At 46.3% G+C, this 72,089-nt stretch overlaps 2 protein-coding genes across 5 annotated transcripts in view; both read left to right on the top strand.

Moving 5' to 3' along the window:
* LOC125301595 (fibrous sheath CABYR-binding protein-like) overlaps positions 1-5,341 on the top strand; it is a 5,705-nt gene extending 364 nt beyond the window's left edge. Inside the window, exons 1-5 of one of the 4 annotated variants that reach the window (XM_048254212.1) lie at positions 1-170; positions 1,140-1,966; positions 2,078-2,562; positions 2,935-3,056; positions 4,799-5,341. The exon at positions 1-170 is cut by the window's left edge and continues 364 nt beyond it. In XM_048254212.1, coding sequence (XP_048110169.1) covers positions 104-170; positions 1,140-1,966; positions 2,078-2,562; positions 2,935-3,056; positions 4,799-4,809 — 1,512 coding nt within the window. In that variant the 5' untranslated portion in view covers positions 1-103 and the 3' untranslated portion in view covers positions 4,810-5,341. Of the gene's footprint in view, positions 171-1,139; positions 2,606-2,934; positions 3,057-4,798 lie in introns of those variants that run through there. The other 3 variants (XM_048254210.1, XM_048254209.1, XM_048254211.1) reach the window with 3 other exon arrangements.
* A 23,016-nt stretch (positions 5,342-28,357) lies between these two features.
* Positions 28,358-58,648, top strand: prdm2b (PR domain containing 2, with ZNF domain b; the record flags this gene model as incomplete). The annotated part of the gene is given in 11 exon segments (XM_048255536.1): positions 28,358-28,519; positions 37,579-37,682; positions 38,466-38,618; positions 42,754-42,880; positions 53,676-53,780; positions 54,132-54,763; positions 54,765-54,900; positions 54,903-55,234; positions 55,236-56,618; positions 56,650-58,350; positions 58,352-58,648. Coding segments are annotated over 11 exon segments (5,112 nt in total), but the record flags the coding sequence as incomplete, so codon positions are not given.
* Positions 58,649-72,089: the final 13,441 nt, after the last annotated feature.

The raw sequence follows: 72,089 nt of genomic DNA, 5'->3' as shown, positions 1-72,089 counted from the left end.
AGGACTGACGAGAACCGAGTGCTGAGGAGTGGCCGAACGCTGCTGAGCTGCTGAACAGCTAGTTGTTGCATTCTGGGAGTTCCTGATTCCTGTCGGAGAAATCATGAGGAGCATGAAGCTGCTGCTGCTGCTGCTGCTGGGGGTTCATCTGTGCATTGGTGCACCCATCAGTAAGTCTGCACATTTACACACACACACACACATTTCTGTCTGTAGTGCTCTGGGGTTCACCTGTTCACTAATCCACCAGCAGAAAGTAATCACTGTACTAACACACACACACACATTTATATCCATAAGGATTAGGGACACACACACACACACACACACATTTATATCCAAGAATTAGGGACAGTTTGATTCCAGCCAAATTCCACCTTAATAAAGCAGGTTTAGTTATCAAAGAAGTGATGTAACACCGTTGTCGTGTGAGAGAGATGGGATCTGACAGGGCAAGGGATACCCTGCATGCCAACTGGAGAGCAGCTCTGACTGAAAGCTAACACTCACCACACACACACACACTCAAAACACACACTCACACCACATACACACACACACACTTACACACTTACAGGAAGACTCCTGTTAGAGGAGCAGGGCATCTGGATATACTGCATGTCTGTGACATATAGTGTCCAGTATAATCTTTTATCTGTATATACATAACCAATAATCAACTAATCTTCACACTGGCTGGGGGCATCACAGTGTGTGTGTGTGTTGGGGGGGTTATTATGTGTTATGTTATGTAAGTGCTAAGCAGCTTCTCCATATAACGTATGTTATCTGTAATGCTATGCATAGAGTACATCTGTTTTTGGCAGACTACCAAACATCTCCATAGAGGTTAAATATAACCAACAACCTTTGCATTTGGTCGTCTCTCATGACTCACTGTAACGTGCTCAAACAGACCATGTGTGGCTTACTATGCCACAGGAGTGTTTTACCCCTAATGAGCTTATGATGAGACCGACCAACCACTAGTCTCATTACTCCAAAAGGGAGATAACTACAATGTAGCACTTAACAGTAACTGCTACTACTACTATTTCTAATAATAATAATAATAATGATAATAATTATTTACTGTGTAAATAATGTGTAACTGTGTTTTCTGTAAATGATTGTTGCAGAACTTGTGGGGAGTGCAGCAGGCAGTCATGATTCTGCTGTAGAGATGAGCCCACCTAAGGAACCTGCTCCAGAGGAACCTGCTCCTGAAGAACCTGCTCCAGAGGAACCAGCTCCTGAAGAACCTGCTCCAGAGGAACCTGCTCCAGAAGAACCAGCTCCAGAGGAACCTGCTCCTGAAGAACCTGCTCCAGAGGAACCTGCTCCAGAAGAACCAGCTCCAGAGGAACCTGCCCCAGAGGAACCAGCTCCTGAGGAACCAGCTCCTGAAGAACCTGCTCCAGAAGAACCAGCCCCAGAAGAACCAGCTCCTGAAGAACCAGCTCCAGAAGAACCAGCTCCTGAAGCTGAGGAGGAGGTGGTAACAAAAGAGGTGGTAGCTGAGGAAGAGGTTCCAGCTGAACCAGCTGAGGAGGAGGTGGTAGCTGAGGAGGAGGTGGTACCAGAGGAAGAGGTGGTAGAGGAGGAGGTGGTGGTACCAGAGGTGGTCATCCCAGTTGACGCTGCCCCTGAGGAGGAAGCTATAGAGGAAGAAGCTGCTTTAGAGGAAGTTGTCCCAGTCAAGGAAGAAGCTGCAGAAGAAGAAACTGCCCTGGAAGTAGTTGCCCCAGTTGAAGAAGAAACTGAAGCAGAAATTGCCGCAGAAGAAACTGCAGAAGATGCTGCCTCAGAGGAAGTTGCCTCAGTTGTTCCAGCTGAGGAGGAAGATGCCCCTGCTCCATCAGAAGAAGAAACTCCTGCAGAGGATGCTGTTGCAGTTGTACCAGCAGAAGCAGAGGAGGAAGCCACCCCTGAGGAAGCTGTGGAGGAGGAAGCTGTGGAGGAGGAGGTTGTTGCAGTTGTACCAGCAGAAGCAGAGGAGGAAGCCACCCCTGAGGAAGCTGTGGAGGAGGAAGCTGTGGAGGAGGAAGCTGTGGAGGAGGAGGTTGTAGAGGAGGAGGTTGTAGAGGAGGAGGTTGTTGCAGTTGTACCAGCAGAAGCAGAGGAGGAAGCCGCCCCTGAGGAAGCTGTGGAGGAGAAGGCTGTAGAAGAGGAGGCTGTGGAGGACATTGTTGCAGTTGCTCCTCCAGAAGCTGTGGAAGAAGAGGCTGAGGAGGTTGCAGAAGAGGAAGTGATTCCTGTCGTAGTCGATGCAACTGAGGAGGAACCAGTCCCAGAGGAAGCTGAAGGTGCTGTTGCTGTAGATGTTGAGGAAGAACCAGCCTCTGTGGTCCCTGAGGAAGCTCTCCCTGTGGAGGAACCTGCTCCGGCAGAGGAACCTGCTCCGCCCTGCCCACAGTGCCCTGGGTGTCCAGTGGTAGAGACGGTCGAGGTGGACGAGGAGGTAGTGGTGGTGGTGGTTCCCATGGCAACTGAGCCTCCTGAGGAAGAGCTGGGATCCCCAACTGCATTCCTTCTAGAGTTGGAGGCACCAAGAGAAGACAGGTCAGAGGCCAAGCAGGTGGCATAGTCCCAATCATGTCAGGAGGTGACCCTTTAACCAAGTTGTACACTCCCAATCATGTCAGGAAGTAATCCTATAATCTGGTGGCACAGCCATGATCAGGTCAAGAGGTGATCTTTTAACCAAGTGGCACAGCCATGATCAGGTTAAAATCATCAGGGCCAAAACCACCTAATATTTGACTAAAATATCTTACAGGGGTTGTTTTTTTTTTTTTTTTTTTTTTACACAAATGCTAGTATATGATATTGTTATATACAGATACAGATCATTACTGCAAGCTGATTTGCTACAGCTGCACCAGGGGGGTGAGCATGTTGCTGGTGTGATCTGATTGGCTGTTTCTGTCGTAGGAGGTGTAAGCAGGGGACTGCTATTGGGCTCAGCCTTCATCACGCTGCTGTCACTCATCGCTGTGGGATCAGCTGGAAAGGCCATCTCCAGGAAGATGCGCTAGAGACTGAGAGATACACATGTATGTTAAACACACACACACACACTGTGGGATACACGCATGTATGTTAAACATAAACACACACACACATTGTGGGATACACGCATGTATGTTAACTCATTGAATGCCAAGCTGTTTTCGGGAGCTTTGTCCTAGAGTGCCAGCAATCTAGACCATTGTTGATGATTTTTGTACAGCCACAGCATATTTTGTGTTATAGCTATGAACACATACAATGGCTCGTTTAAAAGGTGAGACTTCAAGCTCTCAGTGGGTGCAAACCGTGTATTTCTACACGCCTCTGTTCCTGAGAAATCCCAAGCTAAACAGTGGCTAGATTTTTCATCAAAATCGCTGGGGTTTTTTTTTTAAATGGAGATATAACGTTTTTCATGAAATATGAAGTGTTGCCTGTTACTTACTTGTGTGAACTTTCCGGGAAGTGATCAGCGAGACCTGGCGAGACTGCCACCTAGTGATAGACCCCGAAAATGGCCTGTTTTTTTGACCTGGCGTGCATGCTTCACTGATTCGACTCCAAAGCGGCAACCGAGATAAGATAAAATGTCCAGATTTGCGTTTTCATGAGTTTTCAATCGTCATATATTTCATTTCCATTCATCACAGAGTTCCCAAAATCACATATAAGGTGTGTTAGAGTGTCTAGTTTCGTAATTAAAAAAAGCTAAAACGCGTATTACGCGTTTTGGCACTCAACATGGGAAGGAAAAACGTAATATTACGTTTTTGGCACTCAATGAGTTAAACATAAACACACACACACACACACACTGTAAGGAACACGCATGTATGTTAAACACACACACACTCACTCACACACTGAGACACATATATACGTTGGCTTTAGACAGAGTGAAGTTGCAACCTCCACCCTGTCCATACTGGTATCTGCACTCCTCCCCCATCCCCTACACCTCCCTCCCTCCATCCCTCCCTCTCCTACACCTCCCTCCATTCCCTACACCTCCCTCCATCCCTCCCTCTCCTACACCTCCCTCCCTCCCTCCCTCTCTCCCTCCCTCCCTCCCTCCATCCCCTACACCTCCCTCCATCCCTCCCTCTCCTACACCTCCATCCCTCCATCCCCTACACCTCCCTCCCTCCATCCCTCCCTCCCCCTACACCTCCCTCCATCCCCTACACCTCCCTCCCTCCCTCCCTCTCCTACACCCTCCCTCCATCCCCTACACCTCCCTCCATCCCTCCCTCTCCCTACACCTCCCTCCCTCCCTCCCTCTCCTACACCTCCCTCCATCCCCTACACCTCCCTCCCTCCCTCCCTCTCCTACACCTCCCTCCATCCCCTACACCTCCCTCCATCCCTCCCTCTCCTACACCTCCCTCCCTCCCTCCCTCCCTCTCCTACACCTCCCTCCCTCTCCTACACCTCCCTCCATCCCTACACCTCCCTCCATCCCTCCCTCTCCTACACCTCCCTCCCTCCATCCCCTACACCTCCCTCCATCCCAAGGTCGGATTTAGACCTCTGGATATATAACCTCTCTTTCTTTCCCCCTCTCTCTCTCCCCCCTCTATCGCTCTCCCACTCCTCTCTCCCTCCCCTCCTTATCTCTCTGCCGCTCCTCTCTCTCCCTCTCTATCCCCTCTCTCTCTCTCTCTCTCTCCTCTCCTCTCTCCCCCTCTCTCTCTCCCCCCCCCCCTCCTGCTTTCCTCTCTCTTGCTCTCTCTCTCTCTCTCTCTCTCTCTCTCTCTCTCTCCTGCTCTCTCTCTCTGTGGTTCAGGGTCTGGGTAGCCTGGATGTCTGGAAAGCTGCATGGATTCACTGATGATCTGAAACTGAAGGCAGCTGGCAGCTCAAGAGTCTGATGTCCTGGACTGAGACTGTACACAGACACATACACACACATTTTACACACAGACATTAACACACCCAAATATACACATGTACATGCATGCAGTCATTCACACACTCTCTCTACTCTCTCTCTCACTCACACACACACACATTTTACACACATTACCTATGTTCATTTGGAACTCCCAAATGGGACAGAGAGGTCATCCTCCACCCTAAGGGTGGACGTATTCATGTATATATATATGTATAAGTGTCAGGTCAAGGGTGGACATATTCATGTATACTGTATGTGTAAATGTCAGGTCAAGGGTACAACTGCATTAACTTTCTCTTTATGTTACTTGTACAGAGTGTCACCATATTAGCAGAATTGTTGTTGATATGAATATAATAATGTAACAGTGTTATTGTCTTCAGATGTGTGAATGAGTGTGTGAAGTGGATGAATTAAAGGGATGTAACGATATGCTCAACTCACGATTCGGTACGATTCACGATTTTAAGTTCACAATGCGATTTTCTCACAGTTTTAATTTCATATAAGCTGCAGCATTGTTTCCTGTGAGGAGGGGGCATATATATATTATAATTATAATATTTGTAATATTATTATTAAAATATTATATTGATTTAAAATACTTATAGAAATACTGAAATTATGATTATATATTCATGACAGCACACATTATGCTGATATTATAGCCTACTATTACTATTACGCTACATTAGGCTGATATTATAGCTTACTGTTAGCTACTAGACTACATTAGGCTGATATTATAGCTTACTGTTAGCTACTAGACTACATTAGGCTGATATTATAGCTTACTGTTAGCTACTAGACTACATTAGGCTGATATTATAGCTTGTTAGCTACTAGGCTACATTAGGCTTATATCCTGGGAACCAAGAAAAAAAAGTGTCCAACAATTTCTTTTTTTTTTGTGATTTCCTTTCTATTTAGGATTAAAAAAACAAATTTTAGAGCATGTCCCCTGTGGTGGACAAAAGGACCGTTTTAGTATGAAAAGGTAGCCATGAAAATAGACAAAAATGGACAAATTATGCTTTTAGTGGTATTAAATTAAGGGTAAACTTAACCAAATATAAGGGAAAATGTTATTTATCCTTCTAGACTACTTTATTTGCCTTTTTGGACAGTTGTATTTCTTTTTTCTGGATTGTTCATCCTATACAAATGATCTCCTAAATTTCCCAAAAAATCTAAATATTTTGGTCCTGGTGTCCATTATAATGGACATTCATATTTACACTATTATTTCAAAATGTAAATAACTTAACTTCTTTCAAAATTAATCATATGATTCCTGACATTTTCATTAACAAGACCATATATTGCCATCATAATGAATGCTTAATAAGAAGACACTATTTGACTTATCTCTCCTCCTTCCATAAAATGTGCTTGTTTTGATGTCAAACATTTTTGAGAACCATGAAGAGGAGGTTCCCAGCAACCCAGCCAATCACATGATATATCATTAGAAAGCCCAGGATGTCCTCTTTAAAAGACCACAGGAATTGATAGAATAGCTCAAAGAGGTAAAGGGGTATGCATCTAGAACTTATGTCCACTACAGAGGACATAGATCTATGGATTGGTTCTCAGGAGGATATATATAGCTTGTTAGCTAGGCTCCGACAGCTCTACCTCTTTCTGTCTGCTGCTTCAGCTGTCAGCGGCACTGGTTGAAGCCTGGAAATATTGTAAACAAAGTAGCCTAGTTGGCTAGTTTATCATAGTCTACTGGTTGGACTGTTCAGTTTCCCCACTTGTGTTTAAGTTTCAAAGTAATACTTGTTCTCCTTGGGACAGGCCCTTTAAAGTCTGGGAAAAGACTTATCCATTACATTGGGATTGAGATTATAAGAAGTTGGCAGTCAACATGAATGCAATAGTTCAATAGTTTTGGACAAATTTTGCAGCATGCTAAAGATGCTAACCGAATTTAATAGCAATTTCGCCAGTCATCTCCTAGTGTAACCTGCGCTATTCAGCCCTGCACACGCCTGGACTCGAACCCGCGAAACAGCAGCACCTCGGATCGGGAGGCGAGCGCGCTAACAATTGAGCCAATAGCCCAGGCTACTGGCTCGCATGCCAGCAGCACTCTTGAGGCGTCGGGGAGTGAGGTTTACCAACGTTCCACAAGCACAGCTAAGCTAGCTGGCATCCGTTACATTAGCCTATGTGCCAACGTGAATGTTTGGATTAAATGTGTGTGCAGAGGAGGGGCGTGTCTGTTGAGAGAGAGTCGGGCAAGGAGAGGCTGCTGTCTAAGGTACAGTAGGCTACTTCTACTTTGGTAAAGTTGCTCTACAATGAAAGAGCTATGAAATTATTATTTATTTATTTCTTTTTGGATAACGTAGTGAAGGATGGAGGCATGTGTTGCTTAGGCAAGAGCTATGTGCAACTTTACCAAAGCAAAAGTAGGCCTACCTTACACAGCATTTTAGAGGTTAGGCAGGAAACACTGCCTGAGCTGCAGACAAATTAGGATTAAAAACAAATTACGCCATATTCTGTTTACAAAATGCATCACGATTCATTTCTTATGCCAACCGGTTGTAATCTCCACACATATGTATCATGGGGCATCGCTACATCCATAATAAATTCAGAATCATTTTATGACCTGTAGGATCGACTGTAGGATTGTGCATGGTGTGTGTACATTAGTGAGTGGAATAGTCTCACTGTGATGTTCCTGTAGATGACGACGGATTTAACCACCACACTACAACTCACTCTTTACCAGTGGGATTATTCAGTTAGTTATTCTCGGAGAAGTGAAGCCGAAATACTAATATTTTAATTAGTCAAACTTGCCGAAATACTAATATTTAAATTAGTAAAAAATGATTTGGGATCATAAGGGTGTGTAGCATATAACATGTAATGCTTTAGTTATGAAGGTCAGTGCAGTAGTTCTGTTAGTCCTGCTATTCTGTTGTGCATTTTTATTTCTATTAACATCTTTAACATCACTGCTTGTAGAGGGCATTTTTATTTCTATTAAAATCTTTACCATCACTGCTTGGAGAGGGCATTTTTATTTCTATTAAATCTTTAACATCACTGCTTGTAGAGGGCATTTTTATTTCTATTAAAATCTTTAACATCACTGCTTGTAGAGGGCATTTCTCATGAAGTCCACATACTGTAGCTACCCCCTGGCACGGTAGTTAACTCAGAAACAGTGTGTGTGAGTTGAGAGTGTGGGTGTGTCAGGAGATGTGTGTGTGTAGTGTGTGTGTGTCCATGTGTGTGTGGTCCTGGTGGACACCATATATCTGCATGTGTGTCATGTTGCAGGCTAGAGGCATGGTCAGTTCTTCACATATATATAGCACCACAGGACGGAGTGTTCCGGAGACTCATATGCAGGTCAGTGAGTTCAGCTGTGTGTGCGTGTGAGTGATGGATGTGTGTGTGTGTGTGTGTGAGTTGTTTGGGGTAGGCTTGTATATTGGGTGCAAAATGTGTGTTGAGGGAGTGTATGTACAGGGCATGCATTGTGTCTGTGTGTGTGTGGTAATGATGATGGTGTGTGTGTGTGTGTCTGAGTCTGTTTGGTGATGATTATGTGTTTGTGTGTGTGAGTGTTTGTTTGCATGCTTGTGTGTGGAATATTTAGAGAGTTAATAGTGTTTTAGTGTAGATGTTGTAGATGCTATTGAGAATTAGTAGTGTATGTGTGTGTGTGTGTGACTTTGGGAGGACAGGCTGATTGGAGAACATACAGTGTGAGTGTCTGTGTGTGTATCTGTGTCTGTGTGTGTAAGTGTGTGTGTGTGTGTGAGAGTGTCTGTGTGTGTGTGTGTGTGTGTGTGACTTTGGGAGGACAGGCTGACTGGAGAACATGCAGCTCTAAAATGGACCCATGGGAAAGAAGGCATGTGTGTGTGTGTGAGTTGGTGTGGATGGGTGTGCGTACCTGTGTGTGTGTATTTACGAGTGTGTTTGTACATGGTGTGTGGCTGTGTGTGTGTGTGTGTGTGTATATTCGTGCATGCTTGGGGCAGCAGTGGCCTAATGGTTAAGGCTTCGGACTTGTAACCGGAGGGTTGCCGGTTCGAACCCCAACCAGTAGGCATGGCTGAAGTGCCCTTGAGCAAGGCACCTAACCCCTCACTGCTCCCCGAGCGCCGCTGTAGCAGGCAGCTCACTGCGCCGGGATTAGTGTGTGCTTCACCTCACTGTGTGTACACTGTGTGCTGTGTGTGTTTCACTAATTCACGGATTGGGATAAATGCAGAGACCAAATTTCCCTCACGGGATCAAAAGAGTATATATATTATACTATACTGCTTGTGTGTGTGCCTGTAGTGTTTGTATGTCTGTAGTTTGTGCGTGTGTGTGCATACATGTGAACATATGGGTCTGTAGTGTGTGTGTGTGTGTGTGTGTGTGTACACACGTGGCTCAGAACATGACTGATATATCCATGTGGACCCACAGGAGAATGACACCCGTGTGTGTGTGTGTGTGTGTGTGTGTGTGTGTGTGTGTGTGTGTGTGTGTGTGTTTGTGTGACACCCCTGTGGCAGCAGCATGCAGAGGGGGTGGGGCATCATCTGTTTGGGGGAGCGGTAGACTCACAAGGGGGAGGGGCTTCCAACCAGGAGGAGACACCTGCTGCTTCTCCTTACATCACACACACACACACACAGCCAAGCAGAAAGTTGCAGGATATCGCACTTAGACAGCCAAGCAACGTGCTATAGGGAGTTAAGACATTTCTCATGCACACATTCACACACAAACACATTTGCAATCTCACAAACACACTCTCTCTCAAACACACAGGCACTCACACACACACACACACACTCTCTCACACACATGCACACACTCTCACATACACATGCATTCTCACACACACATACACTCTCTCTCACACATGCATTCTCAAACACACATACACTCTCTCTCACACACATGCATTCTTACACACACACTCCCTCTCACACATGCATTCTCACACACACATAACGTGTCACGGTCAGGGTCCATCATACACGGACCTGTGAGCCCTCATCGCTTCATTCCTGACTTGCCATGTTGGGCACTTTTGAACATTTGTTCGCGCACAGCACATCACATCACACAGCACATCGACACTTGACTCCATGGCCTAGGCTAGGCCACTGGCGGATGGACACTTATTTGTTTGTTTCTTAAGTAATTCAAACTTCGGGTTTGGTGCAATTTTTTGTCACTTTTTAAAATGTGAATTTTAAAACGTATTTTTTAAACTTGTGATTTGTCTGTATTTAATAAATTGTGTTAGAAAACACGATCGTTTTTCTATTCATTGAAACAGTCTTCTCATGACCTCACTGATAGTCAGGGGGCCTATGTGGTTTCTGTGGGATTGAAATATTAATTTTTGGAGAGTGGTTGGACTGTCTTTAGAGGTCATTGAACATGGAGAAACATTATGTCTTTTTTTTTTACCTGTTTTAACCCTATTTTTGTGAATTTGTATATTTCACTATAATTAACACCATACATTTTGCCTAAATCACTGGCTATATTGAATAAAGTTCACAAAACAGTTATTTTCTTATTTTTAACAGTATGATTGAATGTAAGTATTATGATTGTATGTCAAACAATTAGAGATAAGATCAATAACCAATCAGTTTCAACAAATACACATACTCCATTGCTGAAAGATAGCAAAATCACAGAATCACAGATGAGACCTCAAACAACAATTAATTCATTTACATATACACAACAGTAGATCTCACCTCCACAATTTCCTCATCAAAATCTACAACTAGTCTACTAAACCTTATTCCTACACACCTTCTTAGGACTGCTCTCCCCTTCCTGGATAATGTTTTGCTCTAAATTATATATAATTCAATGCTATCAGGGCATGTACCACAGTCGTTTAAGACATCTGTTATTAAGCCCTCCCTCAAAAAACCTAGCCTTGTATCGGTATGGTCTTCCTGGACCTCAGCGCTGCCTTTGACACCATAGACAATGACATACTACTTAGGCTTGAAAATTTGATAGGCATCAAAGTCTCAGCACTCGCTTGGTTTAGATCAGTGTTTTCAACCACTGTGCGGGGCACACTAGTGTGCCGTGAGAGATCATCAGGTGTGCGCGAAAATTACCCAAATGTCACTCACTGGTCCAGAAAAGCAACTGTTGCATCAAAGAATTTATAACCACATACTCTCATTGATTGTATGATTGCACTATTTGTGGTATGCAGGCATTGTACAACGGGGGCCCCATATCCAGTATTCACAGAATCATCACATATCCAGTTCAAAACAACAATTAAATTAGATATAGTCACCTACAAATGAGCCTACAAAATAGTCATCTACAAAAAACAAGAGGGCGCTTGTTAAATTGAGCAGGTCTTGCATAGAAGCCATAATAAGGCCATATCTGTGTGTTATTTGAAATTTTAGGCTATGGTATGTTTATTTTTTCTTCACACAGGATTAGTGTGTTAGTGTGCCGTGGGACATTTTAAGTGTCAAAAGTGTGCCGTGGCACAAAAAAGGTCGAAAAACACTGGTTCAGATCATACCTTCCTAACCGTCAACAATTTGTACAGGTCCATAATAAACCATCTACCCAGATTATGGTAAAATGTGGAGTGCCTCAAGGCTCAGTACTGAGGCCCCTGTTGTTTAGCAGATGATACATAACTATACCTCTCCATAAAACCTGATGAATTAACACCATTAGCCAAACTTGACACATGTATAAGAGATATAAAGACATGAATGACGAATAATTTCCTGCTTTTGAACTCAGATAAAACAGAAGTCATGGTTTTAGGTCCTAAAAAGATGAGGGATATCCTATCCACATCACAGGCTACATATAGTGATCTTCCACTGACCTCATCCACAAGTGTTAAAAACCTAGGAGTTATAATTGACCAGGACCTAGCACTAAGTAATCACATAAAACAGATCACCAAAACTTAATTTGACCATTTAAGGAACATTTCAAAGATACGGAAGTCCTTATCCTTACCAGATGCAGAGAAATTAATGTTTTGTCATCTCGAGGATGGACTATTGCAATGCTATTATGCTGACTGTAATAATACCTGTCTAAAGAGCTTACAGCTTATTCAAAATGCAGCTGCTCACACACACACAAAATATGAACATATTTCCCCCATCCTAGCATCTTTACACTGGCTACATGTTAAAAGTCATTGACTTCAAAGTATTACTGATAGTTCTTGGTTGGTTGCCTGCATTGAAAGAGGACACCTCATGAAGACGCTCTTTTGTCTGCTTCTGACAGAAGAAGCACTTATCTATGCTGGCAGCAGCTGCTGCTGAACAAGTGTCCCTCTAGATGGACTTGATACAGTTGCAGGTGTTGCTGCTGGTTCAGAAGATGGTCTACCGCGTCTTTTCTGAAGACACTGAGTCCTGCCTGCTTCACATGATTTCTAGTAGCGAATCTTAGCATGCTGCAGATGCTTACTGTTACAGGTGGATTTGTAGCATTTCCTGTGCCAAACTGCTTTGTTCTGTTGTAAAATAACTGCACTGTAACAATGTAATTGTTGGCTGATCTGTGATACCCATCTCCATACTCTCTCATGGACAAAAACAAGAAATTTGGCATATGTCTCTAGTGATGGGTCATTCACCAGTCCACACATATCTGCCACTGGATACATAGCCCAAAATCTGTTTCTTTTAGAATATGTGTGCCATCACCTGACTAACAGAAAGACACACCTCAGAAACTAGACTGTGCCACCATGAACTATGAAAATGTGCTTGCTCAAATGTAGAAGGCTAGAAGGTCACTATAATATCACCAGGGGCGCAGCTACCCATTTTTTGAGGGGTATGCAACAACACATTGGCGCCCCCCTGCCAGCTATCAACAGCCAACTGTCACTGGTAGTCAGGGATGGATTACTGCACGGGCCTACCGGGCCCAAACCCAGAGGCCCAAGGAGTCAGAGGGCCCAAGCCATTGCATGGAATCATTGCCTCAATATCAACACATCATATCAACACATAGGCTATGAATCTGATTGAAATAAAGTATTGGCCATCCCCAAAATGCACCAGAATACAGGAAATCACATCAAATAAATTTAAAAAAATGTCCCCATAACAATTAGTGGGGGCCCTAAATACATCTGGGCCCAGGGGCCTGAAAGTTCATAATCCGTCCATGCTGGTAGTGTCTCTCTTTCTCTTTCTCTCTCTTACACACACACACACACACACACACACACGCCTGTCTGTTTGTCTATCTGATCCTTTACCCTTTCTTTTCTTCACACTTACATAGGCTTCGGAAGGCCTTACAGACTTCAGCTGGTACTATGTAAAAGTCTATTAAACTTGATTTAACAGAGATCTCTGCACTTTGTGCTCTGAAAAAATGTTTTATAATGTTGTATTGTTTATGTGGTCCACTTTTGCACACTACCTTGTAGAATGTCTTTGCTATTTGGCACCAAACCCTATGCTATAATACCAGCAATGTGAGGTTTATGGACAAAACACCAAATCTGACCTTTTCTGAATCTGACCTTTGATTTGGGTCCTTCAAAACCTTAAAAAAAAAAATGGAGACATGTTTTTTTTTTACTCTTAAGAACCCCTAGAACAAAGATATAATACTCTCCAAAAATTAACATGCGAATCCCACAAGCCCCCAAATTAGACACATAGGCCCCCCTACTATGAGCATAAATTTGTTCAGAGGCGATTCTAGAGTCTGTGGGGGCCCCAAGCAAAAATTTCAAGGGGGCCCTACCGACCAGTGTTCATCACCATTATGTTAGGCTATAAATAATCTGAGGCCAACCGAAAATGTATTAAATAAAACCTTTTTTTTTTATTCCAAATGTTCCAAACATGAAAAACTTCTTTGGATAAAGTCTATCTTTTATTCTTAAATAAGCTACTTTGTTTACCCATCTCCTGACAATGTTACAATGTTTATTGTTTGCTTACAGGAATTATTAGCATGCAGAGTGAGAAGCGAACTAAAGGAGTTGGAGCTGGGAGAAAAATAGCTGGGCCTATAAACAGGAATGGAAAGAAATATTTGCGTTCATCTTACCCGGTTTCACAAATGCAAAACCTGTGTATCAGATATGCAACAACGCTGTCACGATAAATAATATACCACACTACAAAACGCAGCTATTTGCTCCAAACAAGGACAAAGGCGCAATATTGAAGCGCTGGCCGAGGTCTATGCACAGCTAGCAGGATCCAGTGCATTCTGGTGTTCTTTCTCATATTTGTTTAAGCACCAACTCACAGTCTGATTGGTGAATAGGCTATTTGTAAATCGATATCGTAAAATAAAAGATTTAAAAAAATAGGACTGCCAAAATAATTTGACTGGGCCAAACAATATTTCGTAGATTATAGTTTAAACTCAAGGTGTGTCAATGATATTTTAATTTCATGTCGACTGAGCCGACAGGGATTTTCATTTTTTTTTTTTAAGTATAACGCCGATTCAGCTGAGCCGACCGGGAGTTTAGAACTGCGTTAGTGTTTATTATCTTCATGACTAGGCCTACAGGAGGAAGACAGACAGTAGTTAGTCAGTTTGAGGACAATAAACGATCTAACCATCTATGCATCAATGGGCTGTATTTTGGGCTCCAGCGCATCTATGCATCTATGGGCTGTATTTTGGGCTCCAGCGCATGGCGTAAAGCTCGTTATTCACCCGCGCAAAGCTTAATTTGGTATTTTGCACGTTTATTTTTTAAACATTGCGACCAGGGGTGTGGCAATTAACAACCTAGGGAGGGGCCTGGCGCGTTGTCTAAAAATCGCTATCATACACCACCTAAACCTGGTCAGAAGTCAGTGGCGAGTTGTTCATATGCTATTTTAAGAGCGCATGTCAACAGTCATATTGGCAGGTGCACCCACCATCCTTCTATCATTCATGAACGCACACCAGCGCACGTCCATGCAAAGCATTACAAATTGCACGATTACAATGGGAAACATAATTAGAATAAAGATATTACGAAATACTGTACATCTCATGATGAGTAGTTATCATTTGCAAATTGGTAATGGCGGTTAAAAGTGATTAGGGGAGAGGCGAGACACGTGCTATGTACGTGTATGGAGCACAGCTGAAGACGCACTGTCACGAGATATAAGCAACTCCTCTGCAGGATAAATGTTGTTTTATTCAGTCATTTGAGCAATATTAGGGTAAGTGTTGCTTTTTCCAGCCTATGTTTTCGATGGTAACATTGTCAGTCAATAGTGAAAGTAACTGCATATAACTGTCTTCGTTGACTGACACCTTGGTGAAATTAGTTTCACTTTGCCAATGAGTTCAAATAATAGACGAGTGCAAATGCGTGAAGGCTATGCTAGGTTTTAGTAATGCATGGTTTAAAAATGACTTTCATACGGTTTCGCAAGCAGCCTACTTCAAATGCGCCGTTGAATGCCAAAATACCGATGCATTTATTTGACATATCGCGCTTTGCGCCGTTAAAGGGAATGCCAGATGTCATTCTCATTGGTTTAATGATGTTACGCCCCAAACACACCCATATGACTGATTAAAAAAGCTAGGAACACCTTGTTACGCCATGCGCTCCACTTTTGATAACGAAACCCCTCCCAATGTGAACTGGACATCCTACTAAATTTGAATAGACTTTTGACGAGTGACGATGCACTTTAGAATGTCATGATAGGGCCCAAATGGTCAAAATATTGGCAGCCAAAGAGAATGGTTGATAACAGAACAAGTGACGGTGTAAAATTAAAAATCTTTGGCGGCACACATTAATGTGATTAAAAAAAATTAACGTGTGTGATTGGTCCTTACTCATTGGTCCTTACTCATTAACACGTCATGCTGACAGCCCTAATACAAACATAACCTTAACCATCTCCTTGCTTAACTAGTTGTAACTGTCGCTAGCTAGCTGAAGTATATTGTCGTATAGATGTAGCAAACCATGTTCAATCTTTCTGCCAATTAACATTAGCCTATAACTTCATTGAGTAAATGTCAAAATCCGATGTTGATCCGTCATCACTGCACCCTCGATTGACGTTTACCACAGTAGCCTAAATATGTGCGGATTCTTTGAACTCTTTTGAACACAGATCCGCTGTTTATAAGGCCATAGCATAGGGCCTACATGTACAGATGTGCTGTTTGTAGCCTACAACAGGACAGGAGCACGCAAAATACATCATTCAATCTCTATGGACGAAAATCTCGCAGGAGCATGCAAATTCTCGCTTGACCCACCGGCAAACGCGCTGAGACCAGGTCGGGGGCCCCCTAGCGGCTCGGGGCTCCAAGCAGTTGCTTGGTTTGCCTGTTGACAAGGTGCGCCTCTGCACACACACACACGTCCCAGCAGCTTCCAGGTGTAAGGCCAGACGGAAGCGCCTGCATCTCCCGAGATGGAATCATCAGCACTAGAACACACACACACACACACACACGCACACACACACACACACACACACACACACACACACACACACACACGCGCCTGCACCTCCTCAGATGGAGTCATCAGCACTGGAACACACACACACACACACACACACACACACACACACACACACACACACACACACACACACACACACACACACACACACACACACACACACACAAACACACACACACACACACACAAAACACACACATGCACACACACACACACACACACACACACACACACACACACACACACACACACACACACACACACACACACACACACACACACACACACACACACACACACACGCGCCTGCACCTCCTGAATCATCAGCACTGGAACAATGAGAGGCCTCTAAAGAGGAGAACCGCCACGTTGGAACCATGTGTTCTCTGTGTGTGTGTGTGTGTGTGTGTGTGTGTGTGTTCTCCTGTGTGTGTGTGTGTGTGTGTGTGTGTGTTCTCCTGGTGTGGAAAGAGCCGACTCAGGCGTGAGTGTGTGTTATGTCTCACTCACATCTGTGTGTGTGTGTGTGTGTGTGTGTGTGTGTGTGTGTGTGTTCTCCTGGTGTGGAAAGAGCCGACTCAGGCGTGAGTGTGTGTTGTGTCTCACTCACATCTGTGTGTGTATGTGTGTGTGTGTGTGTGTGTTCTCCTGGTGTGGAAAGAGCCGACTCAGGCGTGAGTGTGTGTTGTGTCTCACTCACATCTGTGTGTGTATGTGTGTGTGTGTGTGTGTGTTCTTCTGGTATGGAAAGAGCCGACTCAGGCGTAAGTGATGGATAAGCAGTTTGGTGTCCAGCAGTACAGCTGTGTCTCCCTCACATGTGTGTGTGTGTGTGTGTGTGTGTGCTGTGTCTCCCTCACATGTGTGTGTGTGTGTGTGTGTGTGTGTGTGTGTGTGTGTGTGTGTGCTGTGTCTCCCTCACATGTGTGTGTGTGTGTGTGTGTGTGTGTGCTGTGTCTCCCTCACATGTGTGTGTGTGTGTGTCTGTGTGTGCTGTGTCTCCCTCACATGTGTGTGTGTGAGAGAGAGAGACAGTCCCAGGTCAGTCATAATGCACTTGGCCAGCTTTGTCCTTCCAGAGCCTCAGTGTTACTGTGTCACCATCTCAATCAGAGGCAGAGATCAGCCACTCAGCCTGTCTGTGATCAGGGCGCCCCCTGCTGCCTTCTGTAGAGAACAACAGGAGGATGCTGCAGTCCTGAGGAATGGGATGACCAGTGGCTGGCCCTCAATAATCATTTACACACACATCCCACACACACACATCATTTACACACACACAGCTCTAGATCTTAGGAGACGGATGTTTAGAGATGAATGAAGATCTAGATTTAAATAGGAAAACATTACACTGCAAAAAAGGCTTTCTACCAGAGAAATGCTGAAAATGCAACAGACAGAAAACCTTTTCCCATTTTCAGATCTCTTCTCAATGCTCCACTGCCACCATCAACTACTTCACTGTTTGCGGATGACTGCAGCATTATTCACTGAAAACGGTAAAGATTGGTGTCCAGTTCAACGACCTCTAGACCTGTAGACAGCGTTGTTGGATTCTCTCTCCTCCCAATGAGGAAGAACCTTCTAGTAGAACCTTCTATATTTCTTCAGTGAACTCAGCATCTTCTGGATCCCATTCCATCCACTCTTCTGCAATCCGTCATCATGCCCATTATGTAGATAGATAGATAGATAGATAGATACTTTATTGATCCCCAGGGGAAATTCAAGAATGTATCCGTCATGCCCATAATGTACCTGTCATGCCCATTATAGCCGTCATGCCCATTATGTAGCCGTCATGCCCATTATGTAATCGTCATGCCCGTCATGCCCATTATGTAGTCGTCATGCCCATTATGTACCCGTCATGCCCATTATGTAGCCCTCATGCCCATTATGTACCCGTCATGCCCATTATGTAGCCCTCATGCCCATTATGTACCCGTCATGCCCATTATGTAGTCGTCATGCCCATTATGGCCGTCATGCCCATTATGTAGCCGTCATGCCCATTATAGCCGTCATGCCCATAATGTACCCGTCATGCCCATTATGTAGTCGTCATGCCCATTATGTACCCGTCATGCCCATTATAGCAGTCATGCCCGTCATGCCCATTATGTACCCGTCATGCCCATTATGTACCCGTCATGCCCATTATGTAGCCCTCATGCCCATTATGTACCCGTCATGCCCATTATAGCCGTCATGCCCATTATGTAGCCCTCATGCCCATTATGTAGTCGTCATGCCCATTATGTAGTCGTCATGCCCATTATGTACCCGTCATGCCCATTATGTACCCGTCATGCCCATTATGTACCCCTCATGCCCATTATGTAGTCGTCATGCCCATTATGTACCCCTCATGCCCATTATGTAGTCGTCATGCCCATTATGTACCTGTCATGCCCATTATAGCCGTCATGCCCATTATGTACCCGTCATGCCCATTATGTAGTCATCATGCCCATTATGTACCCGTCATGCCCATTATGTAGCCCTCATGCCCATTATGTAGCCGTCATGCCCATTATGTAGTCATCAGTCACACGTGATCATCCCTCAGCTCTGGAGGAGTTCCTTTCTCTATCAAACAGGCAACAACACCTCTACTCAAGACAAGTAGTCTACTCTTAATTCAGCTGAATGACTTCACTTTCAACTGTTCATTTTAATGTTGATGTGAATGTGATGTTTATTGATTTCTTTGTGAGTCACGTCTGCTAAGATGCCATGCACATAAATATTGTAGTCTTTATTATGATTGGCTATAAGACAGCCATTAGGCTACAGTTATCTTTGTCAAAATAGACACCAGCGCTGGCTTGAGAGGTGACTTGTATAGCCTATAGGCCTAACTCCAGAAATGTTACCACTTGTCTGTAGACTAAAGGCTGAAATCTAATTACACCTACATGGATATTGGTTTAAACGAAAAAGCTTTCTCGACAGAACCACATTGATTCACCGATTAGACTGCGTCGGAGCAGTCAGAGCTGTATACCGGTATGCTCTGGGAGCAGTGATATTATAGTGCCCTCTGGTGGTGACAAACCACACCACACTTGCTGAGGGCACGAATTCACACAATGGACCAGCCTAGGGCTATTATAATAAACAGGACGACCCTATCGAAGGCAATTAGGCCTAATCAGGCTGAACCTTTTGTTTCCACCGTTCTTCGTTTCTATTTAAAACATTGAATGTTGTTGAACAAAACACGGACTGTGAGACTGTGGGCTCTCAAATTAGCAATGATATTCGTAATAAAAATAACTTTAGAAAGAAATGTATAGTTTATCAGTCCTTAGCGAAGCCCCTGTTTATAGCATGGCGGTGACTCAGAGCGCATACCTGATTTTTCTTTAATACGTCAAACCAGATTATAGGTTGCTGCTCCGTATTGCTCTTGAACTTGATGATGAGGTGCTAGCCTACATGTCGCCTGTTCGAGAATCCTGCTGATTTTGAGTTGTGTAGCCCCTCTGTTTACGGGCAGACACTTAAAACGTAGGCCTTGCATTCCACGGTGTCATAGGGCAAAGACCATCTGTAGACAAGCTGACACTTCGGGACGGGATCTGCTCTTTCAAAGCGACATCGAGGAGATGTGTGAGTTGGTCGGTGTGTGTGTGTGTGTATGTAGGGGGGGACTCGTTTTAAAGTATGATATCCAGGCCAGGTCAGAGCCTAAACGCATGATCTGACTATCTGCAGTCCGAGTTGTGTCACTGCTCATCCTGATGGTTAAACGAGCTACTTGCCTCTCCCAATTCTCCGACCCGACCGACCAGTAATATTGGAGAAGCCCTCGGCTCCAGTCCGCATCCGCCATTTTCAGCAGATTGAGAGCAGGTAGAGCAAAACCTCACACAGTATCGGTCCAAACACAACAGGTAAGTGCCAAATGAATCGAGAGGGTTTTCCCAATCAACCCGTTTGCGAGGCTTAGCGGAATCCTCAGATAGCCGACACCTTGCTGGTTTGGGTCGCATCGCTTTCAAACATTCAGGGTGATCGATGCTGGGTAACAATAAAATGTGTTTGCCCAACCAGTCTTTCAAGGCTTTGGGGACATTCATTAGGGCATTTATGAAACTTTTTAAAGAAGTTGGGTCAAAGTGGCATTGTTAGCGTCTGTTGTCTCCATATTGCTTTCTCTTTTATTGGCAAACTTGAAAGTCCTGCCCGAGCTCGCAGGCTTTTCCCCATTAACACACCAAACTCGTGATGCACGTTTTATCCATAGCAGATTATTATGAGGCTTCGAAAAAACATCTGACCTGAACATGTAAATTGTAACCTAATATTTCTAAATGTTTAGGCTACCTCTCCTTAGCAGTTCTTGACTGTAAGACACAGCGACTGACCCGTTTCCATATTTATGATGGTTTGGGTGATGTATAGTCTAGGCTACTATTCAGTGCATCCACCGAACGTTTAACTACACTGTGGATATATCATCCGGATTTGCATTAAATAGGGCCACATTTAAAATCTGGTCATTTTCTATCAGTCTGGGTTATTGTGACTTTTCACTGTCGTGTAGGTTCAGCTTCTTTGTTCCGTATAGGCTACTCAAACCCACCGTGGCCCAACTTTGTTTTTAGGGTTTCTCAAGAATGATAAACTTGACCCTTGCTTTCTCTGTTGTTTTTATATATCGGACAAAAACGTAAACATTTGGCAGCGTATCAGCGTATCTGTGCGTCTACATGTGTTTCGAGGTCGTTATGGGCTGAAACAGAAAGTTCTAGATGTGCCATAAAACGGCGTGATCTAAATGATGGAGAGGGGATTTAAAATGACGTCGATCTCAGCACTAGCTCTTACTGCACGGATTCTGTCTGCAGTAGCCAGTGAGCTAGCCCATCAGCTGTGTAGAAAGCCAGCGGCTTCTGGCTGCAGCAGCCTGTAGTGGTCTAGTCCATAGCCTATAATCAGCTGTTTAGGCCAGGCAAGTTTCCTTTGTGAGACGAAGCTGCCGAGGCGGCTGCTCCCAAACCCCCCACAGCACGGGCCTCGGGTAAAATGATCATTAGTCATATAGGCTGTTTATACAGAGGCCCAGCCGTTTATTATTTATGGTAAATAAAAAAAATGCTTATGCCTGTGTGGCATAAATCCCCTGTATTCTTAATGATCCAGAGTAACTAATAGGTTTTACATATTTGTCAGTAAACGAAATTACCATTGGCCTTTTGTGAAATGACAAAGCAATTAGATGCAATTGGAGTCCTATAGTTGTCCATATTGAGACTGCTGTTAATTGTGTGTGTGTGTGTTTGTGTGTGTAAGAGAGAGTGAGTGTGTGTGTGGGGGGGTCATCATTAAACAAGGTTTTTCTACAGTGAATCATCAATAGAAAACTACAGTGAATCTTTAATAGTCCATAATAAATGGTCTATTACCTTGCTCAATAGCGGCCGATAATATGAACCCCTCACACAGGATCACAGGCTCAGATGGGGTCGGATGCAGATCAAACGTTAACATCCTGCAACCTGTCTGTGTGCAGTCATCTAATGTTAAAATGGGTGTGTGTGTGTGTGTGTGTGTGTGTGAAGGTGATGACTCGTCTTGGGCCTCTTTTTCTCGAGACACCAGTGTGAGTGTGTGATTAGAAGATAAGCCCACACACACTCCGGTGTACTGACCATGCAGTCTGGCCCCAGGAGCACCATAGTGACCAGTAGTGACCATTATCAAGCAGAGGCAACGAGGAGTTATAAAGATGGTGATTTAGAATCCAGACATAAAGTGAGGGTCAAGGTGAGTGCGGCTTGGCACCACGGCCTTGTGATGCAGTAACAGGCTGGAACGGACACGCACACACACACACACACACACACACACACACATACACGTACGAAAGCACACACACGCACACACGCACGCACACACCACGGCCTTGTGATGTCAGTACTGCACTAACAGGCTGGAACGGACACGCACACACACATACGCACACGCACGCACACACACACACACACACACACGAACACACACACACACACACACACGCAACGCGGCCTTGTGATGTCAGTACTGCAGTAACAGGCTGGAACGGACACGCACACACACATACGCACACGCGCACACACACACACACACACACGTACGAACGCACACACACACACACACACGCAACGCGGCCTTGTGATGTCAATACTGCAGTAAGTCGTGCTCTCGAATAAAGGGAATAGGTGGACACAACCACCCTGTGTTTTAGCAGAGATATTACTGGACATTAGGGTGTGTGTTTTAGCAGAGATGTTACTGGACATTAGGGTGTGTGTTTTAGCAGAGATATTACTGGACATTAGGGTGTGTGTGTGGGGAGATATTGCTGGACATTAGGGTGTGTGTGCTGGGTGTGTGTGTGGGGAGGGGGTTGTGTGTGAAAGACCTGGGGCCCTATTGACTGACAATGGGTTCCTATCAAAAACATAGCCTTAGAAAAAGCCACACTTCCCCCAATAATGTTTGAATGACTGAATAAAAAGCGTTCATCCTGCAGAGGAGCTGCTTACACCTCGTGACGGTGCGTTTTCAGCTGTGCTTCCTATTTGCCTCTCCGTCATTACTAACGTGCAAATGATGGTGAATAACTATTGTGAGATGTATGTCATAATATCTTTATTCTAATTATGTTTCCCATTGTAATCGTGTAATTTGTAATATTTTGCATGGATGTGCGCCGGTGTGCGTTCTTGGATGAGAGAAGCATGGTCCGTTGTGCACCCGCTCATAGTACTGTTGATAATGTGCTCTTAAAATAACATAAACAACTCGCCATGGACTTCTGACCAGGTGCCTTTTGGTCAGTGGCGTAATGCACTTTAGGTAGTGTACGATAGCGATTTTTAGACAACGCGCCAGATCCCCCCTTCAGGTCGTTAGTTGCCACACCCCTTGGCGCGTTGCTCATAAACGAGACGTGCAAAATAAGAATTTAAACATTGTGCCAAGAAAGAAATGTTTATTTATATAACGCATTTCATATACAGAGATTATTCAATGTGCTTTACATAAACAAAAGCAAACAGTAATAGCAAATAAAAGCATAGAAGGCAAGAATTTGTAACTCAATGCAGTTAGCAGAAGGCATCTGAGAACAGTTTGGTCTTAAGTCTAGATTTAAAACTGGCTACAGTTGGGGCCTTTTTGATGTCATCCGAAAGTTAGTTCCAGAGCTGAACCGCATAGCAGCTAAAAGCTGCTTCACCATGTTTAGTTCTAACAGCAGGTTTTACTAACAGGTTTTTCTCCTGAGACCTGAGAGGTCAAGAAGCGTCTGAGGGGCAGCTGTGGCCTACTGGTTAGCGCTTCAGACTTGTAACCGGAGGGTTGCCGGTTCGAGCCCCGACCAGTGGGCCACGGCTGAAGTGCCCTTGAGCAAGGTACCTAACCCCTCACTGCTCCCCGAGCGCCGCTGTTGTTGCAGGCAGCTCACTGCACCGGGAGTGCGTTACCTCACTGTGTGCTGAGTGTGTTTCACTAATTCACGGATTGGGATAAATGCAGAGACCAAATTTCCCTCACAGGATCAAAGTATACTTATACTTATACTATATATACTATACTATGATAGGTATTTAGGTCCTGCTCATTTACTGATTTATAAATAAGCAATAGTGTTTAAAGGAAATTCTGTGACTTACTGGAAGTAAATTCTGTGACTTACTGGAAGCCAGTGCAGGAAATTTGAGTGATGTGGTCAGTTCTTCTAGTTTTTGTGAGAGCCCTAGCTGCTGCGTGTCCTGTGACCTGTGAAAAGCCCACTGCAGTAATCAACCCTGTTGGAGATAAATGCATGAATGAGTTTTTCTAAATTATGTTTAGACATCTGCCTATGTTTGGCAATGTTTTTGAGGTGGTGAAAAGCTGATTGAGTTATTGCTTTCATGTGGCTGTTGAAATTTAGATCACTGTCAATCAATACACCAAGATCTTTAACAGTCAATTAATACACCAAGATCTTTAACAGTCAATTAATACACCAAGATCTTTAACAGTCAATTAATACACCAAGATCTTTAACAGTATCCTTTTGCTTTATCCTTTAGTATCCTTTTGGAGACGTAACAAGGCCTAAAAGAGAGAGAGAGAGCGGGTGAGTTAGACACCCCTTTTACAGGTAGGCACACACACACACACACACACACACACACACACACACACACACACACACACACACACACACACACACACACACACACACACACACACACACACACACACACACACACACACACACACACACACACACACACACATACACACACACACACACACACAGCCCAACTCCTGTTTGCAATTTATTCTGTTATTCTGATAAATTCAGTAACATACTTTTTAGAACCCAATCGATTTGGGATTTTAAAGATTTTGATATTTGAGGATTTCAAAAACATTGCGTTTAAGTAGGCCTAACTATCTGGAATCCTAATGAAATACTAAATAATGAAATAATTATTATGAATTATAGTATCATGTCTTTCAATGATGTCTTTCATCATTAACAGCATTAAACAATGTGAGACTTTAATGTATGAGGGTGATAAGTGATTAGAAAGGAAAATTGTAAAAATGTCACATGATTTGCGGCTTGAACATATTGCCTGAGTCGCGTCTGCGAAGTTTCATTTGCCCACGCATGCTTACAGGTTACAGCAGCCTCGCAGCCTCTGCCAAAACCGTATCTCAGATGCAGCTCGAACCACGCTGCAAACGCCAACCATCTAGAAAATAGAAGGGATGCCTGTTTTTTTCCGTTTCATGCGAGCGGTTCTGTGCAGAAATATACTGAAAAGAGAAGTTGATAGTCATAATTTGTGTTTAAAAGGGGAAGTGGAGGTTACAGGTGTACTATTAAGGAGCCGAAATAGGGTGAGCAACCAACCAGATGCTGAAAAGGAGCATAAGTTGTGTCTAAAAGGAGCATAAGTTGTGTCTAAAAGTGAGCTGCTTCTTGGCCTATTCCTTTGTGTGGGGCGGAGGGGGTGTTGCACAGTAGACACATCAGCATTAGCTTTTTACACACCGTTAACAGCATTAAACAGTGTGATACTTTGTGTGATTAGAAAGGAAATTTGCATAAGTAAGGGATAATGTATAGAATGCCGGTCATTATTGGGAAACTAAGTCCTGACAGGGCGAACTGAATCCCGACACGCAGTGGAGGGGTCTTGTTCCACCCTGAAGGGACTTATTTTCACAATAATGACCGGCGTTCTATACATTATCCCGCTTATTACACGGCTACTTGCCAAAACGAAATAATAAACTCCCCACGATATGACTTTAGGCTACATAGCCTAGCCTATTTGTTACCGTTCATCGTGGCATTTGCTGAGAAACAAATAGCCTACTGTAGTTCGCAACAACACACGCTGAACTTGAATCAAACATTCTTTAGAAAACAGCTGATCAACCGTCTGCTTTCACTTTTGAATGAAGTTCCAATCCTTGCGTAGTGATATGAAAGAATTGACTTAGAAGCACAAAGCCCATTTTCCTTGACAGCGGTCTGTTATTGAGAATTAGCAGACCGCCGAACGTTGGGAAGGCCCATTCAAGTGAATGGAGCATTCTTTAGCATTATAAAGAGCCGTGTAATAAGTCTTGTTCCGTCCTGAAGGGACCTATTTTCCGATAATGACCGGCGTTCTATACATTATCCTGCTTATTACACGGCTACTTGGGGCAGCCGTGGCCTACTGGTTAGCGCTTCTGGTAAGCTTGAGCAAGGCACCTAACCCCTCACTGCTCCCCGAGCGCCACTGTTGTTGCAGGCAGCTCACTGCGCCGTGATGCTTCACCTCACTGTGTGCTGAGTGTGTTTTTTAATAATTCACGGATTGGGATAAATGCAGAGACCAAATTTCCTTCACGGGATCAAAAGAGTATATAAACTAACTAAACTAACTAAACTTTCCAAAACGAAACAATAAATTCCCCACGATATGACTCTTTAGCATACATAGCTTAGGCTGTAGCCTATTTGTTACCGTTTCATCGTGGCTTTTGCTGAGAAACAAATAGTTTGCAAACAAAACACGCTGAACTTGAATCAAACATTCTTTCTAAAACTGATAGTTCCGGTCCTTGATTGTGATTGGCCTCTCGGGGCTTATTGCTTAATTAGAACACAGCTGATCAACCGTCTGCTTTCACTTTTGAATGAAGTTCCAGTCCTTGCATAGTGATATGAAAGACGTGAATTAGAAGCGGTCTGTTATACTTAGCAACGGTGTGTTATCAAGAAATAGCAGACCACCGAACGTTGGGAAGGCCCATTCAAGTGAATGGAGTATTCTTCAGCATTATGAAGAGCTGTGTAATAAGTAAGGGATAACGGACGCCGAGGTGTCCTGTTATACGTAATTAATGGACGAAGGCGAGGGGCAAAGAACTCCTCCGAGTTGCCTCCGCCCATTCCGTATAACTGGACACACCTCGAAGGCCGTTATCCCACTCATCACCCAGTTGCCACTGTAAAACAAAGGAAACACACGGTTCTGTTTAAAAAGAAGCTCACTAGTTCAGCTTGGACAGTTAGCTTGTTTGCAGTTGATTCCATTGTTGCGAAGCCTGCCTCCAGGCTCAACCGTTGTCCTACTATCGTTGTTATAGTTACCATTCATAAGCATTGATATGGAACGGTGATTAAACTTTTTTTACCAGATCTACTTCATAGGTGTCCCGTTATTCAGAATTAAAAGCCACCCCGCCAACCAATCAGAAAAGAGTATTTCTTCTCTCCGGGTGATAATGAGAGATAACGTCCATATAATACTCTCATATGACTTACAGTTCATTCAGAATGCCACCATGGCACGTGTTCAGTATTCAATATTCAGACCAGAAATATCTCTGATGCGGCACTCCTGTGGCCAGTCTGACTACTAAAACATCTCTGCACTGTCTTTTGGACTATTAAAACATCCCTTCACTATATCTTTAAAACATCTCTTCACTGTCTCTTTTGGACTATTAAAACATCTCTTCACTGTATCTTTAAAACATCTCTTCACTGTCTCTTTAAAACATCTCTTCACTGTTTAGACGACAACGAAAACGATGCAGCTGGTGATGTTGTTCTGCGTTGGACTCCGTCTCTGGACTCCGTCTCTGGACTCCGTCATTTAGACGCAAACGGAGGTTTTCTCCTCCCGCAAACAGAGTTTTTAAAAACTCCGGGCTGATCGTTTTTTTGGGAAAACTCCGTTTGTTCGTTTGCGTCTAAAGAGGTACAAACGGAGATTTATGTGACGAGGCAGAGATTTTTTCTCAGTTCAAAAGATAAAGAAGAAGTGATTCGTTGCTGTTGTTGATATTTTCGGGATTCTGATTGGCTAACATGGGCTTGAGCTTCTCGTTACACTACCACGTACAGGTTTGGCATGCTCTTGAAGGCATGTACCCGGGTTAGTGTAAAGGAAAACTTTTCTGAAAACTGACAGGTGTGCACAATGTTATTTTTGAAAATGGAGAGTGTGAAATGTCCGTTTATGAAAATAGCCGGCCACGTGTAAACGTAGCCTAAAACATCTCAACACTGTCTTTTTAAAACAATATTGGAAATGTAGATGAAGGATCAGTATTTGGCTTTCCTTTAATTAATCTAAAAATAATTATCGGAAGCTATAAATGTCTATACTGATAGATCAGCACATAGCTAACATCGGCCGATAACGTCAGCACACCAGGACTTGGTACTTTTGGCTGTACAGTATCTTTCTGAAACTGTCCCACACTTTTTCTCAGGTTGACCTCAGGGTTGACCATAGGGGTTTCTCAGGTTGACCTCAGGGTTTAACTCTGCTGCTCTTCTGGTCTCTATCACCTGCCTGCACAGTAGCCCTTGTTAGGACAAGCCAACGTGGGTGTACATGTGTGGTTTGACCTAAGCATGTGTGTGTGTGTGTGTGTGTGTGTGTGTGTGTGAGCAGGTGTGTGACCCCTGGCCAGCATGGCTGTGACGGGCGGGTCTGGAAGGCTGTGTGTTAGCGGGGGGGTTCGGGAGACCCTGGAGGACCCCCCCCCCCATGTGTGGAAAGCACTACCAGAGAACATGAGGCTCGGACCGTCAGCCGTCAACCAACACCGCATAGGTGAGGACACACACACACACACACACACACACACACACACTCGGACCATCAGCCATCAACCAACACCGCATAGGTGAGGACACACACACACACACACACACTCGGACCATCAGCCATCAACCAACACCGCATAGGTGAGGACACACACACACACACACACACACACACACACTCGGACCATCAGCCATCAACCAACACCGCATAGGTGAGGACACACACACACACACACACACACACACACTCGGACCATCAGCCATCAACCAACACTGCATAGGTGAGGACACACACACACACACACACACTCGGACCATCAGCCATCAACCAACACTGCATAGGTGAGGACACACACACACACACACACACACACACACACACACACACACCACACACACTCAGACCATCAGCCATCAACCAACACCGCATAGGTGAGGACACACACACACACACACACACACACACACTCGGACCATCAGCCATCAACCAACACTGCATAGGTGAGGACACACACACACACACACACACAGACACACTTGCATAATTACTAGAATAATTGTTATGAAATTATGTAATCATTTATTAATGATATGTATTAAACTATGGTTTTCTTCTCAGTACATGAAGTGCTGGTGTGTGTGTGGTGACAGTAGTTCCTATTTGTTTGTAGATATTCTCAGTTTGAGAATAACGGTCTTTTCAGCCGTAGTTATGGGGTTTGTGGCATGAGGGCTGTTTAGTGTGGCCCTGACTCTCCCAGGCTGCTGGAGAGAGAGGTGAACGGCATTATGGGTAAACATGAAGCTGCCGAAGCAGAGTTCATCATTGAACTCTTTGTGTGTGTGTGTGTGTGTGTGTGTATGTGTGCTGCAGATGATGAATGCTGTATGTGTGTATGTGTTGTTGGTGTGGCAATACAGTTAATGGAACCTGTGTGTGTTTGAGAGACAGACAGACACTGAGGGCCAGATGTACTAACGCTTTTGCCCAATTTCCAGCGAGATTTGTTTCGCAGAACGGTGTGTAAAATCATTGGCGGTATGTACAAACAGGCCGCAATGATGTAAAAGCTTCGCCTGTCGAGGAGCTGAAAGTGGCATATTGCATTTGTCATGTCATGCATATGCATTCATGGGAGGATCCAAGGGAAAGTGGGAGTTTAGCGTAAAAAGATGGGAGGGGAAGAGTAAAGTGCACCTAATTATGTATTCCACGGTATGTACAAAGACTGCTCCTGAAAGCGCACGTCTATTCTGCACCTAAATACTTCCGCCTTGTAAAAGCAGGTTTTAATCCAAATTGCAGTTCAATGCGTCAATAAGAGAACCTTTCAAAGACAACAGAATCGCTATTTAGAGCACCAGTTTTGTAAGTCTTTGTACTATCAAAAAGCAACATTAACTTTTGTTGGCCTTCGAATGTCTTACTTTCACTTTCACGCCATTCACTTAAACTTTCCTACTTGCTAGATTTGACCAATCTTCCATATGCACAAGTAGTTTGAGTAGAACTACTAATAATAATAATAATAATAATAAGTTTATTTTATATAGCGCCTTTCTCAAACCCAAGGTCGCTTTACATAGTAGGAAGTAGGAAAGGCAATAACAAACAAACAAACAATACAACAAACAAAGGCAGGGAAACAATAACAAACAAACAAAACAAACAAGAAAGACAAGTTATCTGTATGGAACTATGTGTTGGGTGTGGAGGAGAAGTGATCATTAAACAGAAAGGTCTTGAGATGTGCTTTGAAGAAAGGAAGAGATGGACAGGCACCTAAGGGGTGGGGGAGGGAGTTCCAGAGTTTGGGGCCAAGGCACTGAAGGACCTGCCACCCAGGGTGGAGAGTCTGGAGCGGGGGATAGCCAAGGGGTTTTGGTCAGAGGATCTGAGTGAGCGGGAAGGTGTGTAAGGGGTCAGGAGGTCGTAGATGTAGGGGGGAGCAAGGTTGTGGAAGGCTTTGATGGTGAGTAGTAGTACTTTGTATTTGATCCGGGACGGAACTGGTAGCCAATGGAGAGTGCAGAATATATTGTAGTCTTTGAAGGGTTTTAGTGGGGAGACCAAGGAAAAGTGAGTTGCAGTAATCTAAACGGGACATAATGAAAGAGTGAACCAAAGTCTGTGCATCACTAGCAGAGAGGAAGGGTCGGAGGCGTGCAATGTTACGGAGGTGAAAAAAAGCAATCTTGATATGAGGATCAAAGCTAAGGGTGGAGTCAAGCTGAATGCCAAGGTTTTTAACAACAGGGGTGGAGTGGACAGATGAGCCATCAATGTTGAGAGTTAGATGGGGAGATTTGGTGAGGATGCTTTTAGGGCCAATCAGCAGCATTTCGGTTTTGTCTGTGTTGAGCTTGAGAAAATTGTTTTGCATCCATAATTTTAAGTCAGAGAGGCATTCAGTGAGGGAGCGTGGTGGGGGGTCAGAGGGAGAGGGAGTGGTAGAGTTGGATGTCATCTGCATAGCAGTGTCATAGCATAGCAATAATCTGGCCAAGAGGGAGGATGTATATGAGAAAGAGGAGGAGCCCAAGTACAGAACCCTGGGGGACACCACGAGTGACAGGGGACTGATGTGGACCAAGTGTTACAAACTGCTTTCTGTTGATGAGGTATGACTGAAACCAATTGAGGGCTGTGCCAGAAACACCAATAGCAGACAGACGGGAGATTAGAACATTGTGGTTGATGGTATCGAAAGCAGTACTAAGGTCAAGGAGAATAAGAATGTTAAGTGAACCAGAGTCAGCAGACCGGAGGAGGTAGTTAACTATGCGTAGAAGGGCAGTCTCTGTACTGTGACATGAGTGGAAGCCAGATTGAAAGGGCTCATACAGGCAGGTGGTGGTTAAGAAAGGTGTGTAGTTGTGAGGCCACCACTCTTTCCAGTACCGGTAGTTTATTAGTGATTGGGGCCAGGAAGGGGAGGTTGGAGATAGGGCAGTAGTTTATTAGTGATGTGGGGTCAGAGTCAGGTTTTTTGAGAATCAGGAAGGGGGGTGTAACTGCAGGAAGGGAGGTTGGAGATAGGGCGTAGTTTATTAGTGAGCAGTCTTTGAGAATGGGTGGGCAGCAGGGCAGCAGGCACCACACCAGAGTTGAGGCAGGTGTTAACAATCAATGTAATGGGTTCAGACAGGGATGTGGAGCAGGCTTTTTGGGGGGGCAGCAGGCACCACACCAGAGTTGAGGCAGGTGTTAACAATCAATGTAATGGGTTCAGACAGGGATGTGGAGCAGGCAGGGTGGGGGCAGCAGGCACCACACCAGAGTTGAGGCAGGTGTTAACAATCAATGTAATGGGTTCAGACAGGGATGTGGAGCAGGCTTTAAGTAGAGGGGTGGGGGCAGGTGTTAACAATCAATGTAATGGGTTCAGACAGGGATGTGGAGCAGGCTTTAAGTAGAGGGTGGGGCAGCAGGCACCACACCAGGTGTTAACAATCAATGTAATGGGTTCAGACAGGGATGTGGAGCAGGCTTTAAGTAGATGGGGCAGCAGGCACCACACCAGGTTGAGGCAGGTGTTAACAATCAATGTAATGGGTTCAGACAGGATGTGGGGAGTAGAGTGGGGTGGGGGTAACTGACTTAGTAATGATGTCAGTGATGGTGAGGGAGTCAGTAGTGGTGAAATGAGAGCTGAGGGCCCAGAGAAGGAGGAGAAGAGAGAGAGAGATAGCATTGGGGTTGAAGGAGTGGTAGATTTGGCTAATTTTATCTTCAAAGAAGTGTAAGAAGGCCTGGTACTGCTCAGGGGTCTTAGTCTTAGGACAGAGTTTGTCCGCAGTCCTGAATAAGGTTTTTGGCCTGGACACGGAGGAGGTTATGAGTGATGAGTAGCAGTTTGAGCGGGCAGCATTAGGTGCATCCCTATATGTCTGAATATGTTCGGTGTAGAGCATGGAGTGAATTGTAAGGCCAGTTTTCTTGTATAGCCGTTCAAGACGGCGGCCAGCGGCCTTTAGTTGCCTCAGCTCAGGGGTGAACCAGGGGCATGTACGGTTTGCTGGAACAAGCCTAGTCCTGACAGGGGCTAAGCTATCAAGCAGGCTGGTCAGGGTGTCATTGTACATAGCAACCAGGTTATCCGCGGACGAGAGCTCGTCCAGGTCAGACAGCGGCGAGGCCTGTATAGAGGCAGCAAGCATGCTGTGGTCAATTGACCTGATGTTACGACCTGTGATAGTTGTTTTCTCTGAGGAGGGAGGAGGAGAGATCATATGAAAACGGCATACAATGAGCTTATGGTCAGAGACACCAGAGATGGAACCAGAGACAGAGATGTCATTCAGACCAGAAGAGCAGAGCAGATCCAACGTGTGGCCATGAGTGTGAGTGGGAAAGTCAACATGCTGTGTCAAACTAAAACAGTCCAATACAGAGTTAAACTCTGAGGTGTAAGAACAATTAGTATCCACATGAATGTTAAAATCCCCTAACATAATTATAGCAGAACAAAGGGATGAAATAACAGTGAGAAGTTCATTCAATTCAGACAGAAAGTTTGCAGATGGTTTTGGGGGGCGGTAGATTAGCAATAGTAAAAGTGGTAGGGTAGAGACAACCTTCACAGCAATATATTCAAAGGATGTCACTTCAAATGGCTTAAGTTCTTTAATAGTCAGATCTGAGCGGTACACTACAGCCAACCCGCCCCCTCTCCCTACAGATCTGGGTTTGGATAAGTAGCAGTAGCCAGAGGGGGTCAGCAGGTTTAAATTAATGCAGTCACCGGGTTGTTGCCAGGTCTCTGAGAGACAAAACAGGTCACATTTTTGTCAATTATCAGATCGTTTATTAAGGCCATTTTGTTTGTGATTGAGCATGCATTTAGGTGGCCAATGTTAAAGTTCTGACGTGACGACGAGGCAGGAGGAGGCAGCCTAGGAGGGCGATGGAGGTTGTCAAAGTTAATTCCCCTGTTCCTTGGCTGGGGTCGTCGACGGTCGGGCGTGTATACAGTTGGGATTTGGGCATCGTGTCCATAGATGAGAGTCGGTCCTTTTCTGAAGCGATGAGCATAGTGTGGACGACGAGTAATTCCAAGCGAGCAGCAGAGTTTATACAGTGTCGGGTCCAGGGGGGTGTGGCAGCGAAAAAGTTTAAGAGCAGCAGGGGTGTAAACAGGCTCCATTGCCAAGTTACAAAAAGCACACAGGCACAACAGCATAAAGCGAGCTGAGAGGACTTTAATCCAGCTACCAGCGGAAAACATGATATCGACAGATTTGACACAGTGAAGTTGTCACAAGCGACACAGCAACACCACGCTACTACATGTTACAAGCCAACCAGGCTCACAACACAACCCAGTCCGCAATGTAATCAGCGCAGTTTAGTACGCCAACCATTAAACAGACTGGGGACAACAGCGAGGCAAGAGGGTAGAGACACACTCACCACTGCAATAGTCACTGTGGTGAGAGCACCACGGAGAGAGGAAGAGAGCTCATGCAGGGGAAGGGCAGGTGAGCCGGGCAGTGGCAAACAGAACTGGAGGAGCAAGTCTGTAGCAAAGTTTGTAGAATCCACGGACAACAGCAAAGCAACAAAGCAACAATGCTCCAGCGACAGGGCAGGAAGGTTCAGCAGACACTAGGAGGAGAAGCGGTAATCCACTAGATTTGGGGTAAATGGACACGGAGAAAGGAGTCCAGCAATAGCAAAGAAGACACCCGGTGAGCAGCGGCAGACACACACGCACAGCGTTCACTCAACCGGAAATGACGACTTCCATTCGACTTCCAGACGACTTCCAGACGACTTCCACTTGTGACTACTGATCTTCATTATCTTCTTATCATGTATGGTATTATTTAGTGATCGCCAAACGTTTGATTCTTTTTAATGTTGTCATCAGTTAACTTCATTCAACTGCGCTTGTAGGCGTTGCCGTTCAGTTGTGGACGTTCGTAAATTGCGTTTATGGGCGGAGAAAGGCAGAGAAAAGCGCAGTTTACACTAAGGATTGAACGATTGATAAATACGAGGGAAACTTGGGTCTGACAGCGTTCGCAATGTGCGGTTTGTCTATGAAGCTGATAACGCTACGTTCGCAAATGTACGTACATCTGGCCCAGAGAGTCCACCTCAAGTTGGAAGGGCTTCGAAAATTGAGGAGCCATTAGAACTGGCGAGGTCGTGAGGAGTCGTTTGACTGACTCGAACGCGTTCTGGCAGAAGGCAGACCAGATGAACCAGCTGACGCCTTCAAGAGACCAGTTAGAGGCTCCACAATCGTGGAGAAACTTTTACAGAAGCACCGGTAGACGCCGATCATACCTAGGAACCGCATCAGTTCCTTCTTGGTGGCCGGCAGAGGAAAGTGGTCAATCGCGTTGACCTTTGCTCACATAGGATGCGCTTTGCCCTGTCCTACGACCTTCCCAAGGTACGTTACTGTAGCCCTAGCGAATTCAGATTTAGCGGTTGATGGTCAGATTTGCTGCTGCTAGACACCTAGGGGGGAATTCTCCAATGTGCGTAAGGGTGCGTAAGTTAAAAAAAACCGCATAACTATGCACATTTCACTATACGCAAATTCTCCCCTTCGCTTAAATCTGTCATTTACCTTATCCATGAGGCTACATTGTTTCATAGTGAAAATCCCGTTATCACCCACTTCGGATATTGGAGCTTACCGACTGTGGTGGTAAGCTCCCACCTCTAGACACTGTGGAGGTGGAGGTGGGAGGTGCACTCTAGACACTGTGGAGGTATGATGTGGGAGGTGCACTCTAGACACTGTGGAGGTGGGAGGTGCACTCTAGACACTGTGGAGGTGTGAGATAGAGGTGGAGGTGCACTCTAGACACTGTGGAGGTGTGATGTGGGAGGTGCACTCTAGACACTGTGGAGGTGGGAGGTGCACTCTAGACACTGTGGAGGTGTGATGTGGGAGGTGCACTCTAGACACTGTGGTTGTGCACATGTCTCTTAAGCTCTCTACTCCCATTCAGGTTCAGGTTCAGGCTGGCGTGGGTTGAAGCCAGTAGTGTAGTGGGTAAGCAGTGGCATGACAGTCTCTGGGTTTAATCCAGCGATGCCTCGTGAATTCATGCTCGCTCGTCAAAATCCTCTCCAATCTCTCCATACCATAATCACACACATGCTCATACTCACACTCACGCTCTGGCTTTCACTCACACACAGACACACACACACACGCACACACACGCTTCCTGAGGCTTTCATATTCGCCACCCAGTCCTATTTTCCAGGTTTGAAGAGGAACTGAATGAGAGGCTGTGAAGACGTGTTCACCCAGATAAGCACACTTGCACACACAGCCCCAGAGCAGTGGAATAAGACACAATAGTGCACAATAGTGCATAATAGTGCAGTCTTTCCCTCAGGGGAGTAAGACACAATAGTGCATAATAGTGCAGTCTTTCCCCTCAGTGGAGTAAGGCACAATAGTGCAGTCTTTCCCCTCAGTGGAGTAAGGCACAATAGTGCATAATAGTGCAGTCTTTCCCCTCAGTGGAGTAAGACACACAGTAGTGCATAATAGTGCAGTCTTTCCCCTCAGTGGAGTAAGACACAATAGTGCATAATAGTGCAGTCTTTCCCCTCAGTGGAGTAAGACACACAATAGTGCATAATAGTGCAGTCTTTCCCCTCAGTGGAGTAAGACACAATAGTGCATAATAGTGCAGTCTTTCCAGTCAGTGGAGTAAGACACAATAGTGCATAATAGTGCAGTCTTTCCCCTCAGTGGAGTAAGACACACAATAGTGCATAATAGTGCAGTCTTTCCCCTCAGTGGAGTAAGACACAATAGTGCATAATAGTGCACAATAGTGCAATCCTTCCCCTCAGTGGAGTAAGACACACAATAGTGCATAATAGTGCAGTCTTTCCCCTCAGTGGAGTAAGACACAATAGTGCATAATAGTGCATAATAGTGCAGTCTTTCCCCTCAGTGGAGTAAGACACAATAGTGCATAATAGTGCAGTCTTTCCCCTCAGTGGAGTAAGACACACAGTAGTGCATAATAGTGCAGTCTTTCCCCTCAGTGGAGTAAGGCACAACCCTCCGGTTACAAGTCAGTAGGCCACGGCTGCCCCTCAAGTGCAGTCTTTCAAGTACAGTCTTTCAAGTGCAGTCTTTCCCCTCAGTGCAGTGCAGTGCATTCTTTCCCCTCAGTGGAGTAACACACACAGTAGTGCAGTATTTTCTGCGGTCATGCTGGTGTCAAGCTTGACATTGTTGGTGTAAGATGGTCATGCTGGTTTGCTAGAATGATCAACATAAACTGGCATGGCCAGTTAAACCAGCAGTGTACACCAGAAACACCAGCTAAAATGACCAGCTTGAGGTAGTACGACAAACCAAACCAACTGAATTACCATCGTAAGCTGGGTAAACCAGCTGAAGGTATGTTTTCGCAAGAGTTTTGCTGGTCTAGCAGGTCAACCATCATAGGGTGGTCAAACAAGCTGGTTAACAAGCTGGTCAATCAGCAAACCACTTTAAGTTGGTCAGGTTGTTTTTTTTCAGGGGTGGTATTCCCCCTGCTGAATGGGACAAACTGTTCAAACGTCTCCTGCTCCTGTTTTGAAGGTTGAAGTGACAGGTTTAAAAAGGCTCTGCAGCCACGTGCTGATTGGCCAGCTCAACTGCTGTGTGCTGATTGGCTGTTTGAGCAACCTTGTGCCATGTGATCATGTAAACAGCGATAGCAGCTGCTCTTTAGCAACAAAACACTTTCTCTTCCTCTCAACTTTCTCTAAACCCTTATAACCCCCCCCCCCACTCCCAACCCTTATTACCCCCTAACCCTTACCTTACCCCCCCCCCACTCCCAACCCTTATTACCCCTAACCCTTATTGCCCCCACTCCCAACCCTTATTACCCCCTAGCCCTTACCTTACCCCCACTCCCAACCCTTATTACCCCCACTCCCAACCCTTATGCCCCTAACCCTTGCCCCCCCCACTCCCAGCCCTTATTACCCCCTAACCCTTATTACCCCCTCCCCACTCCCAACCTTACCCCCCCACTCCCAACCCTTATTACCCCCCCACTCCCAACCCTTACCCCCCCCAGGTGTGTGGGCGGTGCAGGCCATCCCCAGGGGCAAGCGCTTCGGCCCTTTTGTGGGGGAGAGGAAGAAGAGGTCCCAGGTGACCAGTAACGTCTACATGTGGGAGGTGACCAGCACACACACACACACACACACACACTCACTCACACTCACACGCACATTTATATGATTTATTTGGATTAGAAGATTATAATCATATATCATGACATAATCCAAATTTGATAGAAAGGTGTACAACAGCAGCCAATATCCCAGTCCATTATGCACATTAGGGGTAAAGGTGGCACCTACGCCTCCATATGTAGAGGCTAGCAATTACTGCTGATACAGAGCAATATCTTGTCAGTTTCTTGGCCTTGTTCTTATGTAGTCCACAGATCTGCAGGCCTCGTACACACAGTGATTTTACAGGAGTAGCCAGAGTTATTGAAAACATTGTACCATGGTTGATATTTTTACAGTTTTGAAGCATAGCAGATGTCCATGTAAGCATCGAAAGAGCAACCAATTTCTATTATTAACGGCTTTGGTGTGTTCATTAATTACAACTATGTCAGGTGTATTTGGTAAGTTATTTATGGCAGTTTCCAATGTAGCGCACTGTTCGTGTGGGGGAGAGAACCAGTCTGTCTTGATCTTTTCATTGTGATGAATTGCAGTAAAGGTGGCATTGTCGCGGAGCTCCTTCACTGACAGTGCAACAATACGATGGTGGCGCGCAATGTACAGTCCTTTGTAGGCAGTGCAGCCATTACACACACTCTCTCACACACACACACACACACGCGCGCGCTCGCGCGCGCACACACACACACACACAGGTAATGCCGCACATCTCTCCATCTCTCTCTCTATCTCCATCTCTCTCTCTCTCTTCCTGCCCCCCAAGGTGTACTTCCCGACGCGAGGCTGGATGTGTGTCGATGCCACGGACCCTTTGCAGGGGAACTGGCTCCGTTATGTGAACTGGGCCCGATCCACACAGGAGCAGAACCTCTTCCCCCTGGAGATCAACAGAGCCATCTACTACAAGGTGCTACGGGTAGGTACATCTACTACAAGGTGCTAAGGGTAGGTACACCTACTACAACACCTGCTACAACATCTATTACAAGGGGCTAAGGTGTGCATCTACTGCTACCTCTACTAGGTTTATCTACTACAAGGTGTTGCGGGTAGGTGCATCTACTTCAGGCTACTACAAGGTGTTGCGGGTAGGTGCATCTACTTCAGGCTACTGCAAGGTGTTGCGGGTAGGTGCATCTATTTCAGGCTACTGCAAGGTGTTGAGGGTAGGTTTGTTTACATTTACATTTGCATTTAGTACAAAGTTCAGCGGGTAGGTTTTGTTTAATACACAGTGCAGCAGGTAGGTTTGTTTAGTACAAGGTGTAGAGGGTAGGTTTGTTTAATGCACAGTGCAGCGGGTAGGTTAGTTTAAAGGGGAACTTGGCAACTATTTCAACGTAATAAATCCGTTTAGAAATCATTTGGATGGTTAAATGACCTGTTCCGGTGAAAATGGTGACTTTCCCCGCTGCGCCTAGCGTCCCCAGGCGAAAAACCAACCTTGCAACATTGAGACTACCGTCCCGGAAAGAGAAGTGAGAAACAAGAAACTTGTTTTAAATCGTGTTTCTTACCTTGTAACATCCACATAGTTCTGCCAAACTTATGCTAACCGTTCGCTAGCTTGTAAACAAATCCATGTGCTTTATCGTTACCTTTTCCCACAGTTAAATTTGAAATAGCAAATAAAAATTTCTCCAGCAGAGGGGGAAATCCTGCCAAGTTTCCCTTTAATACATGGTGCAGCAGGTAGGTTAGTTTAAAGAAGCCCTATGCAGGTCTGGTTATTCTTTTGCTGTTTCTGGGTTTTCGCCTGATTTGGGCTCATATTTTTCACAACATAGCTCCCCTGCAGCCGGTGGTAGCAAGTGACTGCACGCTAAACCCCACTAGCTAGCGAGCTAGCCATCAATAAACCAAGCTAAACACATAGGGTCACAATAAAATGGTCGAACAAACACATTGTTCAAGAGACTATCAAATCACATTACAAAACGAAGTTCACCCAAGGGTAGGCTACTTACAATTTCAACAGCAACAAAGTCAAGTCGGAGTCCGTTTTGCAGTCTTCTTAGAAACTACAATCTGACTACATTTTCGAGTATTTCCGCTGAGTTACATCCGGATGTGTTGGGACCCATGACCAGAAAGTTGCATATCGTTTTTCATCCGCGGAGAAGCACTAGGGGAGATGAAGCACCCACCAAAGCACCCAAAAAAGTGTTGTAGAACCATCAGAACGACTCTCAACCTGCATAATTAAGGTAATTTTGCTAAAATTGTTGCATAGGGCCTCTTTCATACATGGTGCAGCAGGTAGGTTTATTTAATTCATGGTGCAGCAGGTAGGTTTGTTTAATGCACAGTGCAGCGGGTAGGTTAGTTTAATGCATGGTGCAGCAGGTAGGTTTGTTTAATGCACAGTGCAGCGGGTAGGTTAGTTTAATGCATGGTGCAGCAGGTAGGTTTGTTTACCCCAGATGCACACAGGTGTGTTGCGTTACTGCATGCCGGTGGGTTTTCCCTTCAGTCAGGGGTTTGTACTATGGTGTACCTTGAGGCGTAACCGTAATTTGATTGGCTGGTGCCCTGCGATGCTGTCCGTTGATGCAAAAAAAGTTGAAAATGTTTTGACGGAGGCGACGGGAGCAAAGCAACGCAACGGAATCACAATTCACTTCTGCAACAGATGACGTAAGCCCATGTAGATGAACGGGATGCGTCTCCAGCATTCAATGCAAGCGTCTGTGGGCACCGTTAGGACAAGCGTCTGTGGTGCAGCAGGTAGGACAAGCGTCTGTGGTGCAGCAGGTAGGACAAGCGTCTGTGGTGCAGCAGCGGTCCTCCCACAGGGCTCGTCAGAAGCGAGTGGAGCGAGTGCTGCGTTCAGCCCTGAACACGCCGGGTCAGGAAGCGAGTGCTGCGTTCGGCCCTGAACACGCCGGGTCAGGAAGCGAGTGGAGCGTTCGGCCCTGAACACGCCGGGTCAGGAAGCGAGTGGAGCGAGTGCTGCGTTCGGCCCTGAACACGCCGGGTCAGGAAGCGAGTGGAGCGAGTGCTGCGTTCGGCCCTGAACACGTCGGGTCAGGATGCTCAAATATGAGCAACTTCACCTGCCATGGAAAGGAACATTTTGAAATTCAGCAGAATCATGGATGGATGGATGGATGATGGATGGATAGATGTGGGGATGAGGAGATGGATGAATGGATGGGGGGATGGATGGATGTGGGGATGGATGGATGTGGGAATGGGTGGATGGATGTGGGGATGAGGAGATGGATGAATGGATGTGGGGATGGGTGGATGGATGGGGATGGATGTGGGGATGGATGTGATGGGGATGGGTGGATGGATGGGGGATGGATGTGGGGATGGATGTGGGGATGGGTGGATGGGGGATGGATGTGGGGATGGGTGGATGTGGGGATGGGTGGATGGATGGGGGATGGATGTGGGGATGGATGGATGGGGGGGGATGGATGTGGGGATGGATGTGGGGATGGATGTGGGGATGGGTGGATGGGGGGATGGGGAGATGGATGGATGTGGGGATGGGAGATGGATGGATGGGTGGGGGGGATGGATGGATGGATGGGGGGATGGGGGAGATGGATGGGGAGATGGATGGATGGATGGATGTGGGGATGGGAGATGGATGGATGTGGGGATGGGAGATGGATGGATGGATGGGAGAATGAGCACATTCTGGTGTACAGATGTTCAGGCTGATCTTACTGAGCTATCCCACATGTATATGCTGGAATAAAGTCTCTGTGTATTATTCTTCCTCAGAAGATATGGATTAGAAAAGGACTGAGCGCGGAGATTACAGGGTGCAACCCCTGCAGGCTCTCAACCTTTGACTTGTATTCCAATTTTTGATTAACACACACATACACACAGGTGATTTACAGGTCTAATGTGGCCTGTTGCGCATATTAATGTACATTTCACTGAATATTATATGATGATATGATCATGTATTATTACATTATAATGACATTTTCTGTTCAGTTCCAGCTGTAATATATATTATATTATTGGATTGGATTGGATCTCGAATGCAGTCTCTAGTCAGTAATATCTGATCACTCCTTGCAGGTGTGCACAAGCCCTCGTGCTCTGAAGCATGAGCAGAACGCCACTGATGAGCAGAACTGGGCCATTAGGCCTCGCGCTACAGAGTTATTACAATCACACTACAGTACAGAACGGATTTAAGTATAAGTATAGAATAAGTATATATACTATTTTGATCCCGTGAGGGAAATTTGGTCTCTGCATTTATCCCAATCCGTGAATTGGTGAAACACACACAGCACACAGTGAGGTGAAGCACACACTAATCCCGGCGCAGTGAGCTGCCTGCTTCAACGGCGGCGCTCGGGGAGCAGTGAGGGGTTAGGTGCCTTGCTCAAGGGCACTTCAGCCGTGGCCAACTGGTTAACGAGCAATGGGTATAATGTATGCATAATACTTTTGGACGAATGCTCTTTTGAGCTACAGCACTGTCTATCAACATGTTTATTGCTTGCTGAAATCATTTACAAAGTTTAGGCTATCATGAACAAGTCTCATCCGAATGGCAACCTAGGCTTCATATTTTTGTCACCTTTAATTGGATGTTTTAAACGAATGTTAAAATATGTGTAACATCTTTTCGTCCAGATATTTACATACACAGGTATGTTGCTTGGGGCCACTCATCAAATGCCTAGACATCTTTCATATCAAGGTTTCGACTAATGGTTTATTCATTAACTCCAGCCGTTTACTGGTTTACCCGTCCCAACGTCACACCAAGGGTGCTATAGCTGTTTTCCATATTTTATGCAACACAAAAGAGACTTGAAGTGGCCCTTTCTTGCCCTGTCCCGCTATTATATTATGACTGCAGTTTCAGGTCGGCCGTAGATGGTGTTTGCTCGAATTAACTACTTCTCACATCTTGTTTGCGTTACTCCTTTTTGTACATGTTGTAAGAGAGCTTTGCGTGCTTGATTCGGACTTGACGTTCCAGGCCCGAACATTTTCCTCTTCGCCCCACTCATACTGCAGTAACCTCCATTTTGATTGGTCCATAGTCTCTTCTTTACTTCTTTCAGCCAATCGGACCAGGGGAAGAATTGCTTGTGTGGTACAATGGGGAAGACAACCCGGAGATAGCAGCTGCACTGGAGGAAGAAAGAGCAAGCAGTCTAAGCAAGAAAAATTCTCCGAGGGCTAGAAGAGGTAAACTATGATCTTTTAACCGGCGTCTATAATGTTACCTGACGAGTGTATAACCAAAGTGTTTGTATTTCCAAAGTTAAACAAATGTTTGTGGTACTGGTGGAAGTGTGTACAACGGCAAACTTGGTCTAGCTTGGATAGTTTCAAATTTGCGTTAGCCAGGATGGCTAACGTTACAGTTCAGACATTTGAGGTGGATTTGCTGCTCGTTGGCAAGCGTGTCAAATTTTCTGCCAGCAGATAAGAGGATGCATCCATCTTAGCTAAGCGACCTAACATGTATTAAATGTGTAATAACATGCTTAATCGTGCGATTTCACATACGGAGATAGGCCGTCTAAGTTGTGAAGCTAACTCGCTAGCTAGCTTGATACTTTCGACAGCAGCCATACCTGTTTCGTGTTTGATGTTAGCGAGCTAGCTTTCTCGGGCTGTTTCCCTTAGCTCTCCAGAACAGCAAGCTAACTAGTAGTGACCTTTCCTGTCTCCGCGTGGACAGTTCATTCTTTTCGCTGCCGTTAAGGTTAAGTAAGTTAACTGTTAATTTGAAGGAATAAGAGATACGTGGTTATCTCCATGCTGACGATTCTTACTAAATTTTACATGTATGCGTTCAAGTTTCTAGGCTACGGTGTGTTGGGTCCTCCGGTGTTTGCTGACCAGTACTTCATGGTCACTAGTTATACCAACCCCCTAAGTCTGTGAGAATCCCATTTCGTAGTAGTATCGGTTTCTTTCACGTGTTTACAAATAGTGTTAATCGTGGTAAACGATCGATTTCTCCCTTGTATCGTGTTGGAACATCGTTGCAGGACAGAACTAATCGAACAGGTCACTGTTTATCAGAGTATTCACGGTTGAGCAATTTCACTCATCAGCCAAGTTAGCAAGTCAAGTAGCTTCTGGACCAATCTATGGTGCAGCCACGGTATCCACAGGTCACCCATCGGCATGCCAGCTATGCAACAGCGATCTGGCTAGCACAGCTAGCTTGCTAAATATTTGTCGGTTCAATCTTATGTAAGAAATCTCCTTTGATATTGCCCTGAGCCCATCAGTTACGTGACGCGATATGCGTTTGTGTTGCATTCGTGTCTTCTGCACTGTAAACTAACGTGAGCGGTCCTAACCTTGCATTTGAGTAAAGCTTGGCCGATTTCACTCGGGGATTCCTAAACTACCTTTACTCAGGCCATCCGACCTGTTCTCTACTCGTTACACCCACCCAAACGCCCGGATGCTCACGCAGTTACTGTGTTATGTGCGTTTTTTTTCTCTGAAACGCCACCAAACTAGTGCTTGTTTATGTTCAACTAAATGCCGTTTTCGAAGAGATTTGCTGAAAGTAGTACACATTTAATTAGAATGTCGAAAAAACAGGAAATCTAGTCAGTTTTATCAGTGCGCAGTAAGGTTGCTCAAGCTAGTCCCACACCCTTTCCTTAGAAGGGACCTCTCTCTACCAAAGCTCTTCCCATCCGGGAGACTTCAGGGCAGCAGGGGTATGAACTGCCAAGTAGTGCCCTATATTTGATGTGGGGGGTCAGATTATTACACTTTACAGCCACCTCATCTTGTTTATGCTGTTGTAAGTTTATTTAGTGGACAAATGGCCGTATGTGGTGAAGTGTTATATAGTTGATGGTGAAGAGTATTCATGGCTTTCAGTGTGTTATGGCATTTCTGTGACTGACACTACAGGTTCTAGTGGCAGACTGAATGAAGGCAAGTGTGTAAGCAGTGTATACCAGACATGGCCACAGCAAACAGGGTCATGTTGATCTGTAGGCGTGTGTGTGTGTGTGTGTGTGTGTGTACCCACCCCCTCTTGAGCCCTGTCTTTGGGAACGTGCGCGTGCGCTCATGTGTGTATCTGAGTGTGTGTGTCTGCTGTGGTTGGTTGTGTTCTACCCTTCTGAGCCCTGTCCTCTTTGGGGATGTGTGTGTGTGTGTATATGTGTGCGTGTGTGTGTCTGTCTGTCTGCCTGCCTGTCTGTGTGTGTGTCTGTCTGCCTGCCGTAGTTGGTTGTGTTCTATCCTTCTGAGTCCTGTTCTCAGTGGTGGCGTGTGTGTGTGTGTGTGTTCTGAGTTCCAGTGGTGCTGTCTGGTGTCCTTAAGGACACAGTCAGGGGTGTTTCCCGCAGTGTTTTGGGATTGCTGTGAGTGTGAGGACAGTGGCTGCATACTCTGTGTGTGTGTGTGTGTGTGTGTGTGTGTGTGTGTGATCACCGAGGACAGTTGGGGGTGTTTCCCCCGGGTGCTTTGAGGCTGCAGAGAGGAGTGTCCTCACAGTGCCCTCACACAGAGGGTGTCTGTGACCATGCTGGTCAGATGATGCGATGCAGTCGTGTGTGTGTGTATGTGTGTGTGTGTGGAGAGGGCATGAATCAGGCTTTGTAGAGGATGCTCCCAGATGACCTTGTCCAGTCTGCTAGCTGAGGTAGCAGCTAACTGTAGTCCTATCACGTAAAACACTGTCCACTAGCATGTGGTGCACCCCTCTGCTTTATACATCTACTGTGTAAACTTACTGTGTATACTTGTAACCGGAGGGTTGCCGGTTTGAACCCCGACCAGTAGGCACAGCTGAAGTGCCCTTGAGCAAGGCACTTAACCCCTCACTGCTCCCCGAGCGCAGCTGTTGTTGCAGGCAGCTCACTGCGCCGGGATTAGTGTGTGCTTCACCTCACTGTGTGTTCACCTGTGTGCTGAGTGTGTTTCAGTAATTCACGGATTGGGATAAGGCCATCCTTAAAAATATTCTTGTTTGCAGTAACAGCCAAAAAATAAAATAAAAAATGAGTCGGTAGGTAGGTCAATATTTTTTTTTCAAGATTCAAAGTAAAAAAAAAATACAATTTTGGTCATGGTGATTACGTAGGTATGAATTTACACAAATGTGCATATTGTGACGTAACTGACTGGGTCTTCAACCCGTGCCTTCAGGCGCACCATTGCAAACCTCATTCTGATGCAGGTTATATAGACCAGCCTTTCTCAAACTTCTTTGACCTGAGGCCCGGTCATGGCAGACTTTGGGGTCATAGGGCTCATCTACATGTACCCAGAAAAGAAGGCTACAATAGCTTTTTGCCACGCGTTATATTGAAAATTGACTATACAATACTCAATGCTATACAGTGTATTATACAGTCTCTGCTCTGTTTCTATGGAAGTTCCAAAAAACAACGTCATTCTATTAATTGTCGTTAAATAAATAAATAGCCTTCCAACAGGTTGAAGCGGAGCTTTGATACCAACTTTATCGATTAGTTTCAGTTTCTCTCGCACAGACGCGCATTGAATGAATGCTCATACCACCACTATATTGTATGGCTCCATGTGTAATGGCATCGATAGAAACGTTTGTTTTCTTTTTTTGTCGGTCTCCACGTTGCGGACCCATATTTTGAGAGATGCTGAATAGACCACAACCAATTTCAATATTTCGACACGGTCACCGTTAGACTAGGGGGGAGAAGGGATGGGAAAAGATCTGGGCACAGTTCTTCCAGAACTTCGTGCCAAGTAAAAGCGTTATCAGTTTGTGTGAATGAAACAAAGCGTATAGGCCATAGTGTGACATGCGTAAAACCAATGGTGTCGAGATGACGCCACAGGGTTTTATTTGAGTCTACGTTTGCATGTAGGCAATTTATATTCACAATACTTAGGCCTACTAAAATAAATATTATTTTATTGCATTTGTATTTCATGTATTTCAATGGCCAAGTAGCCAACTTTCCGTGTCACTTTTCTCACCTAAAACTATTTTTGTATCAACAACTTTTTATTCGAAAAAATAGTTTTCAAGATGCTTCAATACACACAATTTTTCTTTTCTCGCTGAAATAATTTTTTGTAATGTTATATTAACAAATCTAAAAAGGGCGTGTTTACACCTATGATTGACAGCTGGCTGGCTGCAGACACGACGCTTTGTCCATTATGTTTTACCGTCTAGGCTGCAGACACTACACGTCATCACTCGCTTATTTTAACAACACCTGATTTCGACACATAATCTAACCTAAATAAGTGTTGCTGTTATTATCATTAGGCTATATCTTATCACAGTCTGACTAAATACATATTGATAGTCATACATTGTGTAGTTGTTTGTAAGAGACATCGTTGTTAGTTGTGACAGATTCTTTGTGAAAAAAGATATGTGCTGTTCTTTCGTAGATGCTAAGTATATTAGCTCATAGCATGCTACATCATGCTAGCATTAGCCAGTTGATAGGTAAAGTAAAAGGGCTCTGCTATATTGATCCGAAGTGACGTTGGCCATAGTCACCATCATTTACAGTCCTACTTGTTTCAAATGGTTTAACGTAACCAGTGATTGCCGCCATCATCGTTGCAACTTCATTTGAATACACTTTGTCACTGGAGAAGGCGATGTTAAGTTTCATTAACATTAACTCTTGCTTAGTTTTGCGAATGGCAATAAACGCCACCTAGCCTGCTAGGTCGACAACCTCGGTACTATGCCCATTTATGAATCCGCCCGACAAATAACGTTACTTGTGTTTTAGTGAACACATTATTGGACCATAGCTTAACGTGAGGAGGGATTCAACAAATGACAATTTGCTTAGTATGCTCAGAACAGCGGTATCTGAAAATGCGTTACGGTATCGTTGTTACCTGCGATTGCACTGCTGTAGAAGCATTTTGCATTGGTATGATTTGAACAGGTCTTGCCAGTGATGTGTAAATCCTCCCGTAGATGTACATCATTTCAAAATAATACGTCTAAATTGAAAACTGTGACAACTCATTGATAGGCTCTCTCAATATGTCTGTAATCGTATGCCTCTACCACAGGCTTGCTAGTCTTTCACCAGAGAGGGTGCTCCATTATAAATCAAAAATGTAATATTGCAGCCTTCATGTCAGCTGTAAAAATATGAGAACATGGACCTACTACATCAGGATACTCTGTAAACATTTTACACATAATCAGGAAGCTACTTTGCTGTTCAGTGAGTGATGTGCTAAAGTGGTGGTACGTTTAAGGAAACATTTTTATTCTTTGTTTCAAGTGCATAAGAAAATACCACATTATGATGGTTATGGTTACCCTTACATATACAAAACAATATACCGTAATACTTCAAACAGGGATCAATCAATAGCCTAATGAAATAAACAATGAAAATGAGGGGGGAAAGCAATAAAAAATAAAAATGCCCATTCAATCAATAATATAATGACAAAAACATGGTAAGACTACATTAAGAATATCAATATTAAACAATATCAAATTAATCAACAGCCTATAATGAAAATAAAACGGTACTACTGCATACAAACCATAATGTATAAGAAGCGCTTAAAAGACCAAAAACTATCACAAGAATGAAGAGCAACTCATTCCACCAACATGGAACCACTGAGGAAAAGAGTCTTGAATTTGACCTAGCGTTTAAGACTGGTCGACACAACAGATGCTCATCAGAAGACCGCAGTGAGCGGTTGGGGATGTATATCTTGATCATTGAATTAAAATAACAAGGAGCAGATCCAGTCAGTGTCCTATAGGCCAAAGTGAGAGATTTAAATTTAATTCTGGCTACTGTAGGGAGCCAATGGAGAGTAACTAGGAGAGGAGTTACGATGTGTCCTCTTTGGCTGATTGAAGACCAGTCATGTTGCAGCATTCTGAATGATATATCACACAAAATAAATAAAAAAAAAAAAAATTCAATATTGATTTAGTATCAACCAATAATTATTCTGATATTAATATTCTTGTAACGTCTACATCTTTGTGTAGGCTACAGTTAAATACTATGCAATGGCATGGCCTATACAAAGCAATGGCCTCTGACTTAAATACCAAGGCAGTTAAATGATCGTGGTATGGTATAGTCTACGTGATACACAGGACTACACAGTAAACCCATTTAAAAAGCATCATCATCTCCGTATACCCATTTAAAATAGGCAAGGATATGTATAACATTTGGGGTTGCTCACAGTATACCCACCACTACAACTAACTAACTAGACTACACCACTGGTTAAGTGGTGCATTGCAATTTACAATTTGAGTTCAGGGGCATACAGAAAGTTGAAGTTTGGGTGACCTCAATAAAGAAAATAGAAAGAAAGGGATGTGTCCAGCCTCAAGTATAAATGATGTCACAATAACAGAAGGTTCAGAGCAGCGGCAGACCTTTCTTGGTGCCACGCAAGTTATTGAAAGTCATGTGTTTTCAGAACGTAGTGGTGCTGTGCCATGTCCCATGTATAAGGGGCTTCAGGTTGATCCAGTGACGGTGGGTGATGTCGATTGTTGTTTGTACTGTTTAGCTAACTCACAGCCACAAAATTCATCCAGCCAGCTAGCCTTCGGAGCCGAGTCGACCTGCGTTGTGGAAAGGAGAAGGGGGCGGGTTTCACTTGACAAGGGGCGTGTTTAACTCGCTGAGTGGCAACTGAGTGGGCGTGCCTGACCGCGACTCCTCTTCACTGCGCATGCTTCAACTTTTGCTGTGCAGCCGCACTTCAAATTGGCTCCAAATTTTCCAAGATGGCGTCGCCTCGGCGGCTTCAATTCCATAGCCCAGGTGACATGTGCAGGATTCTGGGACTAAATGACAGATAAGACTGCACCTCCCAGCATGCGCAGGTCCAGTAGAGGCTATTAGATAGACACACACGCACACACACAGGTCCAGTAGAGGCTATTAGAGACACACACACACACACACACACACACACACAGGTCCAGTAGAGGCTATTAGATAGACACACACGCACACACACAGGTCCAGTAGAGGCTATTAGAGACACACACACACACACACACACACACACAGGTCAAGTAGAGCAGTGTTTCTCAAACTTTTTCAGACCAAGGACCACTTAACCAGTAGAAAAAACTTCACGGACCACCTAGCTAATAGACACAATAGGCCCACTCACTGAACCACATTACTTATTGTCTTTGCACCTTGCTTATTGTGCCAGAGGATTCATATGATTTAAATTGGCGTAGCTTACATAGGCAGTGTTGCAGAGTAGGGTTGTGCCGATGGACGAGATCAATGGGGTGCTGCCATGCCACTCGGTTGGGCCTGGTGTGTGTGTGTGTGTGTGAAGAGGCATCTGGGGTGCTGCCATGCCACTCGATTGGGCCTGGTGTGTGTGTGTGACGAGATCATGGTCCATCGTGATGGTTGACAGGCATCACGATAGAAAGCAACCATGGTGATGCCACGCCCCCACATGCCAGTCACTAATTCCTGCTGTAACAGGCTAACACATAAAAAAACCTTTCCCTGGGAATTAAATGAAGCCTACTTTAAAGGCTGTCAGCCAAACAGTTATCACGTATTAGTCTACCGTCTTGTAAAATAAAAGACTTATTAGTCTACCCTCTTATTCAAATAATTCCTGACTGTGACGTGAATGTGTAGCCTAATTGTCTTTTTGTAGCCTACATGTCTCGCAGGCCTATAGCCTACATTGGACATAATATGTAGCCTAATGTTTTAGCAGAAAATATAGATTTATTATTGTTAGGCTACGACTAGGACATTCTAGCTCAAATATTTTTTTTGAGGCTACAGCGAAAGCCAAATGCGCCCTTCTCCTCTGTGTTAAAATAAACCATTTCTTTTCGTTAATTATAGGATCAGAAGGTAGCCTATCCGTCTTTCACTGTAAGGCTTGTATTTCATGCATTTAGCAAAGTCCCAGACAGCAGCGGAGTGGTAATCGGGGATTAAGTTATTTGTAAAAGTGTTTTTACTTCGCCCTCCTATAACCTGGACTGGCGCGAGATCGCTTTACTTTTACTTTCACGCCCTCATAGTCAGCATAGACGGTAGCCTGATAACGTGGGATGCTGCATCGTACTAAGATTTTAAATGAGTGACCACGATAGTCTTAAGTAGCTTTTTTGCTGGGTCCAGCGAAGGCTGGCAATGTGTAATATTCCGCTGGTTGGTGCACACGCAAGTGTTCAGATTGATTGTGACACGATATTATCGTCCATCACGATGTTTTACTGTACACATCGCCAAATGCCGATTTAGGCGACATCGCCCAACCCTATTGCAGAACTGTTTGGATTTACAAACAAGTTGGTTCAATATTGCAAACAACTCGTCTATATTATTTTTTACCACGTCTGCTCGCGGACCACTTGGGATAGCTTGAGGACCACCAGTGGTCCCCGGACCACACTTTGAGAAACACTGCAGTAGAGGCTATTAGAGACACACACACACACACACACAGGTCCAGTAGAAGCTATTAGAGACACACACATACACACACACACACACACACACACACACGCACACACAGGTCCAGTAGAAGCTATTAGGGAGCATGTCTGAGAAACAGGGATTATTTGTCCTGAACTGCTTGAACTTTGGCAGCACAGCTGAAGAGGCGACTAGGGAGCCATGCCACTTGGTTGGGCCTGGTGTGTGTGTGCGTGCGTGTGAGTGTGAAGAGGCATCTGGGGTGCTGCCTTTCCACTTGGTTGGGCCTGGTGTGTGTGTGTGCGTGTGTGTGCATGCTCGTGCGTGTACGTGTGTGTGTGTGAAGAGGCATCTGGGGTGCTGCCATGCCACTCGGTTGGGCCTGGTGTGTGTGATTGGCTCTGTTTCTGCAGTGTGTTGGGGTCTCCCTTCGTGCACGGTTTGGATTTGTTTCAGTTGTGTGTTTTTAGTGGTGCACGTTCTCTCATGGAGGTGTATGTGTGTGTTGCCATTTCCTTCTCTCTTGTGGAGGCAGTGTGTGTGTGTGTGTGTTTTGCCATGTGTATCGTCACACAGCTGCCTAGAGCATCGGTTGCACGCTGTGACCCATTTTAACGTTCCTCCATCTCCTCGCTGCGCCATGTTGGGGGGGTGTGTGTGTGTGTGTGTGGTGAAAAGGCTAAGTTTGCTCGCTGCTTCACTTCTCCGTTTTGTTTTGGGGTGTGTGTGTATGTGTATGTCAGGGCTTATGGGTGGAATTTCCCCCTTCAGTGCGTCACATGGGGGGGGGCACATACATGTTACAAATCGAAATCCCATTCAGTGTTTCCCAGAGAATCGAATTCCATTTGTGGTGGTTGGTTTGCAGAATTAACTTAAACACAACAGTTTTTGACAAATTAGCACAGCGTGGTTATGATGCTAACCATATTTAAGCACAATTTAGTACAACCTGGAAAATCATTGTGTGGTGGTCAATGTGGATATTGTGGTGGGCCGCCACAAATAAGTCAATGTATGGGAAACACTGCCATTGACCTTATTACAGGCATCAATGAGAGGACAACACTGAACAGTCTTTACTTGCATACACTTAACACACGTCATGATCCATTTGATAATGTTTGATCTCTGTTTTGGTATGAAGTATCTTTCATGTAATAAATGCGTATTCTAGAAAGTGAAATTAACCTAATAAATGCGTATTCTAGAAAGTAAAGTGAAATTAACCTAATAAATGCGTATTCTAGAAAGTGAAATTAACCTAATAAATGCGTATTCTAGAAAGTGAAATTAACCTAATAAATGCGTATTCTAGAAAGTAAAGTGAAATTAACCTAATAAATGCGTATTCTAGAAAGTGAAATGAACCTGACGTAGGACATCAATACGCTCCGTGTGTCTTACTGCCCGTGCACATCTGCACTCGATTACGTTCCTCAAATAGAGAACACATCCATATTCCCTCGTGTCTCATGGCCACTCTATGTAATCCTTCTGTGTTCGAATCCTCCTGACTTCAGCGGTGACAAGTCCTGCTGCGATAGAGATAGAGAGAGCTTACCTGCAAGTGTCTCTGCAAGGGGTTACGCTCGATTCAAGTCAGAAGTTGGTCCGTCCGGTCCCGCATTCGGTGTGACGTCTAGATGTAGACGAGAAGAAGTCAACTTTCAGTTCAAAAGCGGTGGTAGCATTCTATCTACGCGTACATAGGCTAATGTTGTTCAACTAGATGGAAGCAGTTTTGATTTGGTTGCACGAAACTAAAAACGAAACGAAATGCAAGAGATCTTCAAATTATAGTTACAACGATATCCGTGCATTAGGCTGAAGGACTACTGTCTATGTCTGTGCAGTGCACGTCTGACTGTTTCGAAACGACAGCGCAAATACGCACATCTCACTCTGCACGTATGCTTTTCTCGTGCTAAATGTTCGGCTATGCTTCCCTCCACATTGATTTTTAAATTAAATTTATGAGATCTGCACATTGAGGCAGATTAGGCTACTGTCTATGAGTGCATCTGACTGTCTCAAAAGGAAAACGCAACCGTGTCTTATTTATCAACCAACAACCGAACGACTAATTAAGGAAGCACGCACCACACCGTACCTTACCTTTCTTTTGGTGTCTATGGATGTAAGGCATCATCATTCATATGGAGACATATCAGTGGCAGATCACGGATATCATTTGCAGGGATTGGACTGGTATGATTCATCCTAGCCTACTGCATCATACTGGCATGATTTAAAACATCACAGGGTGAAAGTGAGAATTCATGAAGTCCTTTTGAGAAAATGTCGAGATGTATATCGTATATCGTGAAATAGACTAAAAATATTGCAATATTATTTTTAGTCATATCGCCCAGCCCTACCATGTTGTCCTGCGGAGCGTATCCTGTTCACATGCTGTGCTGTCGGCCATGTTGTCCTGCGGAGCATATCCTGTTCACATGCTGTGCTGTCGGCCATGTTGTCCTGCAGAGAATCTCCTGTTCACATGCTGTGCTGTCGGCCATGTTTTCCTGCTGTGAGTGACCTCTGACCTCTGTGCCCTACAGCCAGGAAGAAGCTCTTGGAGCGGCAGGCTGCTGGGAGACGGCCGGCTCTCAAGCCCACGGCAACACACTCACCCACACCGCCAGACATGCGTGAGTTGGAACAAGGTGTGTGTGTGTGTGCACACGCATGTGTGTTATGGCTGACGGAATGTGTTTGCATTTTAAAGTCACGTCTGGATTGATTGTAGCATAACTGATGAAATTCAAACAGTGGAAATCATTTAGTCCCTCTGTGCATCTCAATCTGTGTCCAACATCCCAATTAAAAGATGAAATTGTAATTGTCCATTTGAAATTGTAATTATTGTAGTTTTTATTGTGCTACTGAAAGGCCTAGGCTACTTTTCTATTGTTTTTGACTTCCTGCTCCTTGGGGGTGGGAAAGTAAGCTGATCCTGTGTGTGTGTGTACGTGTGTGTGTGTGTGCGTGTGTGTGTGTGTGTGTGTGTTTCTCAGGGCTGAATGAGGATGAAAGTCCCTCCCTGTCCTCAGGGCTGATGAAAGAGACTCCTCTGGGCACCATGGCGACCGTACACCCATCCCAGCACCCCCCTGGCAGAGCAGAGGACTCCGAGCACCCCCCCTCCGAAACTCCTCCCACCTCAGAGCACCCCCCCTCAGAAGCTCCTCCCCCATCAGAGCTCCACCCCTCAGAAGCTCCTCCCCCCTCCGAGGAGCCCCCACCGCAGCAGGAGGAGGAGGAGGAAGAGGAGGAGCCGGAGGAAGATGAGGAGGAGCAGCCCCCCTCCATGCAGAGCCCAGAGCGGCCTGCGGGGGGCAGCACCTCACCTGACCCACAGGGCCCCTGCACAGCTGGCAGGGAAACCCCAGAGAGCCCCGAGGTCACGTCTGAGGGCCTGTCCTCTGCCCGGAACGCAGAGCAGGAGCTGGCGGAGCCGGAGCCCGAGGGTGACCTTGAGGACGACCTTCAGGGCGAGTCTCACCCGTGCCAGCACTGCGAGCGCCGCTTCTCCACCAAGCAGGGCCTGGAGCGGCACGCACACATCCACAGCCTGGGCGGCCAGCAGGAGGCGCTGTCCTTCTGCTGCCGCTACTGCGGCAAGAGCTTCGGCTCGCAGGTGGGCCGCCCGACGCCACGAGCGTCGCCACGAGAACACCGGCCGCAAACGACCCGGCTCGCTGGCCGGAACCGCCACTCTGCTCAGCCCGGCCGACGGCTCCGCCCACCTCATCGCCATGGCGACGCAGAACGGCGGCGCTGCCGCCCTCCCTCGACCACCCGGAGGGAGCAGCTGGCGCGGGCGGCGACTTCAGGCGGGTCGTGAGGTGGGCGAAGTGGCGAGGCCAAAGAGCTGCACCCGTGCAAGTACTGCAACAAGGCGTTCGGCACGCACACCAACATGCGCCGCCACCAGCGCCGCATCCACGAGCGCCACCTGCTGCCCAAGGGCGTGCGGCGGAGAGGCATGCTGCTGCCCGACACTACGCAGGCGGGGAACCCGCTGGGGCGCAGGAGGAGAATAAAGCCCAGCGGCAGCCCCCCGCCGATCACGTGCCAGCATGGACTGGGGAGGGAGAGCCGCGAAGGGACGATATGGCATGGCCGACATCTCCAGCAACATCTCCGAGAACCTCAGCCTCTACATCGACGGCAAGATCGTCTCCACGGTGACCGGCAGCACCTGCGAGGTCATCGAGGTCAACGCGGGCCCCGCCGGGATCTTCGGGCTGGACGCCGTCATCATCAGCCCCGAGCAGATCAGCCAGGCGCTCAGCAAGCAGGCCGCACACACACACGCGCGCGCTCAGCTGCCTGCTGGGAAACGCAGGACCTCCACGCCACCTCTTCTGCCCAACGTGAAGGTCGAGTCTGACGGCATTTCCTCCTCCGCCTCTTCGTCATCCTCCTCCTCGTCGCAGCTGGTGGGCAGTGCGTTCCCGTTGCCGGACTCTCTGGCGTTCCAGAAGGAGAGAAGTGTGTATCTGTCCCCGAAGCTCAAGCAGCTGCTACAGACTCAGACTCAGGACGGCCAGAAGGCCTCGGACACACACTCGCACACACACCGCTCCGCGCCGCCACTCTCTGTTAGCCCCCTCTCAGCCGCCACCGGAAGGTTCAAGCGCCGGACAGGCTCCCCCCCCACGTCGCCACAGCACTCGCTCTCGGCCGCCCCCTCCCCCGCCTCCGAGTCCAAGCCGCCCTTTGTCCTCAAGGTGCCCAAGCTGGAAGGCCAGAGCGGCTCGCCCGGCTGGGGTGTGTGTGGACGGGAGGACGGGGAGGCCAAACACACACACGCACACGCGCAGAGAGACTGGCCGTCGGGCCGGAGCGGCGGCAGCTCTTGCAACCAGCAGCCCCTGGACCTGTCCAGCACCGTTGGGCGTCGTCGTAGCGACGCGGGGGTGGGAGGGGCTCGACCCACGGGGGGGGAGGCCGTGCTGGACCTGAGCGTGAGCCGCAACAGCTCTGGTACCGTCGCCCCGGAGACGGACGCCCGTGGCAACCCACCGGCGCACACACAGCCTCCCCCGGGCCGCAAGAAGAAGCCCAACACCAGCATGCTGGAGAAGGTGCTGATGAGTGAGTACGCCAGCCTGCCACCAGGGGGCGACGAGAACGATGCCGACGCCACCGCCGCCTCCTCACCGGGCAGTACCGTCCCGGACGCCGAAGCCGATGATGTCACTTCCTCCCCCGCCAGCCCTGGCTCTGCCTCCGAGCGACTGCCCGGCGAGTCCAGCCACTCCTCGCCGCCCTCGTTGACCCCGGTGACCTTTAACCCCTCGTCACCCGGCTCGCCGCGACTGGCCTCTCCGACCCCCCCCCCCCCCTCCTGCCCACTGCCCCCTCCCCTCCCCCCCTCAACCAGCCAGCCTCCTCCTGCTCCTCCTCCTCCTACCCCGTGCTCTCCCCTCGACCCCGAGAGCTCACGCCGGACCACACACACACCTCCGGCTCCGCGGGTGCACACACGCCTTCCGGCTCGGCCCGAACTGACCCCTCACGGACCGGGCTAAGCCACACGAGCCTGTGTCCCCCGGTTCTGACAACGCGGAACCCAGTGATGCTCTGCCTCACGATTCTGGCCTGTCCTCGAGTTCTCTGGGTCACTCAGACTCCCTGTCCCCACACAGCCAAAGCGGTTCTGCACAAGAACCAGTCCGGCAGAACGCAGAACCGTCTCGGTCCCCCTGCAAGTTCCCAGCCGAATCTCAGTCCGGTAGCCCAGCCAAAGCTGCCGCTAAACAAACACACTCCGTCACACACCTGGCGCTGAAAGAGGAGCCGGAGAGTGACGAGGCACCCAGGAGTGTCGCCGCGGAGATGAGGGAGGCGGAGCCAGGTGGTGACGATGACAGCGACGGCGACACGTTCGCCAAGAGCTTCGTGTGCAACGTGTGTGAGGATCCGTTCCGCTCCATCGCCGAGCTGAGTCGCCACATCGCGGTGCACGCGTCTGATTGGCCGCTGAAGTGCGAGTTCTGTGTGCAGCTGTTCGGCGGTGCGGAGGCCCTGCGCGAGCATCGCTCGGCGCTACACGGGGTCGGCCGCATCTATGTCTGCTCCGCCTGCCGCAAGGAGTTCGCCTTTGCCTGCAACCTGCAGCAGCACCAGCGCGACCTGCACCCCGACCAGCCCTGCACACACACCGTGCTCGAGAGCGGCAAGCTGAGGCCGCACAACTACACCGACCCCGCCCGCGCTGCCGCCGAGCCCATCATCGCCACGGAGACCACCCCGGAGCCCGTCCTCCCGGACGCCAGCCATGCTGAGCCCAAGAAGGAGGAAGAGGAGGTGGCGGAGGGTGGGGAGGAGGTGCGAGACCAGGAGGTGCGGGAGGACTCGACGGAGGAGCTGTACACCACCATAAAGATCATGGCGTCCGAGGCGGGCAAGCCCAAGGGGCCTGATGTGCGTCTGGGCATCAACCAGCACTACCCCAGCTTCAAGCCGCCGCCCTTCCCCTACCACAACCGCACGCCGGCCGGCTCCGTCGCCTCGGCGACCAACTTCACCACCCACAACATCCCGCAGACCTTCACCACGGCCATCCGCTGCACCAAGTGCGGGCAGAGCTTCGACAACATGCCCGAGCTGCACAAGCACATCCTGGCGTGCGCCAGCGCGAGCGACAAGCGCCGCTACACGCCCAAGAAGAACCCCATCCCGCTGCGCCAGACCGTGCGGCCCCACAACGGCCTGGTCCCCGTCGCCACGACGACCGCCACGGCGACGACACACAGCGCCTTCCGCAGGATGGGCCAACCCAAGCGGCTGAGCTTCGGCACGGAGCCGGCGCCGGCGGCGTCCCGCATGAGCTCGCTCAGTAAGAAGAAGCAGCAGCTGCTGCAGAAGGCCATCTCCCAGAAGAACCGATCGGCCTCCTCGGCCGCCAAGAGGGCGGGCGCCCAGCCGCCGCAGCCGAAGAAGGAGGAAGAGGAGCAGCCGCCGCAGCCGAAGAAGGAGGAAGAGGAGCAGCCGACGACTGCGGCCGCAGCAGAGCTGCACGTGTGCCCCCACTGCAGCCGGGAGTTCACCTACCCCGCCAGTCTGTCCAAGCACATCGCCGTCAGCTGCCCCATGAAGCCGGCGCCCAAGCGGGGCAGGAAGGCAGCAGTGCCGGCCGCAGGATCTGCGCTTCCCCCGGGACAAAGAGCATGAGCCTCATGGGCATGCCAAAGCTCGGCGAGGCTGGGGAGTGGGACCGAGGCCTCTGGGAAAGACACGAGCCCGCAGCTCCGAGCTCGCCGAGACTGACGCCAACCTGCCGCCCAGGGGGAAGGCCGCCACCGCCTCCACGCGTGGCAAGCGCCCTGCCACTCAGCCCCTCGCTGCTGTTGCCCCCGGCAACAAGAAGGGCAGGAAGAGCCTCCAGGCCACGCCCCCCTACCAAGGCCCCGCCCCTCCAACCGTGCCAACCGTCGACTCGGCGGAGCGGACGGCTGGCAAGGGGCAGAAGGCGGTCAAGGAGGGGGCAGGCAAGCGGGCACCAGAGGGCAAGAGGGACGGCTGGTCGGGGAGAGGATGGGGAGGGGGGGGGCCAGTCCTGTGCAACCTCAGGCCACACCCCCCGAGGGAGCGGCAAGCTGGACGAACCCCCCAGCCAGGACGCAAGGGAACCCCAGGTAAAGCCTCCGTGTCGTTAGGCAGTAGAGTATGGAAGAATATTAGACTCAAATGTTTTGTACGTGTGTATCATGTTTTGAAACTGTATAAATTATTTGTAACTGTAAAAATGATCTGTACAAGTAATTGTCAATATCACAATATGCCCTACACTTACAAATCTATTCCACGGGTACGGATCGGTTTACAGCTACAAATCATCCTACAGTTAAAAATATTTTACCATTACAAATATAGTCTACAATTACAAATCAATATTCTACGCACAAAAAGTTGTCCTACAGTTACAAATCTTTTCTGCAGGTGCACAGACTTTTGCACCACCTTAGGGATGAGAAGCGTCTCATATGTATTGTGTGTGTGTGTGTGTGTGTGTGTGTGTGTGTGTGTGTGTGTGTGTGTGTGTGTGTATAAGGATTTGTAAGTGTAAAAATGATTTGTGATTTAACAAAAAAATAACACGAACGATTTTAAGTATTACTCGTATGTCCTTCACTTACAAATATATTCCACAGGTACTAAACCTTCCACAGTGGCTGTCTTTCAATTACGAAACTATTCTGAGACTGTTCTGCCACTTCCTTTTAAATAGCCAATGGCGATGCTCAGGTTTGGCTAGCCAATCAGGAATCTAAGTTCACTAACCAATCACAGAGCCATTTTTAGATTGTGCATTAGACGTGACAAAAGCATTTAATTTTCACATATTTGCTGAAGTTAGCCAACACATACAAAAAAAACTCCCCAAAAAAACACATTTGAGTAGTAATTTCAAAATTCGATTAGTATTGATTTTTTAAATATTCGATTTATATTTGACTTCCGAACTTCGTTCCAACATGTTTTTGTGAATAGCAGAAGAAATGCTACATATTATTATTTGAAAAAGTATTCAGATCAGATGCGCAACAATCCAGAGATTGTAAATGCTACTGTTATCGTCTCACGCATTCCATTTAAAGATATTGCTGAACACTGCTATTGGTCGACTTTAACTAAATCGTTTATTCATTAACCTCAGCCTGACTCCGTCCACTTGAGTGAGTACGCATACGCTCACAAACTCGCACCCAGGTGTGGTGTGTTGTACCTGGCATAGCTGTTCTGTCCTGTCCTGTTCCTCAGCAGGTGCTGTGCCATTCAGCCTCTAACTCTTTCCTCTCTGCTGCAGGAGGCTGCCGCCAAGCTCTCCAGGTAGACCTTCCGGATCCTTCCGAGGGAAGCCGTGCTTGCAGGCGGTCGAGATCACCTTGGGTGACCTTTGACCTTTGACCCAGCCTGTGTCCAGTCGCCGGTGCGGGCGGTTGCCATGGGAAACGGGGACCTCTCGGACACCTTCCAAAAGTCCGAATTCCCCCTGCATTTCCAGAACTGAGCCTGCGATGGACACACAACACAGAAACACGCCGACAAGGACTGTAGATACATAATGAATCTATACTGAAATCGAATAGGCAATGACTTGATTGGTAATGATGAGGGCACTGTTATCATGGATGGCTATCCTACTGCAAATGGCAATCATTTATCTCGAGTTACTGCAAGTAGCCTTGTTCCTTCTGCCCTGCTCTCTCCTCCTCTCTGTGGTCAGTCTCTGAGACCGACGGGGGGCCAGCAGACCCTCCCAGGGACCAGCCGCCTCCGACCCAGACCCGGTGCTGATCCCGTTGTGGTCCTGATCCGGCGTGGCCGTGGCCCTGATCCGGCATGGTTGTGCTGCTCCCCTGTCTCTCTGCATGAGTTGCGTATCCTGAGCCTGTCTCTGCCCCTCCCCTCAGTCCACTTGCCACACCTGTCCTGCCCTGTCCTGCGCAGGTGTGTGTGGGCCACACTTACCTGTATTTAATTTAACGGAATGCTCTAGAGAATGAAATGCTCATGCTCTCCTGTAAAGAGAGGTTTCTTTTTTTAAAAATGTAAACGTGTGACCCAGATGAAGCAATCTGTTTGAGACAGCTGGACTGAGTGCTCGTGTGTGTGTGTGTGTGTGTGTGTCCTAGACTCCCGCTCTGACTCTAAGCCATGACAACTGCGTGGCGTTAGGTCCAGGGCCGCACGCCTCATCATCTCTCCTCTCGTCCATGCCTGTGTGAAGCCCTGCCGCTCCAATGGCTCCTTTTGGGACATGGAACACTCTCACTGTCCTGTTGAGGCAAAAAGGAACTTTTGAATTCAAAACCTTCCAGATGATGCAAATGTGAAGTTACTTAATGTGCCCCATGTCGTCCAATATGCCTCATGTTGTCCAATGTGCCCCATGTTGTCCAAAAGCACTTTAATCACTAACAGAGATGATCTGTTTCGCAAGCCAAGGGATATTTCAATTTCTTAATCTTAATTTGGAGTTAATTTGTTCTTGTCTAGTCTAGTGGTCCTCTTTAAGGTCCTCTTTAATACACTATTCTGCTCCACTCAGAGGTGTGTGTGCAGTTCTACTCCTCCCTTCATGTCTGATGGCTGGTCCCGTGTAGCTCTGGCTCAGGGTCAAACGCTCTAGTCCAGGGTTCTAGCAGTCTAACGCTCTAGTCCAGGGTTCTAGCAGTCCATTGCTCTAGTCCAGGGTTCTAGCAGTCCAGTGCGCTAGTCCAGGGTTCCAGCAGTCCAACGCTCTAGTCCATCATAGCTGCCTCAGGGTTACACTCTTCACCACAGGGCTCTGGTACACTCTTTAGAGTGTAGCACATCCTCATCCGCACCACTCTAGAGTGTAGCGCATCCTCCACACACACTCTAGAGTGTAGCACATCCTCCGTATAGGAGATCTCAGATGGGTGCAGTGTCGGGGCCTCACTAGTCCTCTGACTGGAGTGGGTCTGGACTCGGGGTCGTCCGTCGGCCATATCAAGGGCTTCCAGATATTCACCAGCAGGACTGGCACACTAACAAACACGCACGACCTCCCTCACTAGCGCCCCCATGAGGTGTCCCGTAGGTTAACAGGCACGCATGACCTCCCTCACAAGCGCTCATTAGTGCCCCCATGAGGTGTCCTGTAGGTTAACAGGCACGCATGACCTCCCTCACAAGCGCTCATTAGCGCCCCCATGAGGTGTCCCGTAGGTTACAAAGGGCTGTTGAACACACTGCTCCTGCAGTGTGTGTGTGTGTGTGTGTGTGTGTCTAGGGTGGGAAGGCAGGAAAAAAGTTTTTTGCTGATCTGCCAGTCAAACTATGCAGACCTGGGCCTGCTAAGGGGCAGCAGCTGATTGGTCAATAGCTGAAGCCTATTTAGTGACTGGCCAATCAAATTGTATCTGTTTACTGGCCAATTAGAGCAACTGTACAACAAAACTGGCCAATGAGAGCAGCAATGTGAGGTGACTAGCCCTTGAGAACTGCTGTAAAACATGACTGGTCAATCATAGTAGGTGTGTGTCAGTCTATCAACTAATGACGGTAGGTGTGTGTCAGTCAATCGGCCAATGAGAGTAGATGTGTGAGGCGATTGACCAATGAGAACAGCTGTGGCTGTGAGGTCACTGTGAGCATGGGTGAGAAGCCTGTTGTCTTAAGGGGGTGCCCTGGGGAGTGGGCGTGGTTTATCATTTTCACTGGTGAAGAATGTCCAGCTGTGCCATAGAGTGGGTGAGGGGGTGGAGAGAGAGTTCTGATGACCGAGCACAGCGACTACGTAGTCCAGTCTGAGCTCGTCAAGCCGCCTGACAGGAAGATGGTGTTCTCTGTTGCCATGACGATGACTGACGCTGCTCAGGCTGGTCTCTGACGGACTCGGCCTCGGGGCAGGTCAGCTGTCCAGTTCCTCGCCTCTTGAGACATCCAGGAGCCGACAGGCGGGACTCGCGTATGTGGGATGGGAGACGCTTCAAAATGGAGAGAGCGCGATCTGACTGACCCTGTCTGACCCCTGCCCATCTCTGGGTGGGGAGTGAGTGTGTGTCCTCATGTCGGTCGTTTGTATCTGGGAATCGTTGTATGTGTGTTGGGAAGAACAAATGAATAATGTGATGTATGATGATGTGGGAAAGAAAAAATATTAAACACGTTTTTCAACAACTTGCCATTGTGTTTCATACACTGATTTACGTTTACACACATTATATTACCTCCACATTACTTTCCCTCTTGTTTTGTCCCTGTTCTGTCCCTCCTCCTCTTCCCCCCCTCTCTCCTCTTCCCCCCTCTCCCTCCCTCTTTCCTTCCCTCTCCTCTCCCCGTCCCTCTCTCCTCTTCACCCCCTCTCCTCTCCCCGTCCCTCTCTCCTCTCCCCGTCCCTCTCTCCTCTTCACCCCCTCTCCCCCCTTCTCTCTCCCCCCCTTCTCTTCCTCCTTCTCTCCCCCCCCCCCTTCTCTTCCTCTCTGTTGGGGCTGGTGGGTGCAGTGTGTTGGATCAGAGGATGCTGAGCCAACGTGGCTGGCACACGTGTGTGTGTGTGTGTGTGCATGAATGTGTTACTATAGTGTGTGTGTGTGTTTGAGTGTCTGATTGCAGGTGCGTGTGTCTGTGCATATGTACCTGTGTGTGTGTGTACGTACATGAGTGTGTGAGTGTAGTGTGTGTGTGTGTGTGTGTACGTACATGAATGTATGAGTGTAGTGTGTGTGTGTACGTACATGAATGTGTGTGTGTGTGTGATGTTGGCCAGCAGCAGCAGCGGTGATGAATGGGGAGAGCTGATGTGGGGATGCTGGAGAGGCTGCCAGGTCTTTTCATCCTGTTGATTCCACCCCCTCTCCCCTGTAATTCCTCTCTCTCTCTTTCTCCCTTTCTCTCCACTGCCGAGTGATCCTACACGTGTTCGTCTTTTCTCCGATCTGCTAAAAATACCTTTTCGCTGTGAACGCCCTGACAGACGAGGCTGTGTCTGGTCTAAAGGCTTTACAGGAGAGGCTGAGGCCGAGCTGCTCTCTGCTGAGCCCCCCCACACACACACACAAGTGCTGCTCACACTGGATGCAACACCAGCACCTCAACCAGCACCTTAACCATTCAGTACAAGAACACTGGAGCATCCAGTTCCTGGAGTTGAGGTGTTACAGCAGCAACACACCCCCTGTATTCCCTACTCATGTCCTCTTATGTCTCTATATCTCATATGTCTCTTGTGTCTATATCTCGTATATGTCTCTGTATTTCTCTTATGTCTGTCTCTATAAAATGTATTGTCTTGTGAGGGTTGTTCTTAATTTTCTGGAAAGTGTAGGGGGGCAGGGAGAGACATTGGGTAGGGATATATAGAGACATGAGGGGGATAGAGGCATAAGTGAATCTCTAAATCTCTCTTGAAAAGCATCTGTCCTCCTCAGGTACCCATCCCTAACTAAATAATCCATCCCTAACTAAATAACTCACCCCTAACTAAATAACTCATCCCTAACTAAATAACTCCTAACTAAATAATCCATCCCTAACTAAATAACTCATCCCTAAATAACTCCTCCCTAACTAAATAACTCATCCCTAAATAACTCATCCCTAACTAAATAACTCCTAACTAAATAATCCATCCCTAACTAAATAACTCATCCCTAAATAACTCCTCCCTAACTAAATAACTCATCCCTAACTAAATAACTCATCCCTAAATAACTCATCCCTAAATAACTCATCCCTAACTAAATAACTCATCCCTAAATAACTCATCCCTAACTAAATAACTCATCCCTAACTAAATAACTCATCCCTAAATAACTCATCCCTAACTAAATAACATCTCTGTCCTTTCCATCTCCTTTCCCTTCACAAGTGTGTGTGTGTGTGTGTGTGTGTGTGTGTGTCTGGCGTGGCTATAAACCTGCAGGTGAACTGCTGCTGCCGCTGGCTGATAGCAACGAGGTGCTGTAGAGCCCTTGTCTATTTCCACACCCACACACCTTTGAGTACTGTTGACACGCGTCAACACACACACTTCACAGCTTTTATTTGTCCTCCTTTTGGGGACACACACCCACACACACACATTCCCTGCTCTGTAGCGTGAGTGTGTGTTTTGCTCTCTGCTTGGCTGTGGAGATAAAAGCTGTCAGAGATTGATCCAACTAGGCTACATCATCCTTGAATCAGCTCTCTCTCTGCCAACACTGTTAATATTTTAAGACACACAGGCCCACAAGTTTGTTTGACACTTTGGGAGAAGTCTTCACAGCCGGAATCATCCCCCTCATCTCTGGCCTGCCGTTTCAGTGTGAACGCAGAATTCCTCTGCTTACGTGTCATATTCTATAAGAGTTCCTATCCTTACCTATCCTTATGTGTCATATTCTATAAGAGTTCCTATCCTTACGCGTCATATTCTATAAGAGTTCCTATCCTTATGTGTCATATTCTATAACCCAGATAGCAATTTCCTTTGGGCCGGATCCGCATAAAAGCCATTAGATCCGCCTGTAGCGGACATCACGGTATCTGACTGTGGGCCAGGTCTGCTCCTGATACAGGTTTCAGCTCTGCTAGCAATGCTGTTTTATCACCGGTTTACAGATTTGTCCCAGGTCCAATTTCATAACTCAACTGGAAGTCAGGAGATGCGTTTAAAATACAAAACACCGATTTGGCCCAAACCTGTGATCTGGGATATGAGCGAAGGACCATTTTTTCACAGCAGACCCAGGTGGTAATGATATTAATTAAGGTGCTGATTCTGCTAAATTGACCTTTCCCTACTTCATTGTCAACTGGCTGCTAAAGAAAAAAAAATGTATTTTGGAATGGCACAAATTTAGAAACCATGGGGGTGCACTATGTTCCCATGGCCACTTCATTTCTACAGTAAGGCTGGAAAAGAAGATATAGTTGGCTCAATATTGATCATATGCTCGTTTCATTATTTTTATTATTACCTAGCAGTGGTAAAGTAGTCAATTGTTGTTTGTGTCAGATCAAACAGTGCTATGAGAACCCCATATTAAGGTGCCGCATGCAGAAGTCCAAGCAGTAACGTTAATCAAGGATCTTTGGTTTTGCTCACTATCAATCTTTTGACATGATTTGCCAGCCTGGACTAGGACAGCCCAACTTTTCAAGGTAGGCTCTGCTTTTCTGCTTTTTATCTATGTTGGTTTATTCAGAGACAACAATAAGCAAACGGCGATTGATAACTTTACTGTAAGGTTATACTATTATTTTCCAGCAATATAGGCTAGGCTACTAGCTTAGCTTGAGCAAAACAGCCATCACAATAACTAGCCTATTTTGGTAACAGCTAACGCTAACAGGATCACTGATGATAAAAAACGAGTATAATTGTGACTTAACCTATTTTCAAAAAGGAATAAATGGCTCATATTTATTTTTTGTTGTTTCAGATTGACCATGGAGATGACTGAGGGAAGACAGCCTGAATATCGATGGGAACAGTGGAATTAACACGACTTAAACTTTGTCTGGGATTGCACTTCTACAGCCAGGTTGTTGAATAAAAAAAATAATAAGACACTTATGTGTAAAGTTTTTTACCCCTTGTGTTTGTAGCCTAGCTTATGTTTATCAGTTGAGCTGTTGGGGGCGTTACGAACTTTAGCCTGGGTGAACCTATAGCTTGAACCTGTTAGCAAATGTGTAGCAAACAGATTTTTCAGGATAATTAGCCCTAATTACCAATCACATTTCACATGTCAAATAAAGCCGGCTGATGTCTGATAAACGGGTCCGTACCACACACAATAAAGCGGACCCGTATTGCATATGATAAACAGATTTGGAAACACGTCAGTAACACAGACTACCATCACGGAACTGGGCCAGTCTTAGCCCTTATTGGTACCAGATCCGTCAAACGGATCAGACCAATTTTTGGACCCGATGTGCGTTTGGACGCGGATCAGGTCCATTATGCAGATCCGTGCGGACGTTGTGGTAGGTGTGGCCCAGTTCCGTCCCAGTGTATGTTTGCTATCTGGGAAGACATATATATTCTATAAGAGTTCCTATCCTTATGTGTCATATTCTATAAGAGTTCCTCTCCATACGTGTCGTATTCAATAGAGTTCCTCACGTTACGTGTTTTATTCTATAAGAGCGAGTTCCTCTTGTAACGTGTTGTATTCTATAGGGCCGTATAGAAAAGCTGGGGAGAGTCAGATAAAACACACTGCTGTGAAAAGACTATCATGAATAATCATGTGATGTCTTGGCATTCACTGTGTAGGCTAACTAGTGTAGGCATTAGGCGGTGTCATGAATAATTTTGTGATATTTTGTCATTAGTTGTGTGGGCTAGTGTTGGGGTGTTAGCTGTGAAGGTTAGGAATAGGCCATGTCATAGATAATTGTGTGATGTGGTGTGGGTGTGTGCTGTGGAGGCTAGGCTAGTGTGCTAGCTGTAAAGGGTAATGTGTCATCAGTGATAAATGGGCCTGGCGTGTGACTGCCTGCTGTAATCAGTTTCAGCGCTAGCTGCACAGGTGCTGTAGGAGCAGCTAATGGCCTCCTTACACCAAACAACTTTGGCAAGATTTGGGAAAGATTTATGAAAGATTGGAGTCTTTTGAGTAAAGCTTAAATGGGGGGCATTAGTTAAAATACTACAATCTTTCAAGAATCTTTCCCAAATCTTGTCAAAGTTGTTTGGTGTAAGGTGGCCATAAACTGCATTGAGCGTCAGCCGTAAAGGGGAGGTGAGTATCATTAGGCTTTCTTCGAGATGAACTGCGTCTAACTTTGTCTGGCTTTCTACGTCAACATGATCTTCAGAGGCTAGCCGGGAGGAGCTACAACAGAAGGCAGCTCATCCCAGACAGACAGGCTACAGTCTGCCTGACGTGACTCGCGGGAGATATCACGGAATTTTGTTTGCAATAAATACAGCATAACTTTCATTCTTACTCATTCAAATGAGCATGACTGACAAAATAAATTCTTATGATGTAGTTTAAATAAACCACTGTTGTCATACAGTTAACAGGCCTGCATTGTAGCACATCAATTCAATATCAAGTGTTTTCCCTATATGTGTGATTATCTATTTAACCAACAGCAGAAAATAACATCCATTCGACCCAGCATGCATCACATCAAGTCAGATCTGAGCAGATCTGCATGAAGTCGAACAAGCCTATTGTGTTTCAATGGTGCACTGTAATGACAGGTAAATGACCTGAAGGTGTCATTGTTATAGCCTGGGGGCATTGTTCTGCCTTTAGTAGAAGAAGAGATATATACAGCTGATGTATGTGGTAAAAGTTTAATAAACCGAACACTGAGAAACTCACGTGTGTAAGATTATAGCTATGTTAATAATGTTTGTAAGAAACCAAACAGTTTGTAAATCCGTCAAGATTTCAGCGAGATAAGAGTATTTGTGTTCATGCAGATCACTCACCTTACATCAGGTACCACAGAGCCCACCAGATAGCTTGCCTGTGACAAGATGGCTGCCGGTGATACCGTTAGAGACTCCGCCATAAAGGGACTATCACATTGTACACGGCATGCGCTGTGCTCGCCGCTAGGTTGCTCTTGGTTGAGGTAATGTCCCAAATTTTTTTGTTGTGCTTGCCGCTGGGCTCAGCGCAAAATACCAACGACTTACAGTGCGCCGCAGTCAAAGTTCAGTATCGTTGCGGGGGTTAGCGTAGCAAACACTAATTAATTACCATATGTCTGTACAGAAATACATTTATAATTTTCTACATAAAAAATAAAAAATATATTATATAGGCTATACGGCCTGATGAAAATGGACAGCTAAGAGAGACATACTGACCAGGCTACCGAAGTTGTGTGGAAGATCTGCTCCAAGAAAATCGTTGTGAAAGACGGATAGACATTTATTCTGAACACTTGCGTGTGCACCAACCAGTGGAATATTACACATTGTCAGCCTTCGCTGGGCCTAGCAAAAAAGCTACTTAAGACTACTCATTTAAAGAGTGTCCACGAGCTCTCGAGCTCTTCCGGATACAGCATGTGACGTCATCCACTCCACAATCGCAAGACTTCAAACCCAACACACTAACGCCTTTTTTGTGATCTCTGGCGACTTCAATTACATAACACTGGATTCCACACTCACAAATTTTTACCAGTATGTTGACTGCCCTACAAGGTAAAACAGGACAATAGACCTCATGTATGCAAACGTGAGGGATGCATACAGTGCAAACCCCCTTCCCCCACTGGGAAAGTCAGACCACAACCTCATTCATCTCCAGCCAATGTACAAGCCCAAAGTACAGAGGCTACCAGTTCCCACACGCACCTTCAGGAAGTGGACACCCGAAGTGGATGAGGCTCTAAGAGACTGCTTCGAGTGTACTGACTGGAGTGTGTTACAGAATGGAGAGGACTTGGAGGAGGTCACACAGTGCACAACTGACTACCTGAACTTCTGCATGGACATTGTTGTTCCCACCAGAACTGTACGCTGCTTTCCCAACAACAAGCCTTGGATAACCAGCAATGTCAAGACCCTTCTCAACAGGAAAAGATGGCGTTCAGAGAGGGGACATGGCAGAGCTGAGGCGTGCAAGGGAACTCAAATTCAAGCTGAAGGAAGCTAAGGAGGATTACAGAAAGAAGGTGGAACAGAAGCTGCAGGAAAACAACTTGAAGGAGACATGGGACTGCATGAAGGTTATCACTGGCCTGAAGAAGAACAGCAGCTCTGTGGAGGGGGACCTGGACAGGGCGAACCAGTTGAACCAGTTCTACAACAGGTTTGACTGCCCTGCTCCAGCTCCAATGGCGGTGGTCTGTCCACCATCCCCCCCCCACCCTCACACCCCCTCAATACCAGCGCAACACTCACCTCCATCATCACAGGCTATCGTGCCCCCACCATCACTGGATTTTGCACCCCTCCCCCATGTGACACTTATCTTCTACACAGGACACATTCCCACCTGGACAAGGGGAAAAGTGCTGTGAGAATCATGTTCTTTGATTTCTCAAGTGCTTTTAACACCATCCAGCCCCTCAGATTGGGAGACAAGCTCTTGCAGATGGGTGTGGACGCTCACCTGGTAACCTGGATTACAGATTACCTGACCGAGCGACCACAGTTCGTCAGACTGAAGAACTGTCTCTCTCCAGTCCTGTTCACCCTGTACACATCTGACTTCTGCTACAACACCGAGTCATGCCATATGCAGAAGTTTTCTGATGATACTGCAATTGTGGGGTGTATCAGGAACGGGCAGGAGGAGGAGTACAGGAGCCTGGTGGAGGACTTTGTGCAATGGTGCAAACTCAATCATCTTCAATTTAACACTTCAAAGACCAAGGAGATGGTGGTGGATTTCCGCAGGTCTAAGCCCACTCTGCTACCAGTCCACATTGATGGGGTCAATGTGGAGGTGGTTAGCACCTACAAGTATCTGGGTCTCCACCTGGACAATAAACTGGACTGGTCAGCCAACACTGATGCACTCTACAAGAAAGGGCAGAGCAGGCTGTACTTCCTGAGGAAGCTGCGGTCCTTCAATGTGTGCAGTAAGCTCCTCAGGATGTTCTACCAGTCTGTTGTTGCCAGCGTCCTCTTCTATACAGTAGTATGCTGGGGAGGAAGCACAAGGAAGAAGGATGTGGGGCTTAATTGACAGGCTGGTAAGAAAGCTGGCTCTGTAGTGGGAGCTGAACTGGAGTGCATCACTTCACTATCTGACAAAAGGACCCTGAACAAACTGATCAACATCTTGGACAATGAGTGTCACCCACTCCACAGCACTATTGTTAAGCAGAAGAGCCTGATCAGCTGGAGACTTCGCTCACTGCCTTGCACAACTGACCCCAGGGCCATTGAACTGTTCAATGCCTCACTTAAGGGAAGAGGAGAGATAGACTTCTCTGCATAGTCTGTCTGCCTCTTCACCTCCTCCATGTTTGGTACTGTCTGTCCACTAGCCACTTGTACCACTGTCTTTATGCCTCACTGTTTGCGTGCTATATTAGCACATTAGCACATATGCATACCCCCCCCTCCATGCCACAGCCAAACTGTGGCCACACTTATACATTTTCTTAAATAGTTAAATATATAGACATATAGACTTTACTTTACTTTATTTCTGCATTATTGCACTGTTGACTTACTCATTTGCACTATTACCATGACCACTATCACCATTGCACTACCACCATGACACTCATTCACACAGAGCACCCCTTAGAGCACCTTACCATACCTTACTATGCACAGAGAATCACAGGCTCAGTCCCTGCCTCAGTCATTGCAAGCGCCTCTGATTTATTAATGACCACTATGTGGATACTGTTTTTAGAAATTATTTAGATTAAGTGTTAGTTAGTATAATTTGTAATTTGTATTTTAGTATATTTTTATATATTGTATTAAGTGTTAGTATAATTTGTATTTTAATATATTTAGCATATTCTTTATCTTCTACTGTCCTTACTGCTTAGTTGTGTTTTTATATTATATACTTTAATTACTCTTTCTGCTGTTAAAGAATGTGTTTGTGTTGTATGTATGCTGCTGAGACCTTGAATTTCCCCTGGGGATCAATAAAGTATCTATCTATCTATCTATCTATCTATCTAAAATCTTCATTACGCTATGCAGCATCCCACGTTATCAGGCTACCGTCTATGCTGACTATGAGGGCGGCGGGAAGTGAAAGTAAACTCTACTTAGCGCAGTCCAGGTTATAGGAAAATAAAAAACACTTTTACAAATGGCGAATCCGATTACCACTCCGCTGCTGTCTGGGACTTTTGCTAAATGCATGAAATACAAGCCTTACAGTGAAAGACGGATAGGCTACCTTCTGATCCTATAATTAATGAAAGAAATTGTTTATTTTAACACAGAGGAGAAGGACGCATTTGAAATTTCGCTGTAGCCTCATAAAAAATATTTGGCTAGAATGTCCTAGTAGGTAGCCTAACAATAATAATTCAATAGGACTATTTTCTGCTAAAACATTAGGCTAGGCCTACATATTTTACGTCCAATGTAGGCTATAGGCCTGCGAGACATGTAGGCTACAAAAAGACAATTACACATTCGCGTCACAGTCAGGAATTATTTGAATAAGATGGTAGACTAATAAGTCTTTTATTTTACAAGGAGGTAGACTAATACGTGATAACTGTTTGGCTGACAGCCGTTAAAGTAGGCTCAATTTCATTTCTAGGAAAGGTTTTTTTTTTATGTGTTAGCCTGTTACAGCAGGAATTAGTGACTGGCATGTGGGGGTGTGGCATCACGTGTCAACCATCACGATGTCCATCGGCACAACCCTAGTTCAACCCAGCATGCTGCACAGATCTGCATGAAGTCGAACAAGCCTGCATTGAAACTGCATTGAGTGTCAGCTGTAATAGGGAAGCCAAGTGTCATTACAAATTAGGTCAGGGACCTTAGTATAGAGTTATTGAATGGCATTGTTCCTTAGGCTCAGACTGAC

This window comes from Alosa alosa, chromosome 10 (genome assembly GCF_017589495.1).
Source record: "Alosa alosa isolate M-15738 ecotype Scorff River chromosome 10, AALO_Geno_1.1, whole genome shotgun sequence".
Lineage (NCBI taxonomy): Eukaryota > Metazoa > Chordata > Actinopteri > Clupeiformes > Clupeidae > Alosa > Alosa alosa.
The sequence above is the reverse complement of the archived record's forward strand: the minus strand, read 5'-3'. Positions and strand labels throughout refer to the sequence as shown.